We start from the raw sequence: 61,427 nt of genomic DNA on the forward strand, positions 1-61,427 counted from the left end.
ATCACCAGATGCAATTGTGGAGTGCACTTGCTGTGGAAAAGGCTGCATTGAGATCAAGTGTCCTGCGAAATACAAGGACAGCACCATTCTTGATGCATGCTCCTCCAACGACAGCAGCTTCCCTCTGTATTAGAAAGGGCAGATGCATCTGAAAACAAGTCATCCATACTACAGCCAGGTCCAGACACAAATGTTTGTTACAGAGAGGATGTACTGTGACTTTGTTGTCTGGACAAAGAGGGACTGTGCGTTTCTGCGCATTTTCCAAGGCCGAGCATTTTGGGAGCCACGTCTACAGAAGGCCCAGGAGTTCTTTACTGAGGTGTGTCTCCCAGAACTAGTGGCAAAACACTTCACAAAACAACCTACCTCCCAAGCATCAGCATCCTGCAGTGGGGCTTGTGGACACCCTCCCCACTAACGCTCCTTGGCTTTGCCAACTTTACTTTAGCAATAACATAATATCAACTTTTTACCTTCTCATCTTGTTTTCTTCCTCACCCCCCACCACCATTAATGTTTACATCAATTTAACTGAAATGTTAATAGTAAATTATTCGTTTACACTGGCCTCTTCTTACTATTTACGATTTACGTTTGCACTGCTTGTTCATGCACTACTTATTATTTCACTACATGTTCTTGCACTTTGCATGTTTTTCCTGATGGTTATTCAAACACATCTGTTTTTTTAACCTACCTGTAAATAAAACACAGTAAAATCAAACATGTTTCAAATGTTTATTTCACACTCACAGTCAAAGCATAAATTTGTTTTATACATTTCAAATAATGACACTTTCACACATGTTGGTAAGGGCACAACAAATGATTACAATCTTGTCTAAAAACGTTACAGCCTCACCCTCACAAGGCAGAATCATATGGATGGGTACTACTGTGTGTAAGACTCTGTACTTGTTGCGGACAAGACCAATCACTCTCTCCACATGAATTCTAAGGTGAGCTATAGCCCTGGTCTCCTCAACATCTTTTGCAGTCTGGGCTCTTGCATGAAGATTAGACGGTTTTTCAATGAAAATTTAGAAACAATCCACAATTGCAGCAACATGCTTTCCAAATGATTCGATGAACTGGTGGGGCATACTAACCATCAAACAGTCTCTGCTTGGCCAGTGCACAATTAGAGACAGGCGGGCATACAACACTTCAATAGTCTGTTGAAAAGCAACACCGACTGTTGTTCTGTGAACTTGAAACAGGTGACTGAGGTGTTGAAAAGGCAGGTCTAACCTGAGACGCATCAGGGTCAACAGGACGCACTGGAATGCTGTAAGCTTCCTCTTTCCTTGATGGATATATGGTAGGATGTTGAGCAACATTGCCTGAAAAATTGCGAAGTTAGGAAGTCCAGTGTAGTACTTCACTTTCTCATCATCACCCCTCAGAAACCTTTCATCCATCCTGTATTCCTCAAGCTCCTCCTTCAGATGTCTGTTCTCCTCCAACAGACTGACGATCAGGGCTTGCCTCGAAGTGCAGAATTCACATTCTGCACTGGTCATGACTGGCTGCTCAGCATCCAGGTCCTCTGGAAGCTCTTGCAGCGGCTCAGCATCCATGTCCTCTGGTTGCACCTGGGGTGGCTCAGCATCCAGCTCCTCTGGATGCGGCAGCTCAGCATCCAGGTTCTTTGGTTGCACCTGCAGTGGCTCAGCATACAGATCCTCAGCCACCACCTTTCGCTTCAGGCTCCGCTGAAACCTTGCCTCATCAGTCATCTGAACATCATCATGGCCCAACAACAAAGATGGCTTCCAGTCAGGGTGATTCTCCAGCATTTCATAGGATGGTTCACCTAAAGTAGAGTAATTATGAAAAGGTGTGAATTTACATGATGCATGAGGTCTTGCTCTTGGGTGCTCCTTGTTGGTGCCCCCCACCCAATCCCAATCCTCCCCCACCTTTTTTATGCAGCCCTTGCCACTTAATCTACTAAACCCCTCTTCTACTGCACTTTTACCCCCCCCCCCCCCCCGCCCCCATTAATGCACAAATAGGCTGACACTAGACATAATTTCACTGCATTTCTTACTTCCAGTAACTATATGCATGTGACAATAAACTTCCTTGTATCCTTGTATCTGGTAGACCCATTACACAACCCATTACTGTAATTGGCAAAAAACAAAAACAAAGGTAAGCTGGCATAACAAAGGTGAACATTAAGGTGACAAGTAGTAGAGGGAAGTGAGGGAAGTGTGCAAAGTTAGCAAGGAGAACCACTGTGTTGTGAAACAAACACATCAGAGACAAACTTAAATATCATGTCCATCTCAAAATATGTTGTATATAGCGCAGCCAACGTTACAAAGTTGGCAGTTTATGTTTGCTGCTACAGTTTATGTTACAAAGTAGCACAAGCAAGTAGGTGGCTAACGTAGTATCATAGCTAACGTTAGTAGCGATATCAGAGTAAAGTTTACGTAGCCTAACAAGGACACATACTCTTTAGATAGATAGACTAGCTTAAGCAGTCAACAAAATAAACACATTTTATGAAATATATTGAGAGCTTACCCGAGTGAAAATGCTGAGAACACACTCGCATACTCTTCGAAATGTTGTCGAAAGTGATGTCCCTTCTTCTCATCGCTGCTACCCAGGCCATTCGACGTCTCTTAGTCACCTCAGCAACTTGCTCTCCATACATCCTTTTCCATAAAGGGAACCGAAAAAAACGGACTCCAGTCTTGTTCCCCTGTTGATCGTTCGACCTGCTGTGGCAGTTCTTCACGCAGCATGTTGTAGGCATTGCGAAACACAAAGTACCAAAAATCTCCGTTGTGCTTCTCTATCTATCGGTGACAGCCGAGGTAGCTTGAGGCTTGACGTTCAAAATGGCGTTGGGGGCGGGGCTAAAAAAACATGACAACTACTCCTCACTCTCAATAATAACTTGTAACATTTTGGTAGCCAAAGGTCAAGGTCACTGTGACCTTATGGATTTCCCTTTGTGGTGGATAAATCTCAAAAAATCCATGACGTAATTTAATATGTGATACAAATATTCACTTTGACTCCAAGATAAGATAAGATAACAGATAACAAATATTTGAATCTGGTGGTCAAAGGTCGAGGTCAAGGACCTTGCAAATTATATATCATAAATGCCTGTAGGGATGTTTTTTCAAATTTGGTACAAATATTCACTTGCACTTTTGTCATTCATCGGTGACCTCCAGAAGGCTCAACAGTGGTATCTGGACTCTCAGACCCAGCTCCCTCCACACTCATGATAGGTTGTCTACCAACCAATACCGACACATTTTTTGGTAATTTGTCTTCTTTGCTGTGGCCGTTTATGATCCGATCAACAACACAGCCAAGCTAACTGAATCCCTTGATGCGGGCACCTTTTGCTGTGGCCATTTATGATCCCATCAGCAACTATACAACAAACAAAACACCAACCCTTAATGAGGGCACCAAAAAGTACCACCAAAGTCTTTGGTCATTCCTCTACTTTGCTCCCACAGTTTCTGATCCAATCAGCAACATAACCAGACCAACTGTAAGCCCTTGATGTGGGCACCCACAAATACCTACATATTCTTCAGTCAATCCTCTTCATTGTTGTGGCGGTTTATTATCTGATCATTAACATACCCAGTCAAACCGCAAGCCTTTGATGCAGACACCAACAAATACCAGCAAATATTTAGTACCAACTACCAACCAATGTCACAAATTCTTCAGTCATTCCTGTTTTTGCTATGCCCATTTATGATCCGTTCAGCAACATACCAACATACCAAGCAATATCATAAATTCTCCAGTCATTCCTCTTCATTACTGTGGACACTTATGATCTGATCAACAACATACACAGACGACCACGCCAAGCCCTTTGATGTAGGCACCAACAACTGCCACCCCAGAAACACAGCAGCAGCGTCTCAGAGTCAATTCAGGTTACAACATGACCCAAAATAGCATGTGAGTGCCATAGCCATTGGCTTGCCTTTTCAGCAGCCTCCGATATTTGTTACAGCTCCTTTCAGTGACCGTCCTCAAAAAAAGTCACAGAAGTTTTGTGGCTGATTATATTTGGGTGGTGAAAGGTCAATATTATTCTGACCTCACAAAAAAAAAAAACTATTTCACTATTCACTAAAAAATATTTTTACAACTTGAACATGATATCCTGGAAACACAAGAGTATTGTTATTATTGTTATTATCACATGATAATAACATTGTTATTTTTCATGTGATAAATTGTTTTAACATGGGAAAATGTTGATCTAGCTTGGCATTACTCCATTAGCCCAACACAGCAGACAGCAGTCATATGCAGGAATTAAAGTGGGAGGAACGCAGTTCCGCCACCTCGGATAATTTAATAATAAATATATTCTTTCATACCAACGATATAGCGCGATTATATTGTTAAAATAAATGGGTAGTTAATTTTCGCGTGTACAGAGATGACCAAGAAGCTATCAATTCTTGTCCAAAAAGTATTGCTACACCACGATACTCAATATGTTGTCCAACGGTGAGTAATTTTTCCCGTTGCAATCGACACTGGATTTTAGGGGAGCCCACCTGCCAAATCCCACTTTAACCACTGGTCATATGGCATGCAATGGAAACAGATTCACAAGTAATGTACATTATCATGTTTTCAATGTTTCAGACACATTTCCTTGTGGGACCCTAACATGAAGCTAGGTGGTTATACCATGTCAGAGTGTCTGCTTTAAAACAACTTGTACTAATAAGCAGGGTCTACAGACATGTTTTTACGATGGATGGACATCGAGGTACAGTAGGCTACAAAACAAGTAAAGCCCAGGAGAGTACTGCCTGACTTGCTATATATACGAACACTCAATACCCAAAGTAACCATCACGTCCTTGTCCACGGGGACAGCCATGGCCTACTAGTTAGTGCTTCGGCCTTGTAACTGAAGGGTTGCCGGTTCAAACCCCGACCAGTAGGAACGGCTGAAGTGCCCTCGGGGACTCATTGGTCCCCGAGCGCCGTTAGAAGGTTTTAAAAAATTATCTGTGTGGGCTAAAACACTGTTTACGTGTGGTCGAAAGACCCAAAATAAAATATCTGGGTATGTGTGTACAGGGCCTAAGTTGTGCTAAATTTGAAATAACTCCCTCAAGGTGTTTCCAGGATATTGTGTTCAAGGTGTAAAAATACAGTAGGCATGTTGTTTTTTTGAGAGGTCACAGTAACATTGACCACTTAAATCTAATCAGTTCATCTTTGAGTATAAGTGACTGTATGTGCCGAATTTGAAAGAAAAAAAAAACTTCCTATAGGCATTCCTCACAAGAATGTGAGGTCACAATGACCTTGACCTATGACCTTTGACCATCAAATTCAAATGAATTTGTTATCTGTGAGTGAAAGGCCCTTTCCGAAACTAGCTACACTCTCTCCCTAGCCACTTGCCCTCCTAACCATAGTAGGAAACTGATCAGTATTTATACCAGACATGAGTCTCTACACTAGCCTAGAAATCTAGACGCACCCTAGCGGCGGCAAATTAATTTGCTCAGCCTGTACATCTAGTATCAAACCATAGGGATTTCTATTGGCTGACGCCGTGGACCTCATCCAATCACAGCGCCCTATTTTGTTAGAGAGTCTTAAGGCGGGCTTAACAGGATAACGACAGTCCTGCGACGGTGAACAACAAGGAAGGTGGCTATGGCTGGTGGCCGGTTGTTTGAATCGGCGTTGGCGTCAACTTTGGAGAAGTTGGACTTCTTCTTTTTTTCTTTGAAAGTTGAGCAACACAATGCACTTCGTCATTCCTTTCGAAGAAGGATGTATTTGCCGTTTTGCCGACCGGATACGGATATGGTCGTAGCGCTGGCCTATTGCATGCCTAGGCAGTTTGAAAGACAATTCTCTGCCCGCCCCTTGGATTAAGCGAGGTGAATGGTTCGATGCCAGACTATACATTTCAATGATATAGGATGGCCCGCCAGGCTATCTCTACACTACAGTCATGGTGACCCTCAATATTTACATCAGTCTACATTCTTTTGTAACCTTATTCAATCAAATTATTTAAAAGTGCATTGTTTGAAATTGGAATACAATAAATATGCTGCCTTTATCTTTTATCTTATTATTGGTTTACAAAAGTTAGGCTACATTAAGCAATGACTTCTGGGAATTTTAAAACCGAATGCGTCTACTTCCTTCAGCACGGGGAATTGCCGATCTAGCATGCCTTGATCCTCAGAATTTTCCCCTTATAAAAGCTAATAAACTGCCCCCAAATGCACTTCGAAACATAAGAGAATGTCTGCTTAAGTGAAGGTGCTACGGTTGAAAATCTACAGTCGGAATTGACACATCTCGCCACGCACTGGGACAGCCTGAAAAAGTCTCCTCAACGAGTATACAGTCAAAGCGTCGGACTTTATGATGCCGCGGAGATATAGGAAGATACAGAAATAAACCTGGTAAGCAAGAAATGTGCTACCTGCAAGAATTGTGCAATCTGTTGCTATTTCCTTCTCCAGCAGTTAAACCTCTTTACCTGTGCCTACAACTATATATGGTTAGCAAATGAATTCCTACTAACACTGTCATGTACTCAAGTGGCATGCAAACTGAGTTTTTCCACTCCTAAATTAATCAAGAATCGCCTAAGGACACGATTGTCACAGGATAATTTTGAGGCCTTTATGCTGATGGCGACAGAGAAAGAGGTCCTATAATTAACTTGGATGCTGATGACGTGATAGACAGGATTGCGGAGAAGAGCAAGCTCCTTCGCACCTTGTTAACTGCATGACGTTAATTAAGACACGTTTGTGGAGCGGCTGCTCGGATAGGTTTCCCGTTTACCAACAAAACTACATTCGCGCGCAGCCGTGGGGCAGAAGACGCTTGGTGCCACAACGTTATAAACTTACCTAAACTTAGACCTAAATAGTAGACCTAAATAGTCGGCTGCTGTAAGCTACAATCAGAATTTTTTATATACCCCTGGTCCCCTGTTGTCTCAATGATAATAACATCTCATTTCAGGCTATATTTCAGAGTTTGCCGTTCATTTGCATTAACATCGTATTTTGTCATTTTTGGCGAAGACATGCATTCCTTTAGGGATATTGAACATATTGAACATTCTCTAACCATTGTGATTTCAATTTTTTTTTCAAAATAAATTTTGTTCTTTTCATGGAGAGCACTGCTCTATCGTGTTTTATGGTACTTTCTGCCTCTTGCGCACGCATGTTTTCGTGACGTTGCATAGAAATCCATGTATTCTAGGCTATTCTTTTTTTTTCATATTTTTCATATTTCATATTGCATTCATTTTTTTGAAGTTGTGCATTGATATATCCATGTTCTTGGTTCAGTCTTTATGCATATTAAAGTTAGAGTTCATGACCAATGGGGCTACAAATGTGTTATGTCCGTGCATGTGAAGTTATATCTGTGTGTTGCGGGCACATGCACGCGTGTGCATGCGCGTCACCGTGTGGGCCACTGGTTGGTGAAAATCCCAGTCCATCACTGTTCCCACCAGAGTACACACCGTAACTGAGGGGAGTGGGTAGGGATTGGTTTCAGAAAGGGCCAGTGTGAATGTTTGTATCACATTTGAAATTATGTCAGGGATATTTAGAGGTTTATTCACCACAATGGGATGTACATAAGGTCACAGTGACCTTGACCGTTGACCTTTGACTATCAAACTCTTACAAGTTATTATTTGAGTCCAAGTGACTGTTTCTAGCCCTGAGATATGTTGGAGAGATCACATTTGCAAAAATTAGACCTACGGGTATACTGGTATGTCACCCGATCACCGATGATGTCATTTTGAGCTACCTTAAGGAATGTATTACACTCAGAACGGCAACAAACAGCAGAACAGCTTGGATTTGATCAGTAGACATGACTGATGATAATATATCTCCATTTGTCCACCATAAATGACCTAAGCATTATTTTTCAACCAATCATTGAAGTAGATATGTATTTGAAATCACTGGCTGGATCACACTATTTAGGCGGTTACCACAAAAAAAATAATAAAAAGGCCGAGCATTTTTCTTTTGATTTATGAAGTCCACAGATGGCCCTTTCATGTGCAGAAAGAATTTTGAAAAAAGGAGGTTGCTCATCGGAGATATTCAGGTCTAAATATTGCTATTTTTTGGGTATTCACCCAAAAGCATGTGACATAGTGGACATGTGCAGTCCTGGACTGACACCCGTCACAACTTACGCCTTGTCACTCCAGTTTTAAACTAACCTTGGATGGACCTTTGATGGCATGGATTGTTACTTTGCTGAGCTTAAATCTGACAGCAGGAGGGATGCAATTTTGGGCCTTTTTTTCAGGTTTTTTGGCCTAAAACAAGGAGGGGGTCCTAACTCCCCCTGGGTTGTTTCAAATTTTGTACTATTTTGGCTTTTTGAGTTTTTAGGTGGACCCTTCAAACTGGCCAAGTTTCATCAAAATCGGTGACGTAGCATGGATCACCCCCGCCTGGTCCTCTCATGGACACACTCTTAAGGCCCAAGGACATCCAGCAGCCTTATTGCATTCTGTGGGGAGAACTCTCTAGAGTATCCCTTAACCCCCAAACTGACTTAAGACACTCAAAAAGTCTCCTACTTCCATGTACATTTTAATTTAAACTAGGTCAATTTGTTTATTATTTATTTACATATAGGTTTAGTCAGAGTTTTTTTTTTTTCAGGATTTATTCATTTTATTTTTTTAGTCATTTTGTGTGTCAACGATTTCCGGGACACCGAAAATCACAAAACTTGGACAAGTGGACAAGCTGTCTCAGTAAATTTTTTGTGAAGGAGCATAGGCTAAATTTTGATATGGTTTGATCAGGCTGTGTAACTGTGAATGGGTATAGGCGCCTTATATGGCCTCTCAATGGTCAATCCGGGCTTACTTCATGCAGAGTTGTTTGTGTGTGAGTGCATGTATGTGTGCATGTTCTTGTACATCTGTGTGTGTGCACGTACTTGTGTGCCAGTATGTGTGTCTGTGTGAATATCTGTGTGTGTGTTTAGGCATCTGTATGTGTGAGTGTGTGTGTGTAAATGTAACAAGTCTGCATACTAGAAGCTAAGAAGTCCTATTCATTTCAAAGAGTTTGAGTAGGAGGCTACTGATCTTAAAATCTTACTGGATCTAACATGAAATACATGAAACTACCAACAGAGGGCTCTTTACATCCATTTGCAACTGACAACAGAATTTCTAAAAAGCAGGCTAAGTATTAGGGCTGTCAATGTTGTTGAAAACATGTAATTGAATTAATTATATACTCTGTGATTAATTAATCTAATATTTTTTTTGCTGTGAAAGTATTTTAAATATTTACATTCAAATGAATCATTGAATAATCAGCATTAGTGACACTAAAGTTCAAAAGCTCTTTTATTATTATTTTCACTGTTCAAATAATGGCCATAATAATCTATGACAGGGGTCTCAAACTCAAATGAGCTGGGGGCCACTTCGGCCAACGTCATCTGATTGGAGGGCCACGTCAGTCTTAAAGAATAATACAAAAAAGAACGGCTATTTCTGAAAATGCAATGATTTTTTTTTAAATACTACACAAAACTGCAAAGAGAAAGTGCAAATCTTTTTATCTCTTTTTAGACACCTGTGCTAACAACCTTAGCTTATAAATAAAATAATGAAAAGATATTAATACAAATGATAAAAAACAAAAAGCATAAAAACAGGTATGTGTGTGTTTCACTCCAAATAAAAAAAAAATCTTCTCATATCTTATTTAAACCTGCATGGCAAACTTTAGACACCATGGTTAAGAAAACAACACCATTGGATTTTGACATCAAACTTTCAAAAGGCTTGAAAGTGGTCTTTGTAAGGCTTTGTAAGGCTTGAAAGTCCTACTGCAAATCTTTGAGTATAAAAAAAAGTTTATGAATGGGGTAAATGTATCTAATTTGCCACTGGATGGCAAGCACCTCAAATTATGCACCTTTCAGTAAATACTGGATGCTGAACATATTTGAGCAGGTTTACAGGTTTTGTCATATTACCCATATACTGTATCAAATTAACAGGAAAACAGTAGGCCTAAGATGTAAACCAACAATAGTAAACTATTACTAGCCTATAACCACAAACCGTTATTATAGGCCTACAATAAAGTAGCCTGGTCAAATCGGTTCCTATCGTGGGTGACTTTGTTCTTCAGAGCCCTATTTTTACTACCCCTGCTGTCTGTACCACGTCCATCACGGACACTATCATCCCGATTACCACTGCCACCTCCGGCTATGTTGGGCAGAGGGTCGAAATAAGCATGGTAGGGCCTATGCTTAGTGGACACTGTCGTATACACGCAAAGACTCCTCTCCATTCACAGACGCACCGTGACTATCACTGTCAATAGACGATCGATCATAATCTCCAAAAGGCAGATATTCTCCTTCAGAATCAGAATCTAGGTGAATAACATAGCCTACCCAAGACTTCATCACACGTGAACGTTTTTTCAACATTTGGTGTAGGTCTATTTCTGCTTCAATTTGTGCAAAACTATGGCCTGCATCGCTTCCGCGTCATTACAAACAAATGCACGTCTTCATGTTTCACGCGTGTAATACAAGTAGGCCTATTTCCTGAAAACCTTGTGCAGCAAATTTGGGCTTGAATCGAAGCTCTGGATGTCTAGCAACTGGTGGAGAAGAGTACAAATGGGATTTGTCACCGTACTTGGATCTATCGTCTATTTTAATCAGTGTTGTGTTGTATAAAATTATCACTATGGTTTGTAGACATCATGATGAGGGAACGAGTTTGAAACTGTAAAGCATGTATTCATATAACCTCAATCATAATCAAGTAATACACTGAAGTTATTCCTAGCTAACATACTTTTATAACATTTTAAATATCAAGTTTAACTATTACTAATAACATAACGAAGCCATCCTACCAGAATGTGCACTCTGTATCCCGATGTCTCTTTTTGCTGCCCTGTGTGAGAGTTCTACCTTTGTTCGGGAGTGCGATCGTGCGATATTGAATTTTTGCACGGAACTCTGCCGGACTTTTGCGCCTTCTTTTTGGCTTCAACATTTAAAATGGTGTATTTTTGTTACGTGTTAGGCAAGATGTTTGGACTTAATTTCTGGCCCGAGTCTGAATATCTGCCACGACAGTTGTTTGTCGCAATTAAAAATACCCTCAAGGGCCGAATTACGTTATTATTTTGACATTAGGCCGCGGGCTGGAATTGGGCAGGGCACGGGCCGGATATGGCCCGGGGGCCAGAGTTTGAGACCCCTGATCTATGATATGACCTAATATGTACCTATAATTCAAATTCATTCAATGCTTCGGGAAGAAGTTTTTTTCACATACAAGGCATTTCAGGCCACAGATATAACCTAGGGGACACAATAAAAATCAATGTCAACACTATTTCTTTGCATTGATGTGTGACTTCAGAGTTGACGAACTCCAGTGATATGCAAATTCCTTGCTGCAGACTTTGCAGAGGACTTTATTTTAATCAATACTTTATTGTTGTCAACACCATCAGGCCGTTTTTTAAAAGTAAATGTTCCAATCAGTGATCTAGGCAGCACATTCTTCTCTCTCCTTCGTTTTACAGTCTAATGGTTACTGACTAGAACGGCTCGGGGTCAATTTTTTTCTCAAATTAATTAATCAAAATTAATCAGTTATTTTGACAGCCCTACTAAGTATACTAGTAAAAGAACAATGCCACTTTTTGCCATAAAGTAACACAGAGGGGCATGACACAAAGACACAGGCGCATCTGGTTGTATCTAATTTATCCTGTAGAAAACAAATAGCATTATTTTTGCTGTGTGCAAAGTCAACACTATTCATGTCTTCATGGTGTATTTCAGAGAACACTGGAAAACCTACAGTACATATTCAGGTATGGCTAATTACATATGTGATGTTTTACAGTGTGGCTATATTTCACATTGTGGTGAGGCTTGCAGCAGCCTGTTCTTTATCAAGGGCCCAGCACGCAAAGGCAGAGTGAGCTATTTTTAAGTATTTTGTCAGATCTCTCCCCATGCAACTACATTAAGCACATGGATCGGTTTAACAAATATATTGATAATGTGAACTCGGAACCACTGACATCCAACCGATAATACCACAGAGGTATATCCCTGAGAGGGCTGAGGGATTGGTGATTAGCGATAGTGGTTGGTACACGTCACCCATGCTTACTTAAGGCCAAAGGACATCCAGCAGGCTTAATGCATTCTGTGGGGATTATGTTTAAACTCTGTAGAGTATCCCTTAACCCCAAACTGACCTAAGACACTCAAAGGCTCCTAGTTCCATGTACATTTTAATTTAAACTAGGTCAATTTGTTTATTATTATGACCGCTGATTGTCAATTTTTGTTTTGTTTTGTTTTGTTCCCCCCCCACACCCACACCGTCCGTCATCTACTTCCTGAATTTTTGGTCAACGATACCCGGGACACCGAAACACCGGGGCACATGAAATTTGGTGGGTATGTAGCCCCACTAGACTTTTTACGGAAAAATTTTGTTTGGTCCCCGGGGCCCTCCCCCCTCAGCTGGGTCCCCGAAACCCCAAAAATGCAGTTTTTCCTAAATAACTACCTGAACCGTGGCACCGAGGATGAAGAAATTTTTATGGTATGTTGGTCTCAAGGGCCCAAACAACCTAGCCCATAATCACTCATTTGTGATTTGCACCCCCCCCCCGGTAAAAATGAAAATGCAATATCATTCTGCTTTAATCGCCCCTCTCTTCAGTTAAGATGTTCAGAACTGCACCAAATTTTATGTGTATGATTAACCTGGCATTCTCTGGGGGTATGCCAAGTTTCGTAGAATTTCATCCATGGGGGGGTCTAAAAAAATAATTTAAGTTATGTGTACATTTAGTGACTCTACACTCATTGGCCTGTAGATGGTGGTGCACACACGCACACACACACACAGGCACACACATACTATCGGTATCGGCAATTAGAACGGCCGATACATAATTACAAATTCAGTAGGATTAAAGGAAAACCAAATATTCATCATCATCATGGCTGCATTTCCAGTACTGGCGATACGTAGTCGTTTGTCCACCAGATGGCGCATCGTTGCAGTGAGATGTAATTTTGTTGGAAGTTAATCTAAAGTGGGTTGGAAAAACAATGGACGCTTCCTACAAGGACTGTAGTTTACCGCAGAGAACGTCTAATAAGGATAGGACGATTTTCACATGAAATGTAATTCCCATTTCTTCTTGAAGCCGAAATAAATCTGAGAATGTTTATCGGACATGCTTGTTTTTTACTGCAGGTACGTTAATCTTATAATGTCAATAGCTATAGGACCTAGGTACAATAATGTTACCGTTAGCATTGGTTGAGTGATGGAGGCCAATTTGATTGCATTTGTAGAAAACTACGCGGTTATACCAAGCAAATTGATAGCAGCACTAATTGTATCTTTCGACTGTCATCTCATTTGCTTATGACAATAACCTAGGCTACTAACAGGAGCTAAGTGAGTTAGCCACAACACGTTCGCTACATGATGGTTTTTTAATGGAAAATATATAGGCTACCTGAAAGATAACCTGTCTATGATGCATCCTAAACACCGGGCTGGGACATTTCTGCTCAAAGTCTCAAAAAGCATCTGAGTCAACATTCATTCCCAAACACCCATATAGGCTACTTCAATCCTCTATTTTCAAAGGTGATTCAAGTAAGGAAGAGCATGGCCCAAAGTAAAGTAACTAGGACTGAAACTATATAAATTCGTCAAAGTCAATAATTTGTGTCAACTCGCCGCAATGTAGATTTATTAACGCACCCGTGATGATCTACATCTCCATTTAAACCAAATGTTTTAGAGCGCACGTTGAGAGATGTATCCAGGGCAGGGCTGTACCTACATTTGTTGAACGTGCTACAAAAATCATTCTTTGCGATGGATGATTTAGTACCAACGTTACACCGGTCCGATACAGTTTTGCCTATGGCTACCGTGAGACTGAGATGATTTTTGTTTGTTCTAAGTGCGTGTTTAGGGTGTGAGAGGGGAGTCGATGTGCTTTGATTCCAGCTTGGTAGTTGTAGTCTATGCGATTAAAAAACACGTGTGTGTGAAGTATCCAAACAATGATAACGTTTTCATTATGGCTGCTTTAGCCACAGACCTTGAGCTACTGTACAGTGGGTTGGGTTCCATTTAGAAGTGTCCACTTCATTCGCGCTTTCCGTGATTAAACACAGCTGCGTGAAATGTATTACTACTGATATGCAAAACTATTAACTTTTCGCCAAGAGGTGGCAGCTTAAGTCCGCTTGATACTATAAGCCATTGGTTCCCAAAGGACATTTTATTTGGGTCGCCAGCATAGCCTAGTGACCATTTATGTTGTGTAATAGGCCTAGCATAGGGCCTACCTTATATAGTTTAACAGTCACGGTTAGGTCATAACTCCTCTATGCATTTTTGCATTTAGAATAGCTCTGAAACCGGGGCTTAACACGTTCGGGGGGGGGGGCAATCGCGAAATTAAACAATATTTCTATCGGGTGTCTACCATGGACTATAGGCTGGGTGAACTCAGCCTGATCTGCCGGCAATTTCTTTTTCGATATCTTAAAAGATTGAGCTTGGTCTGGCGAAAGCCAGACTAACCATGGACCTCATAGTTGCAAAATGCAAGGGAACATGAATCTGCCTATTATTTGCACGAACAATAACAGACGGTAGCTCTTCAACTTGGCCCGTTAAAATGTGTATGAACAGTCTAGCAACGCATTTCATGAAGGCCCTTTTGTGCATTGAATATAAAGCTGAATATCATATGAACTAGATGACTAAACTTATGCATATGTAGAAGAAACAGTCACAAAAATCCATGACCTCTCTTGATAGCTGTTGAAAAAACTGCATGGAACTGACAGGGATTGTTTTGTTTAATAATAAATACATTATGCTGCTACCTTCTGCTTTTCCCAAATACAATGTAGCCTACAGGTGTACCCTTCATCAGTCCAGTTGCAATGGATGGACTGTGATGAACTGCCCTACTTGTGATTTTTAAAATCTCTAAACAGTTTTATAACAATACTACAAATTTTTTGGCAAGTGCTACAAATCTATTCACCTTTGCAGCTCCAGTAGGCGACTTTGTGTGGCCTGCACACACACATTCCAAACAAGCATACACAAAAGTTTCAAGAGTGGGGGATGGAGTGGAAGATGGACAAATACATTAATGTGATTTATTTTCGCGGAATGGATGTACCGGACTGAGCGGCGGTTATATTTTGTACCGCTATGCGGTACATCTAGTTTATTTACATATAGTAGAAACAAAGACTTCCACTTGGATTGTGTTAAACACTGGGCCTCTATTATTGTGCTCATATCAGCAATATGGCAGTAGAATTTTAAACTTCCAGTTCTGGCTAAATCAAGACAAATCTTCAGCAAAACCACTCATGACAAGCAGCTTGAACAAATGATCTGACAACTTAAATTCCAAATACACTTTTTAATACACGCATTAAATGACACATTGGAATAAAGACGGAGTTGGAAAATAAAAGGTTTGGAGTAGGGCATCTACTGTTTTAGGGTGCAGTTGAAAAAGGTACTGATAGTACCTGTAATAAGTGGTTCATTGTTTTTGAAGTTGGGGCTGTAGAAGGTGCTTCTGTAGTTGGAGCAGTAGTAGTTTGAGGGATTCTTCACCGACCTTAAGGATGCCCCCAGCAGCCTCTAGACCCATGACTCCAGTGGCCTCTAGACCGACGATGCATCCACTGTTGATTCTGTGGAGGAAGCTCAGCAGCTGCCGAAGGGGCTTCTGTAGTTGGTGCAACAGTAGTTTGAGGGGGAATATTCACAGGCATTACAGGGTAGTAGCCTCCAAAGAGGGGATTCATCCACTGTTGATTCTGTGGAGGAGGCTCAGCCGCTGTGGTAGGTGCTTCTGTAGTTTGAGGGGGAATATTCACAGGCATTACAGGGTAGTAGCCTCCAAAGAGGGGATTCATCCACTGTTGATTCTGTGGAGGAGGCTCAGCCGCTGTGGTAGGTGCTTCTGTAGTTGGTGCAACAGTAGTTTGAGGGGGGATATTCACAGGCATTACAGGGTAGTAGCCTCCAAAGAGGGGATGCATCCACTGTTGATTCTGTGGAGGAAGCTCAGCAGCTGTAGAAGGTGCGTCAGTAGTTGGAGCTGGAGTAGTGGATACAACTAGAGAGGCTTAGTCTGAGCTTGATGCAGGGCAGGAGAGGGTTACTGGATTGCCGTGCCACAACATCTGCAGCAAGTGGCTATTGCCCTGGAGGAAGATATAAAATAATGCAGTCATACAACTAGCTCAAAACTGAAACATGTCCCACATGAATTTAAATGCTACATAATTGCTTGGGGGTCCTTTCGCCCGACTACAGGAACACTTTACATAGGAGTGGCCATACCGGTTGTATATGTAAGGCTCTTGAACCGCCTTACATATACAACCAGTATGGCCACTCCTATGCTCACATATCGGTTTGCAAGGGACCAAATGGTATTCAAATTGTATGTAATTGTTACTATGTTCACGATTAGCCTCCATTCCTCTGGTGAGTTGATGGGACGTCACCCAGGAAAGCTTAACTGTAAATTCAAGCTACTGAAATCAATTCATGAAATGTACGCCAACAGAAAAGCCTCTAGAGGATAACAGACCAATACTAAAACAGGACACATCAAGAGACTGTTAAATGAGCTTGCTCCATGCAGACAATGCTAAAACTTCCTGCTATAGCAATGGAAACTTAATTCAACAATACCTTCTGTTAAAATAGATATCATAAACAAGCAAACTAAGGATTATTTTAACAGGCCTGCTTTCACAAATTTGTCACGTTCAAGTGGCTAAAAGACATTTCTTTATTTTATTTAAACTTTGCATTCTCTTGGTTTTGTTGTTGATTCACTATGAAATTTAATGCCAGAATTAAGGCATTAATAAGGTGTGAAAATATGGAGTTTTGTTTTGTAGTGATTGATGGCATCTCTATGGGCTAATGTTACTCCTACTCTGACGAAAATTAAAATAAAAAAAAAATAAAATAAAAAATCCTCTGATGTGACAGGAAAACCATAGCCTACCTGTTTTATAACATTACAACCATCAAAAGTGGCGAGAAGCACGAGGCCCACCGCAGTCCTTTTCACAGAGTAGCCACACTCTCGACGTAGCTGGTGTAGTGAGAGGTGCCACCTGCTGAATAGAAAAAAAGAGAATGTCTGGTCTCAAGCTATTGATGCAAACAATGCAAGTGAAAGGGCTGCAAGGAATCGGCTGAATTAGGCCACTAATGTCGACAGAGAGTTATTGTGTACACTGTAAAACAAAAACAAGTTATCCAATACTTTTCTTACCGCTGTCTAACTGGAGTGAAGAACATCCAGGGCCTTGTGCAGAGAACTTCATGAGGTCATTAGTACATAATAACTTGGGTCGCATACGATCCCAGGCCCTAAAGTCATGAGTGCCGCTTTGTCCACCCACCAGGCCTGGATCGTCAGCTTGAACGTTAACGGAGCCATCGTCTGTAGTGTTTTCTCCAACATATCGTCTCTCATATTCCAGATTTCGACCCAGTGAAATATTCCCTGTGCCGAAAGTAATTGTCCCAGTTTGAATATTCTCAGACCTTTCCTCATGATGTCTCATCTTTTTGCACTATTTCAAGGCTTATACCACATGTTTGGCCAATGTAAAACCATAAGAGACACAAAAATAAAACACCCTGGTTTGGTTTAAGCCTCATATCTATAAAAGTGGTAGCCTACAACCAGGGAGCTGTACTAGCCTTGCTCTCACAACTCTTTCAGTACCCTATATATAGGCCTACTCAATTAACACTAATTGAAATGAGACCAGCGACCAAGCCTCTGATCAGGCTGTAATTGACGATGCAGCTGAACACCTAAATAGTCTAGGCCTATAGGGCTCTGGGCCTGCTCTTTAATTTCATTCACAGTTGATCAGATACAGCTGTTCTAATGGTTTTAAGTTTGTGGTGAAGTCCAATGAAATTAATTTTCTTATAGAAAATATTTAGTTGCGAAAATATCCACACTTTTTACTTATTGATAACTAAAAAAAAACAAAGAAAGAAAAATAAATTAATTTATTGGAATAAATATAGTTTTTAAAATGTTATATGGACAATAGCACTTTTTACAGTGTAGCCTATTATTTGCTTAGCCGACCCTATGACCGACTAACTAACTAACCCACAAACTCCCTTACTAAATTGACTACATTTGTTGCACACTTGAAACAAAATGTCTTCAAAAGTATGTTGAAGGTGGTTCCATTTATTTCCATTCCAATAACTTTACACATTACATTTGCGTTTGCACTTGTAGGCTGCTTTTCTTTGTCTCGTTTTCCTACTGTTTATTTTTTCTACTCAAACTTGAACTGTTCCATTGCTTACCCTATATGTTTGAATGGCCATAAAAAGGATAAATCAGGGGGGGGGTATATCACATTTTACTTTGGTGTTATGGTAGCCTACTCTGCACGTCATTGACTACGAGTGGTAACTTCTACTACCTACTACTACTTCTACTACCTGATGCCTGAGCCAAAGGGAAAATTATAATAAAAGAGAGACGTTGAGCTTTAAAGTCTATAATGTTGGTTTGGCTCTTCATTGATTCATTAATCTGCCAAAAAATTTTTTAAGATATGTTCATAGCAAAAATGGATGCATGCGATTCATTTAGATGAATTAATCACAGAGTATGTAATTAATTAGATTACATTTTTTAATCGATTGACAGCCCTAGTAATAATAGCTGTAGCCATTAACATCAGGCACAAGTAGTGTCATTCACTAATAAGAATCAGTGTAGAAGGGCCAAGTCTGGAGGATGTCTTTTCACTTTTTTTAAGATCAGATTCTGCAGGTAAAAGTACAATAATAAGGTGACTTGACTTGACCTACTACAGGACTTGACTTGACTTGACATAGCATGTGACTTGACTTACTTGAGACTTGCAGGTTAAGACTTGAGACTTGGTCCCATCTCTGGGAAACAGCAACAAGCACAAAACACAAAACAATATACAATATGGCCACCAGGGTGACACAAAGGCAGTTAGTCATGGCAGGATCTTGACAAGTTTCCGTGCAACAGATTTGCATAGAATGCTACTGACATAGAAAAACGACACAAAAAACCTGCATGCAAGGAATTGAGATGTACATACAAATGTGGTTAGGCCACCCAATAAAACTGATTAAAGGTATCATGAGAATCTATTCTGAATGTATGGTAAGGATGAAGGGCTTCTTAATTCACATATAGAGCAATTACATGATTTCCAGGGAAGTACATTTGAAGTCATACAGTATTTATGATTATGTATATATTTAAAGGAATTGATTTGATTCCAAGTGGTAATTTATTGCAAAAATATTACTACTTATCTCTTGATGAATCTTCATCATATCATATCATTCACACACACACACACACACATACACACACACACACACACACGGTCAAAAAAATATATAAATGTAGCCTAAAGAATAATTTAAAAAATAACTAAAATAATAAATAAATTACTTTAAAACCCAATAAAAACTTTTTACAAAATATAAAGTATAGAAGTGAAATAGTTTTATTGGGGTCCTATACCCAAAATGAGTAATTAATTTATCTTGATGAACTCTGTTTTATCTCCCCTTTCAATATAATAGTAAATGTGGGCACTACAACACGAGGCACTAGGCTACAATAATTGTGGCATTGATGGACAGTTTATCACAGAGCCTGACTTATTGTAATTACTTCTTTGGATAAAGTCTATCTTACTTTTATTCCTAAATAGGCTACTTGGTTGACCCATCTCCTGACAACAAACAAATATTAGCATGCAGAGCGAGAAGCGTACAGGAGTTGAAGCTGGGAGAAAAATAGGTTGGCCTATAAAGAGAAATGGAAAGAGAATTTTGCATTCATCTTACCCGGTTTCACAAATACAAAGCTTATGTATCTGATATGCAACAACACTGTCGCTGTTTGAAAAGAATATCATACCACACACAGCGGCACCTTCAAGGTGGCCTATCTGTGCCAAACAGAAGCACAAAAGCGCTACATTGAAGTGCTGGCCGAGGGCTATGCACAGCTAGCAGGATCCAGTGCATTCTGGTGTTCTTTCTCATATTTGTTTAAGCACCCACTCGCAGTCTGATTGGTGAATAGCCTACTGTAGGGCCTAGGCTATGTAAATCAATATTGTAAAATAAAAGATTAAAAACAAATTGGACTGCCAGAATAATTTGGAATAATTTCAGAGACGGGCCACCATTGGCCGCCTGTTGCCAACCCATGCCAATTAACATTAGCCTACCATAACTTCATTGAGTCAATGCCAAACTCTGATGTTGATCTGTCATCACTTTGCACCCTCGATTGACGTTTACCACAGTAGCCTAAATATGTATGGATTCTTTGAACTCTTTTGAACACAGATCTTCTGTTTATAAGGCCATAGATGCACAGAGGCACTGTTTGTACAACAGGACAGGAGCATGCAAAATCAATCTATATGGACAAAATTCTCACTTGTCCCACCGGCAAACCCGCTGAGACCAGGTCTCGGGGGCCCACTAGCGGCTCGGGGCTCAAAGCAGTTGCCTGCCTTGCCTGTTGAAAAGGTACGCCTCTGCACACGGTAGTATACCAGGAAAAGGGGCAGGGTCATAGTCACATGGGAGCGGAGCAGGTGTGCTGTGACATATCAGTCTTGTTTCCCACTACAAGACTTCATTCACAAAACAAACACTGAGCATAGTGAAAGCTGAAAAGAGACTTTGAACACACAGTGGATATAATTTTAATACATTTGATTTGCATTTTCTCTCGCTAAGATAACAGAGAGTTTGTACTCATCCTTTTGACCTGGGGAAAGGGGTGCTGTGTGTCCCTGTCTTCTTTAGACATGCATTGCTCCTACAAAGGCTAAACTGGAAGAGGATTTTAAAGAGAAGTGATACGATCATAAGAACAAGATAAGAAATAAGTGTGTGTACAAATGCTTTACTGAAGAGATTTAAGGAACAATACTTTACAAATGAGGAACAAACCAATGCCAAATAGCACATAAAAGACAGACCAATTGATATAAGGACAGCAGGAATAAGATAGAGTAAGTGCAGAAATACATAGGAATATGGCTTCACTGGCATACTGGCTTTGTATTTGTGTAATGGGCACAATGCACATCACAATGTGTAATTATGGTAGACCACTGAGCCTGATCAATGATTGTTCACTGTCCTTGTTTTCTATGCTCACTCACATCCCCACAGCAAGGACTACATGAGCTGTTCCAGATGGCTCACAAACTCTTACAGGCATGTGGTCACATTGGCCTGTGCTTCATGTCCATTCGCCATGCTTTTTGGCATTGTCTTGTGAGGACCTTAACCAACCCAATATTCACACCCCTGCATGTCCAGGAGGTTTGAATCAGGGGGGGTTGAATGAAGCAGGAATTCATCTGGTGGATACAGTGGTTATGGTATGTGCTGGTCTCTCACACGTCATCAAGGGAGCACTTTGTCTTCTGGTAGCGCCTGTACGCTCAGTGAAATCATGCATGGTGTCCAATCTCAATGCGGAGGAAAAAAGGAGATGGCAGGAAATGCTAAAAGAAGTAAAAGAGGAAAAGGAGAGGCTAAAGCAGTATCTGAAGAGGTCTGCTGATGGTCACAACCACTGGTCAAATTTCAAAAAATTATATTGAAAAGAGCTGTGTTTCACCAGTTCTCATGCAACAGATTTGCATGGAATTCTACTGACATAGAAAAACAGCACGAATAGCCTGCATGCAAGGACTTTACATACACATGTTTAGGAAGGATGAATGCTTCTTTTATTATTTTTTTGGCCTTTTTATGACAGGAAGCAAATGGGAGAGAGAGTCAGGAATTGGATCCGGAAAGGACCACAGGACGGGAAATCAAACCCGGGTCGCCGGCGGACGGTGAAGGTGCCCCAGCCAGTCACGCCACGGCTGGGGCTGGATGAAGGGCTTCTTAATTCACATATAGAGCAATTGCATTTTTAGTCATCCAGTATTTAATTAAGTACATGTTAAGAAATGTACGTTTCCAAGTGGTAATTTATTGCAAAAATTACTGCTTACTGCTTATCTCTTGATTAAACTTCAGTATATCATGCACACACACACACACACACACACACACATGGTTGTTTCCCTCTAACACAGTGTTTCTCAAACTTTTTCAGACCAAGGACCACTTAACCAATAAAAAAAACTTCACGGACCACCTATCAACAGTCAACAGTATCAACTTCAACAGTATATTACACAGTAGGCCTAGGCCTACTCACTGGACCACCTTGCTTATTGTCTTTGCACCTTGCTTATTGTGTCAGAGGATTCATATGATTTAAACTGGCGTAGCTTACAGGCAGTGTTGCAGAACCGTTTGGATTTACATTGGTTCAATATTGCAAAAAACTCATCTATATTATATTTTACCACATCTGCCACCAGTGGTCCCCGGACCACACTTTGAGAAACACTGCTCTAACAGTCTCGTCCAGGAACCAGGAAGAGGAGCCATATCATAGCAACATGGGAGTAAAACAGGTGTTTCGTGACCTGGGCCCTCTTCTCTTCTCTCTGTACATGCTTCCCATAGGTCAACTTATTCCTAAACATGCTATCTCATTTCATTGCATTACAATTGATCTGCAGCTATATTTATCACCCCTTGTTAGACAGTACTCTATGAGGCTCAATGACTATATGGATATCTAGAGCCACTCACGGGCTCTGGTCAAAACTGTTAATACAGAAATGATCAGAATTAGTGTCAGAGGTCATCCACGTTGGAATTTAAAATGAAAGATTTATTACCTTGATGTGAGACAACTTTAACTGTTTTTCATGTCTAAAAGTAAATTTTGAGACATTCAGTCTTTTTCTTCTAACTCATTACACAATGGGTTGCGACAATAAAATAATTAATACCATTTAGAAGTATAAAGAAGAGCTACAATTCAGTTACCTTTCATCATAGCTACGCTAAAACATGTGGCTGCTGGCCATCAAAAGAGCTAGCAATGTCAGTTGGGGTTGGTTGTGTCATTTTTTGTGGGGTTAGTTGTCACATGTTGGCCTATGGACTCTTCGGTATTTCATTATATCATCATATTACCTTGGTTTCAATAGGGATTTAATCTAAATAGTCTAAAACAACTTAAAACATAAAATACTAATGAAAAGAACATACTTGATGTTTCCTGTTCATGTTATCAACGCATAAGATGTATGTAGTTTTTGCATTTCAATGAAATTAAACTTTTTTATTATTTTTAAGAATGTATCCATTTTTTCATTTTTTATCCCATTGGAATAACATTGGGACAACTAACCCCATAGCGTGTGACAACCTACCCCCCTGATGGGGATGGTTGTCACATTTCTTACAAGGTGCATTTGACAGCCCACATCCTTCTAACAGACTGGATTCAAGCAGATCAAGGTCGCTCCATTTGTACCTGACACATGAGGCTTCCTTTGTGTCCTGAAAGGGAATTTGTGCAGGACACGGTTTTTGTGGAAACTAATTTTAAGTAAAAAGTGTGACATCTAACCCCGCTCTCCCCTACTAATAAATAAACTAATGTGTTGAATAAACTAATGTGTTGTAGCCTATATGGGTGTATTGGCTGAACACTTTGGTTGTCTCAGTAAACAAACAAACAAGAAAACACATAACAAGCGAATTTAAGGTTTATTGAAGGATCGAACTCTAGAAATGCTGAGATTCGATCTGGTAATAGGCCTATTCCCTCTGTTCCTACCAATGCCAGAAGAGGGCGCTACCTGAACATCATTTAACCCAACCGCGACTCAACATCTCAGTGTAGACCCACCACAATGATGGGTTACACAACAAAGCAAAGTACACTCACACCCTCAACCCTCCCTCATAGACACATTTGTAGGCTACACAAAATATGTAGGATAGGCTACCATGAAGAAGCTGTTCACATTTGAAACATGGGGTAATAGCTGCCTGCAATATTTTTCCATAAATATGGAACATATGGGCAATAATTAACCTTGAGTACCGTTCTGTCAATATTTTGGTGACAAGAGATGGTTGGTGTCAAGGGCGTAGGTTTGGTCTCAGCTTTGGTGGGGACACATCCCCAACTCCTGTTGTCACAATACCAACATTATTATGACCGCCGCGCAGCGAAGCAGTGGTCATATAGGTTTAGTCAGATTTTTTTTTTTTTTTTTTTTTTTACTATACACCAACTGGCCTGTAGGTGTCCAGAGACAGTTTTCTGTGAATATCTCGAGAACCTTAGGGCCTAGGAGGTCCACCTTTTTTTTTGTATGTTGGTCTTAAGAGGACATGTCAACCCATCCCATTACCACTTATTTCATGTATATAGCTAGTTCCTAGTTCAAAATTAAAAAAAAAAAATTAGGTGTTTTCATCACAATATCTCTGGGTGACATGGTCAAAACTGCACGAAATTGAAAGTGTAGGATCATTATGACACCCTCCAAATGCATGCCAAGTTTTGTCAACCCATTCCATAACCACTCATTTCATGTATAGCGCCACCTAGTTAAACACAAAAAAAAGTAAAAATTAGGTGTTGTAATCGCTTGGTATCTGTGACCTAACATAGTCAAAACTGCACAAAATTGGAAGTGTAGGATCATTATGACACCCTCTGAATGCATGCCAAGTTTCGTGGAATTCCGCTCATGGGGGGCCACACAATAAATTAATTTATGTTTACTATACACCAACTGGCCTGTAGGTGGCGGGAGACAGTTTTCTGTGAATATCTCGAGAACCGTGGGGCCTAGGAGGTCCACCTTTTTTTTTTGTATGTTGGTCTTAAGGGGACATGTCAACCCATCCCATTACCACTTATTTCATGTATAGCCACCTAGTTAAAAATTAAAAGCAAAAATTAGGTGTTTTTTCATCACAATATCTCTGGCTGACAGTTTACATACCGAGCCCAAGCGGTCTACAGAGGATGCAATCTGCTCTGCCCTCCACCCAGCCCTCACCCACCTGGAAAAAAAGAGACTCATATGTGAGATTGCTGTTTATAGACTTCAGTTCTGCATTCAACACCATAATACCACAACAACTCATCTGCAAACTTGACAAACTGGGACTCAGTACCTACCTCTGCAACTGGCTACTGGACTTCCTCTGTCAGGGCCTCAAGAGTAGTACGTGTTGGCAACAATACCTCAAGCAGCATCACACTGAGCACAGGGGCCCCCCCAAGGCTGCGTGCTCAGTCCGCTGCTCTTCACCCTGCTGGCCCTTGACTGCACTGCAACCTACAGCAACAATCACATAGTGAAATTTGCTGGCAGACACAACTCTGGTGGGTCTCATCACCAAAGGCGTGAGACTCAATACAGGTTGGAGGGTCAGACCATCTGACCACGTGGTGCAGGGACAACAACCTCCTGCTGAGCGTCAGCAAGACCAAAGAGATTGTTGTTGACTTCGGGAGGTCACACCCAATACCTGCCACTGACCATCGGCGGTGCTGTGGTGGAGAGGCGAGCAGCACCAAATTCCCTGGGGTGCACATCGGTGAAGACCTCTCCTGGACCACCGACACTGCATCACTGGCGAGAGGAGCTCAGCGCCGCCTGTACTTCCCTCGGGAACTCAGGCGAGCAAGTGCTCCCACCAGCCATCATGACCACATTCTACCGAGGCACCATTGGGGCATCCTCTCCAGCTGTATCGCTGTGTGGGGGGCGGAAGCTGCACTGAATACAACAGGAAAGCCCTGCAGGCATAGTGAACACAGCTGGAAGGATTATTGGTGCTTCCTCCCCTCCCTGAAGGACATTTACACCACCCACCTCACCCATGAAGGACCAAAATTGTGAGTGATGCAAGTCACCCGCTCACAATCTGTTTGATCTACTGCTCTCTGGGAAGAGGTACAGAAGCCTGCGCTCCCTTTACCAGACTCACCAACAGCTTCATACACCAAGCTGTGGGATGCTGAACTCTCTCCCTCCTCTCCCCCCTCCACCCTCAGCTACATAACATCCTGGACATTGGACCCACAATGGCCGCCTGCACTACTCCACTTGCACACTGTACACTTTGCAACTTGTTGTTGTTGTCCTGAAAACCACAACACTTCTGCTGCTCTTACATAACTTGCACCACTATGCCACTTTCTTTCTTACTTGGGTCAAACAGAACTACCCCAGCCTTTTATTGGCCTGACTTTTGCACTAGTATTTTATTGACTGTCTATGCACAATTTCAACCAAATTTTGCTGCTCTTATTTTTCATTATATGTGCCCTCTTATTTACTTATTTACTTACTTTTTGTTTTACTTGAATGTTATGTTTGTCTGTAGACTTAAATTGGTAAAATATGTCTTGTCTTCACCGTGGGATAGTGAAAGCGTAATTTCGATCTCTTTGTATGTCTGGAACATGTGAAGAAATTGACAATAAAGCTGACTTTGACTTTGACTTTGACTGACATGGTCAAAACTGCACGAAATTGAAAGTGTGGGATCATTATGACACCCTCAAATGCATGCCAAGTTTTGTGAACTTTTCGTTCATGGGGCCTTACAATAAAATAATTTATGTGTACATTTAGTGACCGTTACACCAACAAGGATTCCCGGGACTCTGAAAGACCGGGTACCACTAAACTTGGTGGGCATGTAACCCCACATGGATAGCATGGAACCATCATTTTTTTCGTTTTGATCTGTAGCCCCCCCGCTGGACTGGACCCCCCGAAAGGAGGGTAGGGCAGACAAAGTTTTCTGTGAATATCTTGAGAACCGTAGGGCCTAGGATGACCAATTGTTTCCGTATGTTTGCCTCCAGGGGTCATCTTAACCCATTCCATGTGCACACATGTGCATAAACAGATACACACGCACACACATACATTCACAGTAATCATACGTATGACACATACTCACACAGTAGACATATGTACGCATGCACACACACACACACACACACACACACATAAACATAAACATGTACACGCACACATGCACACAAGAATTTCTCAGAATTATGAACAGGCAAGATGGGGGTGGGGTTGTATAAAATGAATTTTACATGTGAAATCTATGAACTAATCATGTTTTGGTACTTGTTGTCTAGCAGATACCAGTGAGAATTGAGTGTGGATAATGCAATTTAGTGAGACAGTTAGAATCATATAGGCCTTTCAGTGTGATTTATTTTTGTGGAAAAAATGTGCTGGACTGGGCGGCGGTCATATTTTGTAGTTGTAGTTAGTTTGTTCAATACCAATAGTTGTTTAGTTGTTGTTTCAATACCAATACTAAGTGAAGAATCTCGATACTTTTGCAATTTTTTAAAATTTGATTTGGTTTGTGTGATTTGTGAGATCATTCACATCAGTGGCAATCATGGAATTTGATTGACCCTCCACACACACACACACAGTGTTGGGCAAGTTACTTCAAAATCGTAATGTATTATGTATTACTCATTACTGTCATTTCAAAGTAATTTTTTACATTATAATATTAATGTATCTGAATTGTAAGGCATTACACTACTATTGTATTAGCCTACCTTTAAGTTACTTTTACCAAAATATCTAGAAATATGGATTTGGAATTCTAAATGCAGTTTATTATGCTCAATGCAGCTCATTGCACTTCTAATGGAGGGCGATGTGGTATAAGATAATGACTGAGCTAGGCTTAAGGCTAACAACAGTAGAATGCAATAGGCGCAGTGATGTCTCATGATGCAATACAAGGAACAATCATAGCCAGAATTTTGTTAAAAAACAGACCAAAGGTCAAGTCTGGTCAATTGTGATAGAAATGCTGTAACTTTAGGCTTAGGCCTACTCATTAAAATCAACTACCTGTATATTGTAACTCAAAACTTAAAGACATGTCAAGATAGGCTACACAGTGCCGCTGCTGGCCATTTTGGTGCCCTAACTGGTGAAATACTGTATTAACCTAAGTATGTCATCATATGGCCAACTATAAGGATGTAATCTGCCTGTTCTCATGGATGGGTAGTATTTCTGAAACATGTAATATGTATTTCAAATACAAAATAGTATTTTGTCATTTGTATTTTATTGAGTTGAAGGAAATGGCTCTGTATTTAGTATCAAAATACTTTATTGGTGTGTATTTTTGCATTTTAAAAAATACTGCAAAATACTATATGTGAAAAACACTAAAATGGTAGATACTACACATAGGTGTAATGAATAATTGATAATTAGGCAACAATGGTTTATGTTTACTGCAATCAGCTAATGTGAGAACAGCTGTGTTCAACGACACTCCCAGCTTTTCAGTGACGGCTATTGCTGAAGCATCAGCTCTGGTCTGAAGTATAAGTAAGTATAAGTATATACTTTTGATCCCGTGAGGGAAATTTGGTCTCCCAATCCGTGAATTAGTGAAACACACTCAGCACACAGTGTACACACAGGGAGGTGAAGCACACACTCATCCCAGCGCAGTGAGCTGCCTGCAACAACAGCAGCGCTCGGGGAACAGTGATGGGTTAGGTGCCTTGCTCAAGGGCACTTCAGCTGTGCCTACCGGTCGGCGTTCGAACCGACAACCCTCCGGTTACAAGTCCGAAGCGCTAACCAGTAGGTCGTATGGGATAAGCATCAGCTAAATGTAAATGTAAATTCTTGAATTATTCTTAATTCTGATCACGATACATGAACTTGCATACGGTATACTATTTGGTATGACAGGGGCCAAATTGTATTGTTTTTTACTATATAGTTTTAATAGGCTTAATGTTTGGGATAAAAAAGCTTTTTTGCAGTGCTTCCAAACTTCCTTGAATATAGTATTTTGAGTATTTTCTAAATACAAAAATACAGTATTTTATTTTGATACATTAAAAATGAGGGTAGGCCTATTAGGTATTTTATTTTAAAATACATTATGATGTATTTTTGTCCATCCCTGTCTGTTCCCAGCATTAGCACAACACTGCGATGGTTAGCTTGTCACCTGTGACGATATATGCTAGGCCTAAGTGCCTGACCTATCTGGGTGCGTTTGGAGATGCCTCATGAACGTTGTTGAATAGGCTTAATTTATCCTGGTGCCACACACCTTGCATGTCGCTGTTCGCTTATTTCCTCTGTGCATGAAGTTATTGTAACCGAAAATAATGATAAAAGGCACAACTCCGGGAGGGCTTCTTGTCGCCATGGTCAATGCATTTTTTATACAGTATTTCTGTGAGTGTGGGCACATGCGTTACGTTGCACATTATGGCAAAGGGGCCATGCCGCTCGTTATACGTTTTCCAAAGTATTCTGTATGTAGCAATAAAATAAAATAGAAATACATGAATACATTTAGATTTTAAAAAAGCAATAATTGCATGAAATAGAGCTTGTTCAGGAGTCTCGAAGCTCGAGTCAAGTCTGAAGTCTTTTGAGTGGAGTCGTAAGTCAAGTCTGAAGTCATTGTTTTTGCGACCTCATGCTTTTCAGCCAATCAATGACGTTTCTTGTACTTGTAAGTTCGCTAAAATATTGGTGGGGACAATTTTGTCATCTCAAAATTTTGATTAGGACTAGTCCTTAGCGTCCCACCCTAAATCTATGCCCATGGTTGGAGTGTTTGCAGCTAATTTGCATTATTGGGCTGCCAGGGGCAGGGCAATCCCTCTGGTTTGGTGGAGGAGTGGGCGTGGTTTAGTCATAGGCCCTACTTGAGGCGTCTCTAAAACAAGGCTTGGGTAGACTCAATGGGTAGACTAGGCTACAGTCTGGAATGGGTCCTGCCGAAGTTAGAAAGTCAGGGGACAACAATGATTGCGACCAAACCAAGAAACTGATCCATGAAGGTAAGGTCCAAACGAATGCTGCCGTTTCCTTGGCGCATCGTTTTCGCAAGCATATATGTGTATGAAAATAAACTTTAATGTTGCGATTTTAAAACGCTAACTTTGAATAGCAGCTGTCCCGAAATCTAGGCTAGATTGTATGCAGTGTTGACAGCTGTTAGCCATGAATATAATCTTCTCTGATGCTTTAAAATGTGTAATTTTAAGGAAACGAGGAGCTGTTTTGCTCCTTTGTTTTGCAAATATTTGGACCTAGTAGTTCTACTCGGCGCTTTTTTGCAGCTGCAAAGCTCAAAGATTAATTTTGCCATCTACTGTTGTCGGCATACTGTACTCACTGGTATGGGGGAGTCACAGTTGATGACGTCTCAGTTAATTGTGGTGTAAGTAGACGTGCATATTAGCAGCCAATTTTCTGTTTCCTTTGCTAGCTATTTTTTAGAAACTGACTGTAACTGTCCTACAACTGGCAATCTTCTTCAAGTTGCCAAAACATGCTTCAAGCCCTGGCACTTTGGAAGTTCATGGTTTTCGTAGTTTGAGCTATTGTTTTCTTACATACAAATAAACAAAAAATGCTGTCATTATCACCTCTAGGCTACTATTGTTAGCTCTTCTAGTGGACTAGACAGTTCAATCAATATGAATTGCCCATCTGGTTAACACACTGTCATCTGCTGAATTTGCTGGCACCTCTTTGTTCATAAGTAGGCTAGTGTGCAGGTATGTCTTCTGGACTACATCTGAGGTTGTCTTGCAAAGAGCTATTCAGCTGGGCCATTGTGCTCTCTTAATCTTAGGGATGGTATCTCAACTTCTTTCTCACCGATTTGCTGTATTTGCTGTATTTGCTGTATTTGCCCCCTCAGCACAAATAACATCTGAACTATAAGGAGCCATGGATGGCAGAAATGAGTCCGAAACCCTCACCTCAAATGACCCCAAACCCTCAAGCTCCACAGGGAGCTCTCTCCTGCAGACCAGCACAGGTAGTGTGACCATGGTAACCAGAACTAATAGACACTGCAAAGTGGTTGGCCTGGAAACCAGCTCTAGATAAATGATGTGCATACATCTTATGCGTAGGGGTTAAGGGCTATGAATCATGTACACTTTGAACTTTAAATGCACTAATCTGTAGTATGGTCACCTACATTGTGGTTAATAAATAAATATGGCAGTGGAATTTTACTTTAATACACAATTATTGGCATAACAAAAAGGAAAAACCTGTTGGAAAATGTAGAACAGAACCATACTACAATACACTGTCTCCACTATTTTTAAGCGGTAGCATCGCCACCTAAAAAAACGGTGCTCCTGGTTTTGATACCCGTGGTAGTGCGTCTGACACTTTGGATAGAATTCAGTCCATTTACGTCCCTCTCTCTTCATTTATAGGGGCACAATTCATTAATATATCACGAGAGAGAGAGAGAGAGAGAGAGAGAGAAAGAAAGAAAGAGAGAGAGAGAGAGAGCCTGTGTTTTGGATTTGTGATATGAGAGAGCCTTACAGTACCTCTGTGCTGTGTCAGCCACACCTTGTACCACTGATTACACTATCTTGTGTATATTGCTCATTAATGACTATCTTATTACTGTAACACACATTATGTAACCTCACACATTCAAGCACTTATTTGTTAATTTTCACATACACACACACACACAAGCCTGTGTGGTCCTTTGCACAGTATGCAATCACCGAAAATGTTTGTGTGTGTGTGTGTGTGTGTGTGTGTGTGTGTGTGTGTGCGTAATCCTGAAACCTATGCTAGAAATTTCCACCCAGCATGGCAGCCGCAAAGACGCTTTGAAGGTTGGAAAATAAGGAGTCAGGGATTTAGCGTGGAAAGTAGGCCATTTATGCATGTTTACGTGCTTAACAGAGGAAATATGCCAATATGCAAACCTAAGGGTGAGGGAGCTAAAGCTAGCAGACATGTCTAAGAGAGTGCGTCTGGTGAGAGATGTAACACCCCCCCCCCACACACACACACTGTTTTTTAAGGAAATTGAATTGGCAGACAATTACATAATGCAATAGCAGCATGATGAACACAACTGAACATCGCTAACTATATTCACCCTTTAATGTAATAGCAGCATGATGAATACAACTGAACATCGCTAACTACAGTATATTGACTCTTTTTAATACAATACCAGCATGAAGAGCACACCTGAACACGACTAACTATATTCTATATTCACTCTTTTCCTCTATGATTCTGCTTCTCTCCTCCACTCCTCTGTATCCCTCTCCCATCTCTCTCTCTGTATCCCTCTCTCCATCTCTCTCTCTGTATCCCTCTCTCTTTCTCCTTTGAGCATCTGTCTTTCTTTCCCCCACCTCAATTCTTTCTCCTGTCTCCATGTCTCTTTCCATCTTTTTGTCTTCCACCCCTTACTTCTTCTCTCTCTCTCTCTCTCTCTCTCTCTCTCTCTCCCCCCCACCCCTCATGTCCAGGTTGTGGTGTGGTGCTGGTCCTCTCGGCCCTGGTGGCGTCGGTCAGCGGGCTGCTCCTGGGCTACGAGATGGGTCTGATCTCGGGGGCGCTGCTGCAGCTGCGTGAGGCCCTGTCGCTGTCCTGCCAGAGCCAGGAGCTGGTGGTCAGCTCCCTGCTGCTGGGCGCCCTTCTCTTCTCGCTGGCCGGCGGCGCCGTGCTCGACCGCTGGGGACGCCGCTTCGCCATCATGCTCACCGCCGCCATGGCCGTGGGCGGCACCCTGCTGATCGTGTGCATGAACTCGCTGGCCGCCCTCGTGGCTGGACGGGTGGTGGTGGGCATGGCCGTGGCGCTGTCGGGTACGGCGTCCTGCCTCTACATCGCAGAGGTCAGTAGATACGGTCAGTAGATACGGTCAGTAGATGCGGTCAGTAGATATCGGTACTGGTCACTCAGTTCAACTGGGCTGTGAATACTTCAGCTGTTAGTAAACCACAGAAGGCAAGCACACAAGTACTTAACAAACACTAAAACCAAACTTATACAAAATCTACATATGTAGTATGTATGTGTGTGTGTGTGTGGGTATATCTGTGTAATAGATATACTGTAGGGGTGTAATGGTACACAAAAATCACGATTCAGTAAGCACCTCGGTGCTGAAGTTGCGGTCAGGTACATTTTCGGTATCAAAAATCGGTACAATATTGCTGGAAAAGGTTAATTGACATACAACTTCCAGCAGAGGCTTTGATTGTATTTGCGTGTCCGTGTTTTAGGGACATTGGAAACGGGCTTCAATGGCCTCTTGGCCAGACGGACCTGCAGAGCAAATCCCAAATTTCCCCAAGTGTTGTATGGGTATTCCCAGGCTACACATTCCCTAGACATTTATTTAATTTAAGTATTAATACATTATTATTCATTTAAAATGTTTGCCTCCTGTTCATGGCTTATGTGAGCCTAGGTGTTTACAGAGTGTATAGTGTACAGTGTGTCTGATTTGTCTGTACGAGCTGATTTTGTGTGTGTGTGTGTGTAGGTAGCCCCTCAGGGGCGACATGGCTGTCTATAGTTTACAAGTACCAGGCTGTACGAGCTGATGATGATGTATGGGTTTGCATGTTTGTGTAACGATACATGACTCTGTGTGTGTGTGTGTGTGTGTGTGTGTGTGTGTGCAGGTGGCTCCTCAGGCATGGCGCGGGCGCCTGGTGTGCCTGTACGAGCTGATGGTGGTGCTGGGTGTGCTGTTGGGCTTCGGCCTGAGCTACGCCTTTGTGGCGGTGCCCGGGGGCTGGCGCTACACCTTCGCCGCCGTCATCCCCCCTGCGCTGGCCCAGGCTGCCGCTATGTACTTCCTGCCGCGCAGCCCCCGCTTCCTGCTGGCCAGGGGCAAGGAGGAGGAAGCCCGCACCGTGCTGGAGCGTCTTAGGGGGGCGTCAACGTTGTCGACGACAACAACGACGTCGGCCGGGTTGTTGCCGGGCGCTGCAGGGTCTCCCGCGCTGACCGTCGTGGAGGAGGAGCTTCGGACCATCCGGGCCGCCCTGTGCCGGGAGATGCAGCACAGCTTCCTGGACCTCTTCCGTTCCCACGACAACATGCGTCAGCGGCTGCTGGTGGGCGCGGGGCTAGTGTTCCTGCAGCAGGCCACCGGGCAGCCCAACCTGCTGTCCTACGCCTCCACCGTGCTGCGCCACGTGGGCTTCCAGAGCGGCCAGGCCGCCACACTGGCCTCCACGGGGCTGGGCGTGGTCAAGGTGGGCGGCACGCTGCCCGCCATCCTGCTGGTTGACCGCTTGGGGCCCAAGGCCTTTCTGTGCGTGGGCTCCGGGGTCATGACGCTGTCGCTGGCTGCGCTGGGTGCCGCCACCGCGCAGAGCCACACGCAGGTGCAGAGCCTGTGCCAGAGCTCGCTGCCGACGCCCACCCCCCACCCCGGGCCAAACCATTCCCACTGGGGACAGGGGAAGGGGGAGCCCCTGGGACTGTACCAAACCGCCCTAAACCTCAGTGAACTCAGTAGGAGCTACAGCCCCGCTTGGACCAACAGCAGCAGACAGGCGACGGATCAGCGTCAAGGAAACTGGAGCCTTGCCGAGGATTCTGGGGGACGGAGTGCTGGAGACATGGGTGTGTCCTCATCTCTGAAGTGGATCTCATTGGTCAGCCTGCTGGTGTATGTGGCAGGCTTCTCCTTCAGCCTTGGACCAAGTAAGTAACTGTGTCTAAAACACCTTTAATAGGCACAAGTTTTACATACACACACTCATACACTCCCTTTCTTTCTCTGTCTCTCTCTGACACACCCACACACACACACACAGCTGTACTTTCTACGTAATATTTTACAGGCGACAACTTCAGACACCTCAACTACAAAAAGCTCTTGCTCTAGTCTGCAGTACAGTGTCGTAGCACTTGTAGTAGAAGATGTAATCCTATAGACCCTTGCGCTAGTCTGCAGAAGTGTTGTAGCTCTGTACTAAGATTTGTTATCCTAAAGACCCTTTCAATCTGTTTAAACCGGTTTAAACAGATCAAAACTGACGTTACTTTGAAATCAAAATTAATTGGCGAGAATTCCGGTGTGATATTGACCTAAAGTGTGTTGAAACATGATACCGAGGGCCAGATGTACGTACATTTTATTAACGAAGGCGTTATCAAGCGCCATGGACACACCGCAGATTGTGAGCGCTGTCAGACCCAAGTTTCCGTCGTGATTATCAATCGTTCAACCCTTAGTGTAAACTGCGCCTTTCTCTGCCCTTCTCCGCCCATAAACGCAATTCTGACGTCCACAAACTGAATGGCAGCGCCTACAAGCGCAGTTGAATGAAGTTAACTGGTGACAACATTAAAAGAATCAAACGTTTAGCGATCATGAAATAATACCATACATGATAAGATGTCAACAAGCAGGGAGATAATGAAGATCAGTAGTTCTACTCAAACTACTTGTGCAACGTAGGCTATGGGAGATTGGTCAAAGTTTAAGGAATGATGGCGTGAAAGTGAAAGTAAGACATCGCGAAAGGCCAACGAAAGTTAAGGTTGCTTTTGGTAGTACAAATACTTTCACCACAAAACTGGTGTTCTAAATAGCGATTCTGTTGTCTTTGAAAGGTTCTCTTATTGACGATTGAACTGCAATGTGGATTAACACCTGCTTTTACAAGGCGGAAGTATTTAGAGGCGCCCAGAATAGACGTGCGGCTTTCAGGAGCAGTCTTTGTACATACCGCGGAATACATAACTAGGCGCTTTTACTCTTCCCCTCCCATCTTTTTACGCTAAACTCCCACTTTCCCCTGGATCCTCCCATGAATGCATATGCATGACATGACAATCGCAATCTGCCACTTTCAGCTCCCGTGACAGGCAGTTTTATGCTTTTACATCATTGCGGCCTGTTTGTACATACCTCGCAATGATTTTACACGCACATTGCGAAACAAATACGCCTGAAATGGGCGCAAAAGCGTTAGTACATCTGGCCCCGAGTGTGAACGTATGTCTCATAGCTCATCTTAGCTTGTCCCCTGCCAAGAAATCTGGCGCTAGTTAGCCGATGCTACCAACAGTTTTTCGATGGGGGTGCCTCAGGCATCGGCCTAGCCATGCAAATAAATCACTGTTTTACACCATTTACGAGGCTCAACGTAGCTCCATACTTCATTGGTAGACTTCCGAGGGCCTTGACATTTAAAACGAGACATTGAGAACTTTGAAAAAGCACTGGTAGTTTATTTACAAGACGATTTATACAGACAGTACCTTCATGAAGTTTACCGTTCGCCGCCATCTTAATTTTAGTCACGATAAGACGAGAGACGAGTACGAATGAACAGGTATGATAAGGGACCAGATTCCGAAAAGAATTCAGTGGAGATGCATGGATTCCAGTTGCTGCTACTGGAAGCGCAGAAGGGCAGGGGACAAGCCGAGATGAGCTATGAGACATACGTTCACACTCGGTATCATGTTTCAACACACTTTAGGTCAATATCACACCGGAATTCTCCTTTAATGCTTTACAAAAAGTCGACGGAATGTCGAAAAGATGTTTTTTAATTTTTGTTTGTCCCCAAGTAATGATCAGCTCAATGTTGTTTTCTGTGCCACGGGAAATGCCTTTGGAAAGCACATGTTTGTTCATGCTGTTGAAAGGGTCTATAGTCCTTTCTGATTATCGACACGCATGCTTTAGGTGAAAAACAGCTACCATTTAGACAAAGTCTACATGCTTAAGATTAAGATTAAGATTAGGGGAAAGGCTGGAGATCGAAGTCTCACCGCTTGGCTCTGAACATACTATACATAACAGGAGCTTGACACACATACGAAAGTGTGTCATTTAGTGCTGCACGATATATCTAAAATCTATCGTTATCGCGATATCAACGCTTGCGATGGACATACCCCAAAGATTACTTAATTTTCGATAAATGTCGATACATTTTCTGTGCCGTGCGCATTCCATACAGTCTATGGTGTATTCACATTCTGAATGTCAACATATTTTACCAAACCAATGCTGTCATGCTGCCCTAGAAGCCCGTTGATCCCCTACCAGTTTAGGTGTGTGGTGTTTTAGGTGTTGAGGAGGGAGCTAATGTCGCAAAGAGTCTGGCCTAGATCCATTGGCAAACATTTATTTCCTGGTTGGTGGACGTTTGTCTGAAGTTTGAAATCATTGAAGTTCAATCACTAACGTTTGGTAATGACGTATGTTAACCACGGGGGACACAACGATATTGATAGGCGTGCAACTTAAACATAGTCGCTCTCAGGAACGCCCTCTGTTCACTGGTTCGTTCGGAGACAAGTTGCCGAAGTGAATGAGAGCTGTTCCAGACGCAGTACTGTAGGGAAAAGAAATCGAGCGGAAGTACAGTACGTAGGCAGGCGGAGGCCAGGCTACTCATTTGTTGTGGTAGTGACCAAAATTATCATATGGAGTAACATGAAAGTAAGTGTGTAAAATTATAATGGGGTATATATTTTTTATGTGAGTCAATGCATCATAATCTTCTATCATTACTTCATCAAAATGTAGCATTTCCTTCTGTAGATTTATTACATTTTACAGTATATTTCTTAATCAATACACAAAGCAAGGCATTTGTCTTCAATCTTTCAATAAACTTCATATTCATTTTTACATACCTTCATATAAAAGAAAGAAAATGCTTGTGGCTTTTGCTGACCCTATTTCATATCTGTTCCATTGAGATTTGTATGATTTAGGCCCCAAAAGCCTTTTTATTTTCATAATTTCACACCGCATAACAATCTGTTAAATGTAAAAATGTGTATGATATGTATTTCACAAACAACAAAAAACAGTTTAAGACAGGTATATCACATAAAGGCTCACTGTTAAATCACATCTGTGTAAAACAGAATGCCACCAAATATTGCACAGCACTTGGGCTCCTTGAGCTTTTCTCTTCTCAATGGAGGGCTTCAATCTGAAAGCTTGTAGTCACCCTTTGAGTTTCTCTTCATATCTGTTAAAAGACACATTCAACAATGTATTCAGATAATTTTAAAACACATCCTGCATTGTAATCAGACACAAAAGTATTTTACTTTTGACATTTTCCAGTAAAATGGGGCACACCAAAAGACAGTGAAAAGGGGTAGTGAAGTAGGAGTGCTGGAAATACTTGATTTATTGAAAGAAATATGAGCGATAACTCACCTGGTAAACTTGCAGTGTCCTTGAGATGTTATTATACTTACTGAATGAAGAAGGACCTCTTATCCCCAAAGATAAAAACAGGAAGACTGGCATGAATGGTCTATATACTGTATGTTAATATAAAACAGCTTTTTCTGAACAATATAACCACATTTATTTACTTATGTTTGACACTCAGGACCACAAAAAGGCCATGTCACGTGAACCACCTACTAATCTCTGTGTGTGTGCGTGTGTGTGTGTGTTCCGCAGTGGTATACGTGGTACTCAGTGAGATTTTTCCGACTGGGATCCGAGGGAAGGCTGTATCCGTGGTGTCCGCCTTCAACTGGGCAACAAACCTCATCATATCCATGACCTTCCTCACCATCACAGGTACACACACACACACACAACAAACCTCATAATATCCATGACCTTCCTCACCATCACAGGTACACACACACACACACACACACACACACACACACACACACACACACACACACATCCTGACGTAGCACTTAGGACTGTGGCTATTCATTATGTAAGATTTTGGCATTTTTTTATGGGAGCCAAATATAATACGTCATCTTACATAATGAATAGTTATGATACAAACAGCAGACACACACACACACGCACACAGACACACACTGTGTAGAAAGCAATCAGACCCCAGCCTTTATGAGCTTCTCACCTCTGTGTGTGTGTGTGTGTGTGTGTGTGTGTTCAGGGCCTTATCTCCCTCTAAGGTAACGATATCAGCCGCGGGTCAGTCTAACTCTAAAAGCTAACGTTACTCGGCTAGTTCTGCATTCTCAGCAGAAAGTCTCATAAATAGATAGATTAGCTAAATCAATATATCAGTTCGACCTTTTCCCTATTAACTTGTGGTGCCGATAAGTACTGTGGCGAGATCAGACTGGCTAGCATTCCTACAAGAGCTGCTTTAGACGTAGGGGGGGGAGAAGAGACTATTTATGTCCTACATATCCATTTGTATGCTGATCCACTACCTCACTGAAACACACAAATAACGCAGTGCGCTAAACGCAGTATCACCATGACTGGCTACTTCAGAAGCAGGACTTGGTTCCTGTCTGTGAAGAGGAGTCTGGAGTGCCAAGATATGGGAAGTGGTTTTATGGCCTCTGGTTTATGGAACATCCAGTTGCCTAACTGGCAAAAGATAAGCATGGTAGCGCGGCCATTGAACAGGTCCGTTTAGGCATGTAGCGTTGTAGCGTGTAGCCAGAGGGAGTAAAGAAACATGTAAAGAAGCAAGTAAATTTGCGGATTATGACGCATGCCAAGATAACCAAAAAGGCCCAGAGTCATTGAGCTGAATATGAATGAGACAGGTGTAGCCATAGCAGACAGTGTGGGCTGCTCTGGCAAAGTCAGAGTCTCTAAATCTGGTTTTTCAAGTAGGACTGGTCCAAACTCCCTCAAAGCACATACAAGGAACAGATTAGTTGCTCTAGTGGATGTTTGATTGAAGTAGGCCAGGCTATTTATAGATTTATTACTGATATTTTTGCTTACACACACACCCTACACACAAACACACTATCATGGCCTAGGGCAACCAGACAGTGATAGAGGACGGAGGCGTGAAATGTTTTAACAATAACGAGGGTTTATTTTATAAACCACAACGAAAATGAACGATAACAACACTAGACTAATGTATAAGCAGGTAGTAGTCAGTTCTCAGTAGTGAGGTGCGGGCGTGTGTTGGGTGTAGGAAATGTAGCGTATGCATGTTGCGTGTTACATCAAAGGAAATATAAAGTAAATAGAGCAGCGGTAGCCGGCACAGCAAGCAGCTGTATGCACTTGGTAATGTCACAAATCCTAGCTACACCCACTTATTGTTGATATCAGTAATCCCGGTTACTCGGCAGTGTCTGTAACGCTAGTCTTCCTAGTCAGTCTGCAGAACTGGTCACACTGGTGATGTCACTGCTGCCCCCTACTGACCCCATTGCTCTCGCCCTGCAGAGAAGATTGGCCTGCCCAACGTGATCTTCTGCTACGCAGTGATGAGCTTCGTCCTTCTCATCTTCGTCATCCTCTTCATCCCAGAGACCAAGGGCAGGTCGCTTGAGCAGATCTCCAAGGAGCTCGCCATGAAGTGAGACACCAAACCAAACACACTCATCCACACGCTGACGTTATACACAACCATGAAGTGAGACGCCAAACCAAACACACTCATCAACACGCTGACGTTATACACAACCATGAAGTGAGATGCCAAACCAAACACACTCATCCACACGCTGACGTTATACACAACCATGAAGTGAGACGCCAAACCAAACACACTCATCCACACGCTGGCGTTATACACAACCATGAAGTGAGACACCAAACCAATCACACTCATCAACACGCTGACGTTATTCACAACCATGGGATTTACCTACTTCTTAAAAATAGAGCATACACATATGTAGTATATTTAATTGATTAGTAAAAAAACTAGGGCTATAATCTAATGAATTACATACTCTGTGATTAATTAATCTAAATGAATCGCATATATAATTTTTGCTGTGAAAGTATTTTAAATATTTAAATTCAAATGAATCATTGAATAATCAGCATTAGTGACATTAAAGTTCAAAAACTCTTTTATTATTATTTTCACTGTTTAAATAATTGCTATAATAATCTATGATCTGACCTAATATGCTGAGGAAATAAATTCAAAAGTGCTTCGGGAAGAAGTTTTTTTTTTTTCACATACAAGGCATTTCAGGCCACAGATATAACCTAGGGGACACAATGAAAATAAATTAACACTCCCCTCAATGTCAACACTTATTTCTTTGCATTGATGTGCGACTATAGAGTTGATGAACTCCGGTGATATGCAAATTCCTTGCTGAGGACTTTATTTTTAACACTTTATTTTTATACCATCAGGCAGTTTTTTAAAAGTAAATGTTCCAATCAATGATCCAGGCAGCACGTTTTCTTCTCTCTCCTTCATTTTACAGTCTAATTTTTACTGACTAGAACGGCTCGGGGTCAAAAGTCATACGGAATCGATTAATCTGCACAAATTTTTTTAATCAGTTATTTTTTCTCAAATTAATTAAATAATTGAAATTAATCAGTTATTTTGACAGCCCTAACACTATCTCCTAGTATTGCTTTATGTTACAGGTAGTTTGTCAACATTTTACATTTTGTTAACTTGTGATAAGCCTTTTATTTAAAACATTTTCTTTTAGCCTTAAATGTAATGTAAACAGATGCGTAAAAGTACACATGAAACAAAGGTCAACATATAGTATGCAGAATGCGCTGCGTCACTCCAGTGTTCTCTTACGCTGTTGTGGTCGCTATGGAGACATTCCTGTTTTCTCCATTTTCACTGTTCTCCCAGGAACAACCTCCGGGACAGGCTGTGCCCATGGCGAAGTTCAAGGACCGACACCTCAAGGCCTCAGGAAGTGAAAACGCTGACCTCAGTATAACCTTTCACCTCAAAACAGCAGAGACCTTTAATTTGTAGTGGACACTTTTGGGTGGTGGGGTGGGTGGAGATGCTCTCCGTTGTCAGAGCACAGGTGTGATGTAATGTCATCAGAGGACAGGTGTGATGTGATGTCATTAAACCAGAGGTGGAGAAGTCCGGCTTCAGAAAGTAAAAGTCCTACCATGTATTGGTTCTACCTTTGCTCTACGGGTGCTCTCACTAAATAGCTGATTTATAGGAACGTCACCTATTACCAACCATCACGTATTTCCAACCACTTGTGTCACTCAATATTCATTTCTATACCAACCAAGACGGCGGATTCCTAAAGAAACGCAAGCACCATAGATTTTGTTCAAATCTACATACCTATGGCTACTGAAAATTGTAAGGTTCATTTATCAAATGTTATTTTGAAGTATTAAAAAACATTGTTGTTTTATAATTTTCAAAGGAAAGGGTTGGTAATTGGTGGTTTTTCGATACCTGGCTGAAGAGTTCCAGAGAGCCAGACTTTTCCACCTCTGCATTAAACAAGGTGTGGAGGAGGGACCTGGATGGTTGATGGATTAAACCTGACATGGTTCTGGCTTGGATTGGGACAGTCAACAGCCAGTTCTGTTTGTTTGTTGTGTTTTGGGGGTCACAAGGAGACGCTGCTGCTCAGGTGATGTCTGTGTGTGTGTGTGTGTGTCCACACAATGACTTTTTTTTGGGACAATGTATGTGCAGGAGTTTCATCCTGAGGTGTTTATCTTTATGTGTGTGATAAGGGTGTACTGTCAGGGTCGTATCAGGAAAAAATTGCCCATCCTGAGATTGCTAACTGAGATTGTGTGTGTGTGTGTGTGTGTGTGTGTGTGTGTGTGTGTGTTCCTCCTGAGTTTGCTGCTGTAGTGACCTAAATGCACCTTTTACTTACACCTCTTACTTAATCACAGATGGTCTTTTTGTGCCAGTTATTTCAGTAGTTGCTAGTTGAGTGCTCTTTAACCTTCGAGGCAGAAATGGATGGATCTTTTTTTTGCACAAAAATGGCTGTTGTTGATGCATGGGCCTGTGTGGAGCAGATCCTTACAGACATTCCTGTGTGTTTTGTTATGTAATGACGGTTGGGAATAGGTTTGGAAAATCCAGATCATCAAAGACGTTGTGTCTCAAAAAGACACCCCAAGAGGCCTCGCTTGTCTCATGGAGAAAAGGGACGATGACGGGTGAGGTGTGGGACATGACTGTTCCAACTGTGCCAGCATTGAAAATTCACAACTTGTTTTAGAGCTCAGTGAACATCCAATTGTAGATTTGTGAGTCACAACTAAAGCATCAACAAAAATTCATTCCATGTATTGTTTATGGTTTCTTTGTTGTTGATTTTTTTTTTTTTTTTTTTTTTTTGGGGGTCTGTACAGGGGAAAACAAGGATAAACTCAGTATTCTAGATTCTAGAGATACTGATAAACTCAGTATCTCAAAAGACTGAGGAACAAGGCACTACTTGTTTGGTCTAAGCAGGTGAGGTTAATCATTCCGAGTGTGACATGTCATTCCCTGAGGCCATCCAGGATATGCTCTTTGTAGTTCTGTTTGGGTCTGGAACACATCTGGAATAGTAAGTACTTTAGCAAGACTTTTTGCTATGCCAACAACGTTCTGGTGTTTGCAAGGTTTTACAAGCCAGTGGGGTATACTACAAAGCACGTTAGACATATCTAGGCTATGTAGACATATCGAGGCTTGACAAAGCCTTGACTCAGGGGTATACGCTAAGTGATACTACGATTGCAGTTATGTGATCTATTTGTGAAACTAGGCTTTCAGCTCAGATCTGTGCGTGTTCTCGGTGTTGGGATGACTTTGGCCAATCGTGTAACGTGGAGACGCACAAGACCGCCTCTATTTAAAAACAATTACTTCCGCATTCATGAGCGATAGCTTAATCTACACTGCGGTGATTTTTTGTGTCTAACCTATAACATCAAATAAATCAATTGTCATCAGTTATTGTATGGTATGCACGTCCATAGTGGGATATTTGTACGCGGAGGGGGGGAATCTTAACAAAAAACTGTTAAGAGTGCCTATTCATTCCTTGAACAAGAATAAATCAAATATGACAGCATTTGTTTTAGGTTATACACTTTTTAGAATTTTTTTTATTTAATTTTTGAAAACTTTTTTTTTTACAAAATACAAAAAAAAAGAAACATGACGTTGTGTGAGACTTTGTACAGAACCCAAAACTTGCCCTTCACAGAGATGAACTTGAGTTATAACTACAGAACCCAAACTTGCCCTTCACAGAGATGAGTTATTACTATTCTTTCATAGCAGGAGGGCTTAAGCTTGCTTCAGAGTAGGCAGGTATGCTCAGGTACGGCAGTCTACATATGTGGGGTCACTCGATGGAAGGGCTTCAAGTGTTATGAGTGTTATTACTGTTAAGACAGTCTTTGACAGAACATGGCTAACAGTATGTGTAGTAAAATACAGAGATACAATTATTTTTAATTAAAATGAAAAAGAAAGACCGAAACAACCAGTAGGAGTGTAATGTGCAGTCACAGATGTTGATGTAAAAGACGATTTGCCAGTCAGTTCACATAGTTAAGATAAAAATAAACAAATAATAAAAAAAAAAATCCTATCACATCTTTACATTGAGAGCCCACAGTTCTCTCGCTCTCTTTCACACACACATTCTCTCTTTCACACACACATTCTCTCTTTCACACACACATTCTCTCTTTAACAAACACATTCATTCAGTCATGCACACATTCTCTCTTTCACACACATATTCTCTCTCTCTCCTACTGATCATAAAAGGACTGGCGATAAGAACTGTTCAGGACTGTCTTTCCCTACTGTTCATTGTGCTACGGCCAATTGAAAACAAAACAGAGCCTTGCATGTTTATCACTCTTTGTTTCAATGATTGTAGCACAGCGATTTGAACACAACAGCCAGTCTGATGTTGGCTTTAAGCATTACACCCTAGGAGTCCTCAGAATGTTCAGGGTTTTTTTTAGCTGGGGGTGCTCGATTAAATTTCACAAGTTCACAATGTTCTCATGCAACGGTGTCTCCAACGCTTGCAACTCAAACCCGGGAGGACTGACGATAGGACGGAGACCCTCTGGGGCAAAAGCTGCCACTCGCATTACAACCAACCAACCAAACAAACAAACAAAAAAGTTAAAATCAATTAAAAACATCTTTTGTAAGGTGCTTTTCAATGTGTGTGTGTGTGTGAGTTATCTCAGTGCTTTATCTTCCGACATTCGAACAGCAGCGGGTATATCTGCTCCACGGCAGTGGCCACAGTCTGCACATCTGGTCCTGGGGACGGGAAAGAGGAACATCAACGTTTAAGAATATTGGAACTTCAGAACTTAAAGCCTAGTGATCACATCATCAGCTATGCACAACAAATCCAAACTCGGTTATGGTTACTGACCAGACATGTTTAACAATAACCGCAAACAATGTGCTTACATTGTAATAACATCAATAGTATAATCACAGTGTTTGTTACAGAATGAAATTGTTGCAGTTTGGCCAAACAGCCTCACACACACACACACACACAGGTAAGTGATCATGAGTACTGTGAGAGATCACGGTAGAAGACTACTGTGGTACCATGTTCCATATGTGTTGTGCATGCATTACTTGAAAAGAACTAGCTCCAGTTATGTATGAACAGTGAAGGTAAGATCTCTTGTGAAAAACGTGAACTTGAAGTGAAAATTGAACAATATGAACTATGAATATTGAACAACTTGAAGCTACATCTATAAGTGTGAACATGCTTAACAAAATATGGGAACAAAACATGGGAACTAAACGCGTGCATTCTTAATAATAAATCAGTGGGGAGCCCCTGCTTGTTTCCCTGCAACAAGAAGCTTCCATCTGGGGTGATGGAAGACAGTGACACCCCTCAGTGTGTTTGAAATGTCCAGTCGATTTGCGCAATTTGTCTAGTTGCAGTCATTGCGAAAAAACCCGCCTCGCATAGATACGTGGTGGGAAACGTTTTCAGCGCTTTTCGGGCTATCTCGGGATATTCTGCTTTGGTTTTGATCCAAAACCCACCAGAGAGGTTTCCTTATACACACTCTTAAGACCACCGTCATTTGCAATTTCGATCAACTGCTCTTCCTCCTGCGCTGACAAGTTAGGACTATTCGGGATATTGACAAATGGGTTGCGGACCCACTCATTGGTTTGCCGTGAATCTTTGAAGGATGGGAAGTAACGCTCAAACTCATTTGAGAGCGCAACAAGGTGATCACGCACCAGCTCTTGAGAGAAAGGGCCCTGCCTCAGTCTCTCCCAAAACCCCCACTACTTTTTTTGAAACATATCAAATACACCCCCTCGTCCACTTTCGTCCCCCTACAAATCAAGCTTGGCTTTAAATGCAGCGACTTTATCTGCCAGTTTAAAGACAGTCGTCATTCTCCCCTGGAGTGACAGGTTGAGGTCATTAAGCAACCCGAATATGTCACACAGGTAAGCGAGTTTTGACACCCAGTCCTCATCACTAAAATGTGCAGCTAACGGTGACTTTTTTTCTGTAAGAAATCTCTGCAGCGGCTCTCGCAACTCAAACACTCTGGCCAGTGACCTGCTAAAGATAGTGGGCGGTGGTAGTGTAGTGGTTAAGGAGCTGGGCTAGCGTGCAGTAGCCTGAAAGTTGTCGGTTCAATTCCCGGCTTCCACCGTTGTGCCCTTGAGCAAGGCACTTAACCCCAAGTTGCTCTGGGGACAATGTGATCCCTTGTAATATAGCTGACATATGTAAGTCACTTTGGTCAAAAAGTGTCTGCTAAATGTAATGTAATGTAATGTAAAGATGCTTGTTTTTTGTTGCTCATTCTAGCAGTTTAGCTAACTTCGTGTGACACTACCGTTCGCCAAGAACTGATCAAGTGAAGTGAGCTGACCTGAGGCTGCGCAGCGCTGAAGGCAATATGTAAAAGTGTTGAAGTCTCAAATATTTGGGTTCTCAAACACACAATTCTCTCTCTCACACACACACACACACACATTATATAGGGGAACAAATGTTTTCTTCCTTTAAAAGGGCCTGGTTGGAGTGCTTTGATCCATAATCTGCTCTACATGACCACATTCCACCACACACTTATCCAGCCCCCCTCTCTCTCACACACACCTGAAGTCTAATCATATATTATGATACTTTATTTTAAATGAGGTCTAGCTGATCTTATATAACACATAAGGATGGAAAGAACATGGGCTACTGTAACCCTACTGGCAGATAAGCCCCCTGTTTGTGTGTGTGTGTGTATACACATGGGAGAGAGAGAGAGAGAGAGAGAGAGAGAGAACGTGTGAGTATGAGGTTGTGTGAGTGTGCGTTAGGGTTGAACATTTACAGGAACTTTCACTAACGTTAATGAACATTATTATACGGCTCTTCACAATGCAAGTAGAATGCTCCATTGACTTGAATGGGATTTCCGAAAGTTCTAGCGGTCATTATTTCTTGGAAAAGGACCTCTGAAAACAAGAATGACCGCTGTCAATGGCAACGGAGTTTGTGCTTGGAACTTCATTCAAAAGTGAAAGCAGACGGTTGATCAGCTGTGTTCTAAAGATTGTTTGATTCAAGTTCAGCGTGTGTTGCGAACTATTTGTTTCTCAGCAAAAGCCACGACGAAACGGTAACAAATAAGTGTAAAGAGACATATCATGGAGTTTATTTTTTCGTTTTGGCAAGTAGCCGTATAATAAGCGGGATAATGTATAGAACGCCAGTTATTATGGGTAAATAAGTCCCTAATAAGTCGGGACTTATTTTCCCCATAATGACCGACGTTCTATACATTATCCCTTACATAATTGATGATTCATTCAACCCGGATGTCGTCCGCTGGCCCCCATTATGAAAAATTCCTCAATAAATTACTTTATTGAAAAAAGCCATTTTACATTCAAATTTAAAGTAGATATATGATCGCCGGGGCAACATATTTATTGCCAATTTTACAAGGCATAAGGCAGGACACTTGTAGGAAAACAAAGAAAGATGAATAGCAATAATGAAAACGTGCTGTTTTACATTCAACTTTTTGAAATGTATTTGCTAGTCGCAGCAATTAATTTATTGGCACTTTTACGTGGCTTAAGGCCACGGACCGTAGGCCTGTTGCAGGCTACTTTAAAAAATAGGCTGGACACCTGTAGGCTAATAAAAAACAAAAAAACATGATCTTTAAACAACTTCCTGAACCAGCGACTTCCTAAAGTCACAGGTTGGTTAGTCTATGTTCTTATTCAGAAAAATGAACATATCTGGGGTGAGGCGTCTGCACAATCAGTTTACTGTCAGTCCGCCTGCTGAAAATACTTGGTCAGGTGACAGAGGTTGCGGGTACATAGCGCCGTGCTACATTGGCAAGCCTCGGGAATCTTGTTGCGTTGATTTTCCAGCAACCTGTGGGATTTGTATTTAGGAGAGACGGGCTATCTTTGAGGTAACTCTCCACTTCTGCATGAGAAATTTGTGCTGTTCTAAAAGTGTGCGAGACCTTAAGAATTATTCATTTAGTTTTGAAATCAGTCGACTAATTTCTTAATGACAAATAATGAATCATTGATTATTCATTAGAAACCCTAGTGTGTGTTTATGTGTTTGAGTGTCAGCTTGCATGAATGTGTGTGTGTGTGTGCACTTCTGTGTATGTGCATGAGGTTGTACCAGTGTATTTCTGTATTTGTGTATTACTCTGTACTTGCATGAGTAAGTAAGAGAGTGTGTGTGTGTGTGTGTGTGTGTGTGTGTGTATACCTGTGAGAGTGATGCTGCCGGTGGAGAAGATCTGTATTGTAGCCCTGAGCTGTTTAATGCGGTATGATGCAGCAGGGTGGAGTTCAGGCTCATAACTGAAACACACACACACAGATAAAACAGAGACACACATTAGTAAGAGCCAGGTGTGTTTGGTGTTAGTATTATTTATGATGATTTACACAGCGGTCATATTTTGTAAAGGTCTGGCAGGGAAATTTTTGCTTTCGTAAATGCCGTGCTTTCTCAAATAAGCATAGAATCACTGCTCATGTAGCTGGTTACAATTAAGCATTCTCCTTCACCAACCTATGAGCTTAGCCAGTCACGTCAGTGGAACGCTGAGACCCTTCTCATCTGCTGATACAGCAACAGGAGAGTCATCCACTGCTATCCTGCTCCTCATTTGGGAGAATCGGGAGAATTTACAAATTCCCGGTGGGCCGGTGGCGTTTTGGGGCTAAAACTGAGCTAAAAAGCGCATGACATTGCTGTTTGAATATTTTTTCTTTGCTGTACCTTCCGAGTAGCCTGCACGGTGTGACTGCAGTTCCTTTTGTTTTCAGAATGTTCATTATATCCATAACCTTAAGTATTTCTTCAGTGATTGGCAAGTTACCACCAGAAACCAACGATCACGTCAGACCTGTCCATACTCTCTCTCCTGTGCGCATGAAAACTGCACACGTGTTGTAGATTTGTTTCAGTACTTTCTATCTGCTTTCCTTTTGCAATCTCGTTTTTGTTTAGGTTATCTAGTGTAACAGAGGCGAACTGAGCTAGCATGCTAGTTTTTGTTTAGGTTATCTAGTGTAACAGAGGCGAACTGAGCTAGCATGCTAGTTGCGCGTGTAAATCCTCACACCCCTAACCTTAAGAACGCTTCTAACCGCTGAGTTGGAAGCCTGGGCTTTTAGCTCAGTGGTTAGAGCGTTCGACTACCATGCCAGTGTATGTCGAGGTGGCGGGTTCGAGGGCCGTGAAAGGCCGACGAATTACGACCTGTTACACTTGCTCGCGTAGTCCGCCGCTGGAATTATTGGTCAGTAGTTAGAACTGATTTGTCTTTTGTTTTCTAAAAAGATGGACAAATGCCAGCGACAATGTCCACCCCCTAATAACGCCCCTGTTCATAATCTATCGGGACTGAAGGAGCAAACAATCAGTGTTAATAATCAAACGGTAGCGTTTGTGTTTGTCTAATGTTATCCTCTTGCACTAGTAGAAGCTAACAGAGAAGCTGTAACATGCTGATTAAAAGAAACAGCCGGGTTCTAACGTTACATTGGCCATTAGCAAGTTCTCTGAACAGTAAAGGGCGGCAAAGTGCGATGCTGGTGTGTGGAGTTGTGCTGAAAACAATGGAATCTAATATAATTAATGTCGTAAGCGGAGTGTGCCACAGTCATGGCGGCGCCGGTGTATGTAGCCCTGCAGGCCCAGCAGCGAATTCACTTCCTGAGAGTCTTAAGAAGGAACAAGCTGTGGGGGCGCTATGGGGGTGCTGTGAGGGGGCTAAGGGGGTGCTGTGAGGGGGCTATGGGGGTGCTGTTAGGGGGCTATGGGGATGCTGTGAGGGGGCTATGGGGGTGCTGTGAGGGGGCTATGGGGGTGCTATGGGGTAACTGGTTACAGCGCCCATACCATATTCGGGCCCACGTGCCCATTGGAGTCCAACCCATGTCATTTCCCGCCATGGTCCCGCCCAGGGCTCGAAATTAACTTTTTTTCTCAGTGTCCCGCAGCTGTCCCGAATTCTACTTGGAACTGTCCCGGACTTAAACACCAGTGTCCCAAATTCAAGTTCTTGTTTTTTTCCCATTCTACATAATAAACAGCATAATAATCAGTACCTTGGCTTGCATCACTTAATTAACTCGTTCTGGTCCACCATGTCAGTTCTGAACAATTTATTAAACACCATTTTATCAACATTAATCATCTGCTGTTTCACACAACACTCATTTTCAGAGGTTGCGCTTTTGGCTATTTTTTGAGGTTGCACTAGACGTTCTCATTGTCCATCGTTTTGACGGACAGGGTTGTAAAACATTCCATCAATAATCTATTTTCAAGTGTCTTTAATTTCAATGTCAGTTTGGTGTGATGTCATGGCCACAGATCTAAGTGAAAACAATAAGTAGCGTGGGAAATTACCACAAAGCTGTCAGATAGGCTACTCTCCTGCCGCGCTCTCACCCTCTTGTGCACACTGAAATGCATTCCCAATTAAATGAACCGTATGTAAGAAATGTATTTCAATTAATCATAAAATGGCCCTGATATGTCACTAGACATTAAGAAAGCATGTTCATTTCAAATACTTCTATCACTGACAACAGTAGTCCGGCCAGGATATTGTCATTTAAAAAGTGAAGTTGCAGCCCTCAACTGATGTTGATGTTGTGTTTTATCATGTCATGTTGTGTTTTGGCCTAATGCACCACCCTCTACCTATTTACTAATCACAAAGTCAGTAGTGTTTCGGCATCTGGGTTGGCAACCTCGAGTCAGGGGGGAGGGGGAGGGGATACACCGCTCTACAGTAATTTGAATCTCTGATAAACCTCTATAAATCTCTATGATAAACTAATAAATGCTCGGCGGGCCGGATTAAAGTGCGTGGCGGGCCGCAGTTTGGACACCCCTAGCCTTAGAACTGCCACAGCGAAACGTCAAAAGCTAACTTAAATAACTGTTTTCATTGTTATAGGCTACTTTAAAACACTATCATTTTGTCAAATTGCAGTTGCAGTAGGCTATTTAGCTCAGCATGATATTGATGACGTTTGTCTGTCACTGACAGAAAACACGCAGCGTTTTAGTCGGAGAGGACTGTCATGTGGTTTTTTTTAGAACACCAGTTTAGCCTAACCTTAGGCCTACACTATCAGTCAAAAATGTTCACAATTTCATGAAAACAAATGCCATTTACCTGCCTGCTAGTTAGGCAAGTTAACCTCTATATCGGAAAGTGACCCATTAGGCTACCGCCCGTGCCCTATTTTTGTGTCGGCCTATGAGGTCATTAATATTCATTTAACCAATACGCGGGAGTTCTAAAGGAAACGCCAAGCACTAACTCATTTGGCTCATTACTATATTTGTACCAAAAATAACATTGTAGCCTACAGTGATTTGAAGAGCAGTAGCCAAAACAGTGTTGTGAGGCTGCATGTACAAAACCGCTTCTTTACAGATCAGCTGGCTGCTGCTTTTGCCAGCTGTCCGTTACGGCAGATCAAATTTTGTTTAATTTTATTCGGACGAGAAAGATACTTACTCTGCTGTCCCAGACATCATTACTCTGCTGTCCCAGAGTTGTCCCAGACATCATTCTATTGTGTCCCGGAAGCATTTTTTATGGTCCCCGGGACGTCGGGACATCGTTAATTTCGAGCCCTGGTCCCGCCCCATGTCTCTCTCCCACTCGCTTCCTGTCCCTCTCTCTACTGTCCTGTCTGATTAAAAGGTATAAAAAGCCCAAAACAAATATTTAAAAAAAATAAGGAGAAGGAGGAGGAATAAACTAGAGGAGAGGCTGCTGGTGTCATTCTACCATGCCACCATCCAGAGTGTGATGTCACACTCCGTCACTGTGTGGCACGCCGGGTGCACCGTGGCTGATAAGAAGCTGCATAGGGTGATAAACACCGCCGGAAAAACACTCGGCTGTCCCCTGCCCTCCCTGGGTGACATGGCCAGCTCTTGATGGCTCTCCAGAACTCAAAGGATTATCAGAGACCACCTCCATCCTGCACAGCACCTGCTCTGCCTGCTGCCCTCTGGAAGGACATGCAGAAGCATAAAGACAGAACAAACAGACTGAAAAACAGCTTCTTCCCATGGGCCTACACACCAATGAGCCATGGGCCTACACACACGAGCCTACACACACATGGGCCTACACACACATTAGTCATGGGCCTACACACACGAGCCTACACACACATGGGCCATAGGCCTACACACGCATCGCATACACACACATGGGCCTACACACACATGGGCCTACACTCACATGGGCCTACACTCACATGGGCCTACACACACGCCATGGGGCTACACACACATGAGCCATGGGCCTACACAACCATGGGCCTACACACATATGAGCCATGGGCCTACACACACACCCATGGGCCTACACACACGTGAGCCATGGGCCTACACACACGAGCCAGTGACCCTCTGATAAAGCATATGCTATACTTTCTCAATAACAATAACACGCGTGCAATATCTACAACCAGTGCAATAATGTTTCCATGTGCAATAGACTGTCTGTCTTAGCTAGCTAGAAGCATCCATGAACTTCAAAATGCAATGAACTATCCAGCAGGACACCAATATGTCTTACTAGACTGCAAATTTGCAGACAGAGGACCAAGTGCATTTGTCAAACTGACAACAGAGCTAGGGGAGCCAAATATTATATAACTTCAGTTTTGTTGTAATTCAGTCCTAACTGTGTAGAGTTTACAGTCAAACATGCTATTAGGAAAACAGTGAGACGTAGCCTGTGTGTTTTACATTTAAAAAAAACAAACTTGGTTCTAGTACAGCTTAACTTTGTACTACAGACCTTCTTCCACTCGGTGTACTTTGTTGGCCAAATCAAGGCTGCATATTTTACATTTGCCACTTTAATCTCATTTGTGTAGAAATAGGGTTGATGAGGTGAACACCCTGCAGACCTGCCTGGCACTGTCCTGCTTTTACCACCAGAGGGCGTTCACGCACCATTTAACCAGCATAACTGCATCTCCATGCCTGATTTGCTTCCTCCTTTTCAGTTTTGAGTTTGTTAACCCATTTACTCCTGAAATGCCTGCTAAAAACGCCTATAGAATCCTATGGCATTCTAGACTAAATAACCTTATTTCCTAAGGGTTTTCTGAAAAAATACTAAGAATTGTCAACGTCTACCAAAACCTTAATATCTAAGCCTCTGTACACCTAGAAACATGAAATAAAAAGCATGCTGCGCTACGCAGCAACCAGCGGGAGAGTCAATGCTGCGCTACGCAGCAACAGGCGGGAGATAGAATGTTGCGTCGTGCAGCATCCAGCACGAATGGGTTAAGGGAATTTCTAGGCTTTCTGTGTTCCTGTAAGGAACTTAGACCAAACCTGTGAACCTAACATGCTCACAAGCAGATTTTCTTCAAACCCACTCTGTATCTCCTCCTTCCTACTGAGAAGCTATTGGACGTAAGGTGACATTTTCTCACTAATCTATCCAATGCACAGCCAAATTAATTTATATTGCCCAGGCCCAGAAAGGATTTGTTGGAGGAAGTCTATTTTGCCACTTCTGGGACCTATAGGCCAACTGATGTATAAGCTAGGCTAACGGTGGGGGTGTAGTGAATTATGCGAAGCTAGGCTAACGGTGGGGTTGTAGTGAATTATGCGAAGCTAGGCTAATGGTGGGGTTGTAGTGAATTATGCAAAGTTAGGCTAACGGTGGGGTTTTAGTGAATTATGCAAAGCTAGGCTAATGGTGGGGGTGTCAGACTGAATTATTGCACGCACAGAAGGAATGATAGCTTTTCATAGTTGTCTGGCATGCGAGAGGGAACAAACTTGGTCTTAGGTGTAAACTGAACTAACTCAGATCAGCTGTATCAAACCTTAGTCTCAGAGTTTCCCCATCTCATCTCAGGGTAAATCAACTCAGAAATCGAGGTTAGACTGTTAGTTTGTTAAACCTCCTCCTCTGGACTGTTCCTTCAACCAAAGAGAAACATGAAGGCACGTCCTAATAAACCAATATAATAATACACCAATTCATTTCTTGTCGTCAGGTGCCTCCAGCCTTCCAATCTGAGGGTGCACTACACCACTAATACTCTATGCCGACCAATCAACTACACTGCTGCTTGAGGAGTGGAGGGGTGCGTTTTGGACTGGATCAAATAGCAATCATTCACCAAGATTCCATACAGCACCTGAGTCCTGAGTCAGATCAAGATGGCTACCACCAGTCATGAATTCCGTCTCAGGCTAACCTACCTGATGGAACTTCATCCACTTCTGAAGAGCATTAACAATCTTGGAAGCCTTATTTTTTTGGAATTGGCCTACTTCAGCTAAACAGCAGCTTTCTCAAAAATAAACATTTTGAGACGAGAAGTGTCCTGGGATCACTTTGGCACTGTGACTCCTGACTGGAGTCTCAACACAGTCCAGCTGCATTAGCTAATCAGCAGATTCTCCTACTGTTCAAGAACTATTCGCTGCTAATGATCGCACCAGCATTAGAGAGAGACAGAGACAGAAATAGACACAGAGAGAGACAGACAGAGACAGAGAGAGAGAGAGAGAGAGAGACAGACAGATATGCCCAGAGTTCACAGAACAAACTAATGAAGGAAAAATGAAATATATATTTGGAGAGATGAAAGAAACTGCACTAGCAGCAGCAAAATATGTATCGGCATGCCACAAAAAAAGAGATACAACCTCAAACCAGTGAGGGCACCCCACACACACAAAAAAGACTTATGTGTTTGTTTCAACCTCTCATTCATTTATTTAATTAATTAATTAATATTTTTTTCTGGGAATTGATCCCTTCTGTTCTATACATTAGTTATTCTCTAATAATTTATTTTTTATTTAATCGTTATTAATATTACTATTATTGAAAATCATACATATTATTACTGTTATTGACATTATTACTGCTGTTTATTACACGGCTCTTCACAAGGCAAGTAGAATGCTCCATTGACTTAAATGGGATTTCCCAAAGTTCTAGCGGTCATTATTTTCGAGGAAAGGACCTCTGAAAAAAATAATGACCGCTGTCAATGGCAATGCAGTTGGTGCTTCTACCTCAGGTCTTTCATATCACTACGCAAGGACTGGAACTTCATTCAAAAGTGAAAGCAGACGGCAAGCAGCTGTGTTCTAAAGAATGTTTGATTCAAGTTCAGCGTGTGTTGTTGCGAACTATTTATTTCAATGTATAGAACGCCGGTTATTATTGGGAAAATAAGTCCCTTCAGGGCGGAACAAGTCCGGTTCGCCCTGTCGGGACTTATTTTCCCAATAATAACCGGCGTTCTATACATTATCCCTTACTTATTTTACTGTTATTGCTTTATTATTATTTATTATTTCTTGAATTTCCTTGAATCTATCTATCTATCTATCTATCTTATTTTAAATGTTACTGCTTTGGCGATATTGTACAATGCAAAGTCATGCCAATAAAGCTCATTGAATTGAATTGACAGAGAGAAAGAGAGAGAGAGAGAGAGAGAGACAGACAGAGAGAGAGAGAGAGAGACATAGACAGACAGAGAGAGAGAGAGAGACACTGCAGTGATGGTGTCCAAGCGTTGGAAAGGTTAGAGACGCCTTTGGGTGGAGGTTATTCAAATCAAGTTCTCTTTGGCCTGAGTAGGGAGTTCACGCTAGGTACTCACTATTCTTGTGGAACCAGCCCACAGTGAGTGAGGGGAATCCATCAGCCATATTGCAGGCTGTAGAGTGTGTTAGTGTGTTCCTTACCTGGCGATGGGACGGTTGTTCTTAGTGAACTGGATGAGATGGACTTGAAAGGGCAGAGAGCAAACAGCCAGGACGTTTACCACCTTGAAGGCCGAGAACCTCACCTGCAGATGCATTAGAGCAGTTAAAGGTGTCCATTTTGGCACATTTTACTGATTAAGGAGTTAGAGATGTGCTGGGCTAATTAATTAAGAATATGTTGTCACACACCTTGAAGCCAAGTTTCTGCAAAACACGAGCGAGCCTTCGAGCACCCGCCTTGGCGTCCTCTTCACTAAACACACACATATACAAATAGAGACACATGCAGACACACAAACACACCCACACACACATACACACATACACACACACAATATGAGTAGATAGATGGCCACTTTATTGATCCCCAAGTAAACAAGCAGTAGATGTGCAACAACAGCTGTGCTCGGGGAGCAGTAAGGGGTTAGGTGCCTTGCTCAAGGGCACTTCAGCCGTGCCTACTGGTTGGGGTTCGAACCGGCAACCCTCCGGTTACAAGTCCGAAGTGCTAACCAGTAGGCCACGGCTGCCCAGTAATAAATCCTGAGCTAGAATATACAAATGAAGAAAGGCCCTTCAGAAGGGAACATGCATCTGCATTTAGTGAGCCCAAAAAATCACAAAATCATTCTATGGCAATGTCAAGTCAGATAATGCACAATAGTTACATTATGTTAAATAATGCTGAATTATGAACATAAACCACCATTAAACCATATATTCAATGGATGGCAATCCATTGCTTGTTTGAGGTCAGTCTCACCTTGTTGCTCCAGTGCAAATGATCTTTCCTGAGGACCAGATAGAGGCGGTGATTTTAGGCTTACGTAGCTTCATCAAGACTTTCTGAGGCCCCAGAGAGAGAGAAGGAAAGCAAGTCCAAGATTGGACAAGGTATTAGATGAACACTTCTAGGGAATTGTGGCTGCTTACATTGCATGGCAGTAACTAAAGTGTAGGATGGCTGTCAATCACTGCTTAGTGGGTCAGTGACTTAGCCTTTAAATGGTATGCAATCGCAATCCAGACTATACTGGCAGAGTATCCACTCGCATACATCCACAATGCATGTTCAAATATTAATCTCACCCCGAATTCTGGTTTGTAAATGACATTCAATCCCTCTAGTGCAATGGTCCGCAGATTCAGATGGCATCTGGTCCTAAAGGTGGCCACGACGTTAGTTATTATGATATCCAGCGCCACATCGTTGCCGGGATCCATGAGGGCGCCTTAAAGATACACTTGCCGGAGTTGACAGATGTGCATGCCAGGAACTAAATGGACAACTGGAATGCGAAACAGCAATGGCCTTCAACGGCAGGTAGATATGACAGCAGGTCTCCTGTTACCTAGTAACAGCAGTGTACAAAAATCAGCAAATGGCTTGGATACTGTAACGTTAACTGGTACAAGCGCGTGCCCTGATGCATTAGAATTTAAGTTTATGTTTGTTATAACAAGGGCACAGCACGACCCACCTGTATTATTTCTTTGTGTTTACTTGGACAGTTTTCCTTCAGATGTTTCTGTTCGCCTGCGACCAAGAGGGTTCGAATTACTTTTATGTAGCTGGTGCCTTCTCGTGAGGGCTTGTTGACGGCTTATCTCGAGGTACCATGGATGCTTCTAGCTAGCTAACTGTCTGCGACAGTCAACCATGGGTCAGTTTCTCCGTTTCCTCAGGGGGCAGGTGTGGTCCTGTATTCAGAACTCTAAGAACGCATAAGCACACAATATGGATAACATTAATGTTAGACACTCAGCTGAACAACAGCAACAGCTGTGTTCTCGCAAAAATGATTTGACAAGCATGTGGACGTTTATCAGCCATCAACCTTAGCGCTAACGTTACTTGAAAACTAAATGGTACAGTCGCCTTAGCTGGACAGCTAACTATGCTATAGTAGTCACAAAAGTGTATTAATAGTTAGCAATGCAAGAATGGTTGAAACAGGTAAGATTCTGCTGAATCTGACAAGCTAAAAGTGGAATATATCATGACTGTTAGCTCTTAGCTGTTTCCACAAACAAAGAACAAGCTTGTTAGCGAGTGCGGTTCTGGCTAACAGGATGCAAGGGAAGCTAGTAGCTAGCTAGCCACCTTACTTGGGTTCATCACAAAACAATAACGGCGACATATATAATTTGGTAGTTGGCATAACGTACATAATCCGTCAAAATTCACTGCTGTCGAAAAATGAAGCAATTAACAGTCTAATTATAAACAACGTCTCATGCACTTGTTGTCTGTCAAGCCGCACTACAGTATGGGTAGTTCACAAAGATACAAAGTATTCAACCCAGATAGCGTTGCTAACCGGACACCTAAATTACACATGCCCCCCTCGGTCAGTCGTACATGCTAGCTACTCGCTAGGTAACGTACCGGTATGCTATTTTAGCTGGAGCCCGGTACCATTAGTGAATCACACTCACTGTAATTGTGAGGGGATGCATGGTCATAGGTGCGAATATCGCATGTGTCTGATGGTTTCCCCGAAGGCTACACTTTACTAGCTTTAAAACAAGGGAAAACTTCATGTAACGATTGAGGTTACTGTTTTGGTTGTGGTCGACTTCCTGACGTCAACGTTTCCAGGTTCTGTGTGTAGAGAAATGTTTGAGGAGGAAGTTCTAGCTGAAAAAAACTGTTGCGACATCTAGTGGACATAAATGTCTGTACGTGTGTGATGGGAAACAAGACTGGCTTGAAGCAAACCTCCTATTGTAAACTTAAAATGGCACTACGTTGTAAGCTAATAGGATTAAAGTATTTGTAAAACAGAAACCGCCAAATGAAAACTGTTTACTTGCAATGAAACAGAGTTCTGATTCATCACCACAGAAGTTCAGCCGGCCATGAAAGCCTCAACAGAATCCTGCCAAACAAGCTGCAACCATCCAACACCATGGTTAATGGGATTTGCATTTGACACCCTTTTCCTTTGGAAAGCTCTGACTGTGTGACCTCTCCAGGGTTTACAGTGAGATCAGTGTGAAAGCTGGTGTTTATTTTCTCTTGTCTCACGTCCAGTCAGGTCCTCAGAGCAGGCAGCTTTTGTCTTTGCGTGGCGGGCTGAACGCACATCTGGGACCCCTGGTGCATTGTTTGTGGTTTTGCGGCCGTTGGAAAACTGACAGAGGAATCCAAGTAGCCGTCTCTGACATGTGGGCTGTGAGAGTGCAGGTCATTACCGGTGAGACATCCCAGCTGTGCGGCCGGACGATGAATGGGCCGAGGACTCTTCCTAGAGGCACTAATGTGAATGAGCTCACACTACAGAGCCCTTGTCATTGTTGCCTATTTGCATTTGTTTATCAAGCTTGGTTTCCTCAATGGGGAGTTTGGACTTATTTCCCCCAGAAACTTTTAGGGAATTATCAAGAGGGTTGTGTGGTGCGGTCCTGTCTCCTGTTCTCTGTCTTATTTTTCTCTCTGTTTGTCTTCTTCCATTCTACCCCCTCATTTCTTTTTGCTCTTAAGCCCCCACCCAACCCATATACAAACACACACACACACACACTAAAGAGAAGCACAGAGACACACACCGGCACTTTGCTTTTAACTGGAAGTTTCCCAAACACAACAGCGCGTTCACTTTATGAAGATTCACTGCTGTTGTTGTGGGTCTTAAGCAGATACCAGATCGCCCTTTTGTGCAATCTCAAGGGTCTCTCCTTGGAGAATTAAGTCGGGCCTGTAAATAAAATAAATTCCCACTGAAAGCCCTGCTCAGACGTCCCGGACTGTTTACTATAAAGCCTTGAGATTTAAAGCAGGTTCGTGTCTAAGCAGACCACAAGCGACGATTCCTTTAGGGTTCTCCATATCTCTTGCATCCTTGCGGACTGAACTGCATCTACAGGAGTGTGTTTATAGACCATAAAAGCATGCGTCATCTCAGAAAAGCTCTTCCTGTGGGGAATAATGCCCTATTCATTAAGTCGGAGATCCATAAACACACAGCACACAAAAGGTAAACACTGCGATACATCACTCTTGTGCTACGTTCACACAGCCAAGTGTGGGTGTGGATGTGTGTGTGTGTGTGTGAGTGCCCGTGTGTTTGTGTTCACTTATCTTTTGTCTGATCTTCACTAAGTTTTACTCTTGGTTGACCCCGTATGGATACCATAAAGTTATTTTCACCAAATTTTCCAATCGTCCAGATGCAAGCATTCTTTCTAGCATCTTGTATTTTCCCTTTGGAATGAAGTAAACATACTATCCTCTTTTAAAAAAAAAACAAAATCTCACTTTGTCAATATGTCACTTTGCTGATGTGTTGATGTCTAATTTAGTGCATTTTGGCTCCACGTAAGCCATGTTGTATGTAGGCTACTTTGTGAAATGTGTGCCTGTGCTTGCTCTTCAAAAAAATAAAATATTGATCACAGTTAAGACCAAAAAGATTTCAAAGGTCAATCATGTTGAAGGTTAGCAGTCCAGAGGCCTTCTTTTTCCACGGTTATGTTTGGAGTTACAGAGGAGTGGTCAGGGAAAAGGCATGCTTGCTTGCAGCTCCTTAGTCTCGAGGACGCGAAGCGAAGGACAACACAGGGATTTCCGGAATCTTCCAAAGGCCGGCAGACCAGACGATGAACAACAATCAAAGGCACCTGGACGTCTCTGTCTCTGCTGTGATCAACACGGCAGGTTCAGTGCCTCTTCTCATTAGCGTCCTGATCTTGCGCATGAGCCTTCCTCTGCACTGTCTCCCCTTTACAGTCCCTATTGCTATGGTGACCTCGTCTTGCTGCTTTGGCTCGGTGAAGTTGGACCAGCGGACTGTTCGCCAATGTTTTTCTTGGGAGGACATCACAGGAAGAAACTACACGCACAGGACCAGGTTCAATAAGGCTGACTGTGAGGGGGTTAGACGCCAGGAAGAGCTCAATGCTTACTTCTGCAGAGGCCTTCACTTCATGCGATGTGTTGTTACACTGTAATAAGCAAATGCAGTGTGAGTTATTAAGATCTTCCTTCCGAAATGGAGTTCTGTTGTCGATGATAAGACATCTTTTAGACCAAGTTGTTGTCCATCAATCTTTCTTACAAATTATATGGAAAACACAAAAGAAACAAAGCTGTTCCACTCAGGACACTCTTGCATTGGAGCTGAATAATAAGCTCTGGAATGGATTGTTCAGTGGTAGCTTAAATCTGGCTCAAGGATTTTAGACAAACATTTATGCAGTCATTAGTTCATTTTACAAAGCAAAGCTGTTCAAAGCAAAGCTGTTTTACTGACTATAAAGCACATACTTTATAGCTGTCCCCCACTCCCATTCACCACCTCAATGAGCTAGTGAAAGTAGTTAGCCTTGGATAAGCACTTTGTAAGTTGGTGAAATGCTTGATGAAATAATAATGATAATTAACATTATTATTGTTGTTGTTGTTGTTAGTA

At 42.1% G+C, this 61,427-nt stretch overlaps 3 protein-coding genes and 1 long non-coding RNA gene across 8 annotated transcripts; 1 reads left to right on the plus strand and 3 right to left on the minus strand.

Annotated features, from left to right (window-relative positions):
- Positions 1-727: 727 nt before the first annotated feature.
- LOC125299610 lies at positions 728-2,866 on the minus strand. Its single transcript, XM_048250941.1, has 2 exons — positions 2,542-2,866; positions 728-1,819 (listed from the first exon to the last, which is right to left on the minus strand). The coding sequence occupies exons 1-2, from the start codon at positions 2,774-2,776 to the stop codon at positions 1,044-1,046; spliced, it is 1,011 nt and encodes a 336-aa protein (XP_048106898.1). The 5' UTR covers positions 2,777-2,866; the 3' UTR covers positions 728-1,043.
- Positions 2,867-15,545: 12,679 nt separating this feature from the next.
- LOC125299152 lies at positions 15,546-17,905 on the minus strand. Its single transcript, XR_007194327.1, has 3 exons — positions 17,448-17,905; positions 17,175-17,289; positions 15,546-16,356 (listed from the first exon to the last, which is right to left on the minus strand). It is a non-coding gene; the product is annotated as an uncharacterized LOC125299152 (long non-coding RNA).
- Positions 17,906-29,912: 12,007 nt separating this feature from the next.
- Positions 29,913-42,282, plus strand: slc2a12 (solute carrier family 2 member 12). 2 transcript variants are annotated; one of them, XM_048250294.1, is made up of 7 exons: positions 29,913-30,005; positions 30,875-30,994; positions 32,478-32,845; positions 33,642-34,674; positions 38,423-38,545; positions 40,157-40,289; positions 41,553-42,282. In XM_048250294.1, the coding sequence occupies exons 2-7, from the start codon at positions 30,904-30,906 to the stop codon at positions 41,641-41,643; spliced, it is 1,839 nt and encodes a 612-aa protein (XP_048106251.1). In that variant the 5' UTR covers positions 29,913-30,005; positions 30,875-30,903; the 3' UTR covers positions 41,644-42,282. The 2 variants fall into 2 exon arrangements, with proteins under 2 accessions (XP_048106251.1, XP_048106252.1); XM_048250295.1 differs by lacking the exon at positions 30,875-30,994 and having other exon boundaries at positions 29,916-30,005.
- Positions 42,283-43,631: 1,349 nt separating this feature from the next.
- Positions 43,632-58,612, minus strand: tbpl1 (TBP-like 1). Of its 4 annotated transcripts, none has more exons than XM_048250297.1 (8): positions 58,453-58,612; positions 57,495-57,728; positions 57,103-57,365; positions 56,777-56,859; positions 56,203-56,266; positions 55,993-56,096; positions 48,469-48,563; positions 43,632-44,984 (listed from the first exon to the last, which is right to left on the minus strand). In XM_048250297.1, exons 3-8 carry the CDS (start codon positions 57,235-57,237, stop codon positions 44,905-44,907), a joined length of 561 nt encoding a protein of 186 aa, XP_048106254.1. In that variant the 5' UTR covers positions 57,238-57,365; positions 57,495-57,728; positions 58,453-58,612; the 3' UTR covers positions 43,632-44,904. The 4 variants fall into 4 exon arrangements, with proteins under 4 accessions (XP_048106254.1, XP_048106255.1, XP_048106253.1 ...); XM_048250298.1 differs by having other exon boundaries at positions 57,103-57,302; positions 58,403-58,612; XM_048250296.1 differs by having other exon boundaries at positions 58,403-58,612.
- Positions 58,613-61,427: the final 2,815 nt, after the last annotated feature.

Source organism: Alosa alosa, chromosome 8 (assembly GCF_017589495.1).
Source record: "Alosa alosa isolate M-15738 ecotype Scorff River chromosome 8, AALO_Geno_1.1, whole genome shotgun sequence".
Classification (NCBI taxonomy): Eukaryota; Metazoa; Chordata; class Actinopteri; order Clupeiformes; family Clupeidae; genus Alosa; species Alosa alosa.

What these genes read in the sequence shown, in the direction of transcription:
- LOC125299610 (XM_048250941.1), bottom strand. Translation starts at nt 2,776, where the DNA reads ATGCCTACAACATGCTGCGTGAAGAACTGCCACAGCAGGTCGAACGAT. An exon ending in TTCTCAGCATTTTCACTCGG is followed by an intron (nt 1,820 to 2,541) that starts GTAAGCTCTCAA and finishes ACTCTACTTTAG; the next exon opens with GTGAACCATCCTATGAAATG.
- slc2a12 (XM_048250294.1), top strand. Translation starts at nt 30,904, where the DNA reads ATGGATGGCAGAAATGAGTCCGAAACCCTCACCTCAAATGACCCCAAA. An exon ending in TCTCCTGCAGACCAGCACAG is followed by an intron (nt 30,995 to 32,477) that starts GTAGTGTGACCA and finishes CCTCATGTCCAG; the next exon opens with GTTGTGGTGTGGTGCTGGTC. An exon ending in TCCAAGGAGCTCGCCATGAA is followed by an intron (nt 40,290 to 41,552) that starts GTGAGACACCAA and finishes CTGTTCTCCCAG; the next exon opens with GAACAACCTCCGGGACAGGC.
- tbpl1 (XM_048250297.1), bottom strand. Translation starts at nt 57,237, where the DNA reads ATGGATCCCGGCAACGATGTGGCGCTGGATATCATAATAACTAACGTC. An exon ending in TGCAGAAACTTGGCTTCAAG is followed by an intron (nt 56,097 to 56,202) that starts GTGTGTGACAAC and finishes ATGCATCTGCAG; the next exon opens with GTGAGGTTCTCGGCCTTCAA. An exon ending in AACAACCGTCCCATCGCCAG is followed by an intron (nt 48,564 to 55,992) that starts GTAAGGAACACA and finishes TGTGTGTTTCAG; the next exon opens with TTATGAGCCTGAACTCCACC.